At 37.7% G+C, this 72089-nt stretch overlaps 2 protein-coding genes and 2 long non-coding RNA genes across 4 annotated transcripts; all 4 read right to left on the bottom strand.

The window, feature by feature from the left end:
• Nucleotides 1–391: 391 nt before the first annotated feature.
• On the bottom strand, nucleotides 392–2900 carry LOC121248706 (pectinesterase-like). Its single transcript, XM_041147243.1, has 3 exons — nucleotides 1806–2900; nucleotides 1542–1702; nucleotides 392–1133 (listed from the first exon to the last, which is right to left on the bottom strand). The coding sequence occupies exons 1-3, from the start codon at nucleotides 2729–2731 to the stop codon at nucleotides 439–441; spliced, it is 1782 nt and encodes a 593-aa protein (XP_041003177.1). The 5' UTR covers nucleotides 2732–2900; the 3' UTR covers nucleotides 392–438.
• An 11571-nt stretch (nucleotides 2901–14471) lies between these two features.
• Nucleotides 14472–20020, bottom strand: LOC121250858. The gene is made up of 2 exons (XR_005937863.1): nucleotides 19710–20020; nucleotides 14472–14742 (listed from the first exon to the last, which is right to left on the bottom strand). It is a non-coding gene; the product is annotated as an uncharacterized LOC121250858 (long non-coding RNA).
• A 1262-nt stretch (nucleotides 20021–21282) lies between these two features.
• On the bottom strand, nucleotides 21283–23335 carry LOC121248055. The gene is made up of 3 exons (XR_005937391.1): nucleotides 23272–23335; nucleotides 22112–22197; nucleotides 21283–21893 (listed from the first exon to the last, which is right to left on the bottom strand). It is a non-coding gene; the product is annotated as an uncharacterized LOC121248055 (long non-coding RNA).
• Nucleotides 23336–53130: 29795 nt separating this feature from the next.
• LOC121250814 (probable pectinesterase/pectinesterase inhibitor 12) lies at nucleotides 53131–55175 on the bottom strand. Its single transcript, XM_041150037.1, has 2 exons — nucleotides 54115–55175; nucleotides 53131–53962 (listed from the first exon to the last, which is right to left on the bottom strand). The coding sequence occupies exons 1-2, from the start codon at nucleotides 55042–55044 to the stop codon at nucleotides 53276–53278; spliced, it is 1617 nt and encodes a 538-aa protein (XP_041005971.1). The 5' UTR covers nucleotides 55045–55175; the 3' UTR covers nucleotides 53131–53275.
• Nucleotides 55176–72089: the final 16914 nt, after the last annotated feature.

Here is a 72089-nt window from a genome sequence, read left to right as displayed (position 1 = left end):
TCAATTATTATCACAAATTATAATTAATAGTTTTGTTGTAAATAACTCTTTATAAATAATCATTTTTCTTGTAGCGAATGTGAGTGAGATTATATTTATTGGTTTGTAGAATTATTACTTATAATATTGTGCTAATAATTATTAAGAATACAACATGTACGCTTGAATGATCATCATATATGTTGGAATGTACTCATCATCAATCTGTAATATTTAGTTGATCATGAGTATCAAACCTTTCGATCTATTAATAATTGAATTGTAAATTGTAATCAGGTTTGTGAAAAAATATACATGTCTAATGATATATAATGTAATTTATATTATCTATTGATCCGGTAGATCATTAACCTTGCATTCAAATGCTTTCTTCTGAGTCTGATTGATAAATAAATTACAAAGCATTGTAGAATGAGAATGAAAGTACTTGGGAAAGCTTTAATTATATAAACCGAAGTGAACTTGAACTCCAGTTGCCTTGATCCAAGACCCCCCTTGTAAGAAAGGCCCTACTGTATACTTGGTTGCCTCTTGCCTTTTAATGACCTTGTAACCAGACCATTTGACCCTGCCATCAACCTTGGCCCCAGGTCCTTTGTTGTTAAATTCTGCATAATATAGGGTCTTGAGTGCAAAGTCTCCTTCCCATGGCAGCCACCCATCTGGGTGAATAATGTCTTCAATTGTTGATTCCATCACGATGGTCCTTGAGTATTCCTTCCATGGCCTCCCAAGGTAACTCCTGATCGTTGACTTTACAGGTACGAGTTTCTTGTCTGGCAAAATGCGACAATTTTGCAGAACTATTCCCGTGGTTTCACGCTTGTCAGTCCTTCCTTGTGCTGTGACTATGTTTTGCTGGTTAGGCAAAGGTTTCCTCACCACAATCATGCAGTTTTGGAATACAACGGCTGCATCACCGAAAATGAAGTCAACAGTGCCAGCAATCACACAGCTTCGGTAGAATTGGCGATGGGTTTGTGCGTACAAGGTGTCTTGGTACCCTTCAAAACGACAGTTGATGAAAACTGAACGATCTGCTTGGACTCTTGCAGCCACTGCCTGGTGCTTTTCTGGGCCAGCAGTGTTTCTAAATCCCATTGCTTTGCCTATAAAGCCTTCTCCTAAAGCCGCTGCATTAGGCATCATTTACATACAAGAGAAAGGCGAATGAGCAAATTTGGCATAAATTTGCCCTATGTATATATACATAATAAAAAAAATAGTACTAGCCATAGCTAGGTTTTGCTAAAAAAAGGGTTCTTTTTTTTTTCTTTTTTTTATTTAAAAAAAAAACAGAGAATTATACTAGCTAGTAGAGGTTGTGGGCGCAAGTTTGCCACGTAGATCTTCCTTGTACTATATATATATATATATATATATATATATATATATATATATGCATGTATATATATGTTATATATATATATATATATATATATATATTTTTTTTTTTAATTTCCTTTCCTTTTGGGGAGAAGTTGGCGGGTGGGGAGGAACGAGACGAGAGGAACTAGCTCATGCATGCTAATTTGTCTTACCAAAAGTTGCAGTTTTGAAAGTGGTTAATCCATCGACAAAATTTTTGCTTCCAGTGATGATGCTCTTTCGCGATCCATCACCGTACATTGTGACATTGACCATCTTCTTTGTTACGGTCACAGTCTCCTCATATATTCCTTCTTTAACGTAGATAACATATCTGTATAAGCATATATAAGAAATGAGAAAATTAGAAGAACTACGTACAAACTGGATATTGTTTGATACTAGGCAGTAGTACTTGCAACACTAAAGGATCATACCGTCCTTCATATTTCTCCGGCATGGCTGCCAATGCCTCTGAAATTGTTTTGTAGTCTCCACTACCGTCTTTTGCCACAGTTACATTGGGTTTGGGCTTATCAGCTTTTTCCTTCAACATCCTCCGGTCCTCATTGGTCATCCAGGTGGGAAATCCGTCATTATCCATGGTCGGTGAGCTAGATTCCTGTGTCAAAAGGCGACGGCTATGTCCTGGTGCCTGGAATGTGGACAGGAGCGATGATAGCTCTGAGATCATGGCGAGGGAATTGCTGGTTAGTTCCTTGGAAACATTGAGGACCTTTTCCATGTCATCCTTCAACTTTCCTTTAGGAAAACCATCAATGCATGTTTGTTGGTAAGACATGACAGCACTCAGCCAATTGTTCAAGTCGGGGGTTGTCGAGGATAGGCTTCCCAAACTATTGCGGCCAACTTTGGAGACGGACTCTTTTAATTCCTCCATGGCGTCCTGCACGAGTACCTTACAATCTTCGAATGCTGCTTTCTCTGATGGGGTGTTGAACTTAAACGTTGTGGTCTTGGTCATGGCCTTTTCAATCTCATCCGCAATTGCCAATATTGTAGTCTTGAGAAGGTCTTTAGGTTGAGATAAATTAGGGTTTGTTTTCACGGCCTTGGTAAGGGTATTCTCACACTGTTGCTCATAATCTGTAGAGTTACAAACCAATTTTATAACGCGACTAACATGCGAAATCCCCGTCTTCGCAGGTTGTTGATCATCAGTTTGAGATGCAGGTTGGGTGCCACCATGGCTGGAGTTGGAAGCTACCGCAAAACCTCCACCAGCAACAAGAACAACAAAGGCAAATGCCGAAACTGCACCAATCATAATCCTCTTCCTGATCCTTTGCTGCCTCTCAGCTCTACGGCGTTCCGTTATCTGATCAAAATCTTGAAATGCCATTGTGGGAATATCTATGGCAGAGAGCTACGTAGCTCGATCTGCCTTAGACTCAGGTCCAAGGCAGAGGAGGAAAGAGATATTGGGAGAAGAAGCCAAAAAACTAAAGAAAGATGTTATTTTTTAAGCCTCTTTTGTACTCTTTCTTTCTGTTGCATGGATCTTGATACCTAAATCAGTTTTCCTTGCAAAAAAATGAAAATAGAGGTCTGGACAAGAGAGTTTCAAGGCATTCTTTCTATTTTTATAAGTTGGTTAAGGAGCTTTGAAGTAATGGCAATAAAGAGTTGATCTAGATCCTCTCCTCCGCGCCCGTCATCTTCATATATATACATTTCCCTACTTGATCGAGCTCATTCCTAGCTAGCTCCCAAAACAGTACAAGATCAAATAAAGAAGTACTGCATGCTATAAACTACAATATTATTGTTTCCTTATGTGTGATTAATATTAATCCATAACTAACTGATGAGATTATAAATCCAAATAATTTTTGGCAAACTTTTTTTATAAGAATCATATATAGCACTTAAGAGATGATCATTGCCTCGATCGATCGGTTAATTATTCCTATTGATCTCTGTAGATTTTCAATGTCAAGAGATTATGGGTCAAATAATAACTATGGGCTGGATTAAAGCTAGCTAGCTAGTCGAGATGCATGGCCGGGATCTGACCAATCCCATTGATCAAACTCAAGATGATTATATCGGCGGCCCAATCCAACCCAAAATGAGAGAAGAATAATAATGATAATAAGAGCAATGTTACTCTTTATCTTGAATTTTTATTATTCGCAATATACAAGATAAAAAGTAATACTTTTCTAATAATAAGGAATCTCTTATATATTATGGGCACATATTGCAGTCTTGCAGTGAAAATATATATATGAGCCAAAGATTTAAAGATCATGCCACATGCAAAATGTAACATCCGGACCAACTAAGCTCAATTTTTAAATATTTTTGAACTTATGCATATGAAAAACCCAATTGAGTGGTTGAGTATTTTTTTTATTTTTTGTTTTAATAGACTAAGGGCTTAAAATCTTTCTTTTGGTGGGTTATGATTTTACTGGGCTTGATAATTAGGTTAATCTTTTTTTAAACGTCCACCACGCACGACTCTAGCACTCCCATGCACGTACGCCTCTCTTCTCCTCAACTTTAGGGTTTTGTTTTTTTTGTTCCAATCACTTATATATTCACACGTTAACTTCACAATTCACGCACGTCTCTTGTAATGCCCGGTCCCGTAGGGGTAGGAAAGTTAGCTCTTGTAACCTAAAATCATCTCCCATAATGTATTTATCTCCATAAAATATAAACTCATTTATTCAAAACCAAAAATCCATCAAGACACCAAATAAATACCTCAATGAAATAAATTAAAATCTCCACAGACTCCGACATATCCATAACTCAAAACTCCAAAATAACATAAAATAATAATTCTACTAACTAAGACTCTTCAATAAATAATTGTGCTATTTGGCACTTATTCATCTACGATCATTAGCCTTGCTAACACTTCATATTCTTGACTTTCAGTTGGGACATCAATATCATCTGAAAAATGTTGTGGAGATAAGGGGTGAGTTATCAACAACTCAATAAGCAAAGAACATATACTAGTATGTAAAAATAGAGGTGGTGTTGCAGTTTGGAGTGGTGTGTCCGTGCTTGAAGGAACTCGGCAGCGTGGTTCTCACTCTATGCTTCGGTTGTTGGCTTTCCATGATGGTGAAGACGTGCAAGAGTTGGACGGCGGCAGTAAGTGCTTGGGTAGTTTCTATAAGCATGGGATAATGTATGTGTGTGTATATATAGGTGATGGAAAACCCTAAGGGAAAATTGAGAGGAAGAAACATGCATGGGGAGAAAACAGATGCGAGGCATGCATGGCATGGAGACTAAAGCCTATAGGATTTTCACGGCTTGCATTTTGGACGGGGGCCTTTTCCTTAAAAAAATTGGATCTCGATTCAACCTCTAAAAATATTATAACTTGTCCCACTAATTTTCTCGGTCCAATAAAATATTTCACCTAATCCAACATATTTAAAGATTTAAACCTACTCGGCAAACCTAAAAATTATTCGATATCCATAAAAAAAATAAAAATTGGGCTCGTAGTCTAATCCAACAATATTTGCAAATCTTAAGTGGGCTTTTCAACTATATAAATCCAAGAAAAAAAAATATAAAGTAGTTGGATATTGGACCTAGATGTTACATTCTCTCCTCCTAAAAAAAAATTGCGTTCTCGAAATTTGTTGCATCTAAAAAAAAAACCTAAAATACTTATCTTTGATACTTCATGCCTATTAAAGACCTCGATTTTTGCTAAACCAAATATTTCAAAAAATCATAACTTTGCAACATCTCTCGTCCCAGTAACTTTCCACAATCAAAGTGTTGATTTCCGCGCGTAACCTCAAATTCAAACCCAAAAGTATGAACCTCAACTATGGATTTACAAGCCTATTAATTCCCCTATATATACATATATACATTTTTTTTTTAACTAAACCTCACATATAACTCAAAGAGAACTCCCAAAATAGTATTTAAACCTCCAAATAATAGAACAATCAAATGCTCCAAAGTTAAGTTCTAGGTAAACTCAATTCACAAATTCCCGAATCCTCAGAAGATCTACTTTTAACCATGCCTTTTCCTAAAGTTATCGCTTCCATAGCACATACTAATCCATCAAGCACCTAAAACTAGAGTCTCGTAGATATAAAAATATTGGGTCTAATCCCTTTGAAAACATTTTCAACTAAACTTCAATATTCCAAGCTATACAACTAGACAGGTTCTATGCAAACACGATTAATCTCAACTCAACTAAAACAAATAGCTTTTAAGGAGAAACAAAAAAAGAGTGGGTACCTGTGATTGCATTGTTATCATCCTCAGCATCTTCAGCTGTCAATGCAAACACTCGAGCTGGTCCCATTCACGGCTGATTTTTTCCCTATATCATCTGTCGGGAACCTGGAGGTAGGTTAGGCTTCTTGTTGTCTTCCCTTAGTAATGGGCAATCTCTAATGAAATGGCCAGTCTTTCCACATCGAAAACATGCCCCCTTTTTCCTTTCTACACTCCCCAGTGTGTACGTGGTTACAAAACTTGTAGGGGTTATACGATTGATATCCCTGCATCTGTCACTGACTTGAGTTGCTACCTTCATTTCTCTTCTTCCATGGCCCTTGATCCATACTAAAGGATCCATGTGGAGTAGCTCTCTTTCTCCATTCTTGCAACTCAGCGCTTCTCTTAAGATTCTGCTCCACTAGCATCACTTTATTTACCAAGTCTGAAAAGTTTTGAATTTGTAGAACCATAACCCGTTCGTAGATCCTATGATTTAAACCCTCTTCAAACCTCTGGGTTTTCTTCTCCACATCGAGAATCAAATATGAAGCGAAGCGTGATACCTCTACAAATTTTGCAGCATACTGGCATACCATCATGTTCCCTTGCACCAAATTAGTAAACTCTCGGGCTTTAGCTTCCCGGTCTGCTTTCGGAATGAAGCGGTTGAAGAAGTTTTGCTTAAAGTGAGACCAGCTCACTACTCCAATTCCATCAGCTTCTCTGATGGCTTTCTTAGAGTTCCACCATATCTTTGCATCTCTAATCAATTTAAAAGCTGCAAATTGGACTTTCTGTTGATTGGTGCACTCATTTATTCAAAACCCTAACATATTTATCTCCATAAAATATAAACTCATTTATTCAAAACCAAAAATCCATCAAGACACCAAATAAATACCTCAATGAAATAAATTAAAATCTCGACAGACTCGGACATATCCATAACTCAAAACTCTAAAATAATATAAAATAATAATTCTACTAACTAAGATTCTTCAATAAATAATTGTGTTATTTGACACTTATTCATCTACGATCATCAGCCTTGCTAACACTTCCTATTCTTAACTTTCAGTAGGGACATCAACATCATCTGAAAAATGTTGTGGAGATAAGGGGTGAGTTATGAACAACTCAGTAAGCAAAGAACATATACTAGTGTGTAAAAATAGAGGTGGTGTTGCGGTTTGGAGTGGTGTGTTCGTGCTTGAAGGAACTCGGCAGCGTGGCTCTCACTCTGTGCTTCAGTGGTTGGCTTTCCGTGATGTTGAGGACGTGCAAGAGTTGGATGGCAGTAGTAAGTGCTTGGGTAGTTTCTATAAGCATGGGATAATGTGTGTGTGTATATATAGGTGATGGAAAAACCCTAAGGGAAAAACTGAGAGGAAGAAACGTGCATGGGGAGAAAACAGGTGCAAGGCATGCATGGCATGGAGACTAAAGCCTATAGGATTTTCAAGGCTTGCGTTTTGGACAATGGCTTTTTCCTTAAAGAAATTGGATCTCGATTCAACTTCTAAAAATATTATAACTTGTCTCACTAATTTTCTCGGTCCAATAAAATATTTCACCTAATCCAACGTATTTAAGGATTTAAACCTACTCAGAAAACCCAAAAATTATTCGATATCCATCAAAAAAATAAAAATTGGGCTCGTAGTCTATTCCAACAATATTCGCAAATCTCAAGTGGGCTTTTCATCTGTATAAATCCAAGAAAAAAATAGAAAGTAGTTGGATATTAGACCCGGGTGTTACATCTCCATTTTATTTTCACGGCAACCGTCCCCATATATATAACTCGTATGTGGTAGATGTAAATGATCTTTAACCTAGACTAGAGTGCTGCCGCAGCACCAGATTAACCTTATCGGAGCCTTTCCCCACTGGCCAGCGACCATCATAAAACCCTTGTCAAGCTCTCCCCGTTGCCGTCGAACCTCTATGTTGCCCAAGCTTCTCTCGACTTCCCAATGCCACGAGTGAGCCCTCCATTTAAAACCACCACTGCCGCAACTAGCATCTCCAAGCCTCCACGCCTCCCTATCCACAACAACCAGCAGCAAATTGGTTGTTTCACGCATGCTACCATGCACCACCCTTGATGTGCTTTCACCAACCCAGCCATGCGTACCACCATGTGATAGCCACTACCCGAGCCCCACGAGAAACCGCACAACCACAACCGAAGGGCAATCCCACTGCCAAGCTCTTCCAAGCCGCAACCCACACGATTGGCCCTTGCACAACGGAAGACACTAGCCCTGAATGGAAACCGCCCAAACCTCCATCTCCCAAGCCCACCTAGCCGTGCACCACCATTCCACCTCGCGGCACAACAACCCTGAGCATCAGGACAAGACTTCCTTCACATGGCAGAAGCCACCGACACCACCACCCCTCCCCCATCTCCAAGAAAGCCGCCAGCCGTTGTCCTCTATTTTCCCCACACCAAAACAGAGCCACCACTTATAGCCATCCCCAGCTCCTTCTAGGTGCCATCAACCACGACAAGTGTACACAGAAACTGCCGGCGAAGACTTCTCGTCACCCTAGTCTGCCGCATGTCGCCTCAGGCCCCAGTAAGCTCACGCCGTTTCTTTTTTTTTTGCTCTTCTCTCGGTCTCTCCCTTATTCTCTCACCATGTGCTTCTCTCATTCATCACTCTCTCTCTCCCTCTCTATCATTTTTAGCTGCCCAGGCGCCACCCTCACAGCTGTCGACCCCAACCAGCTCCCTACGCCGTCACACTTTCCCTTCTCGGTGAGCCCCTGCCATGCAAATCTAATTTCATTCATGTTATATATGTTTTCAAACAACAAAATGCCTAACTATACCTTACTGAATAGTTGGTCTATTAATTAAATGAAATTACATTAGTACCCTTTACTATAAGTTGTATTAATGTGCTTTTAAACTTTTATTACGTATTAGTACTATCTAATTTATTTATGTTTTACAGAAATCTTTTAAGTAAATTAAATTAGTATTAAGCAAGGTTTTTCTTTCAAAAAGTAAACAATAATGTTGTATTTCTTTTTTTATTATGATCTAGCTTATTATATTGTTGCTGTATAATTTAAAATATTTTGGTATAATTATATTATCTAGTATCAGATTTTATAATTACACTTCAATGGTAAATAGGTCAGACTTTTAAATGTTTTAGTCGTAGTTATTAAATGAACATTAATGATTTTAGAAAGTGATGAGCTGAGATTGATTTTTGAAAAGTATACATGTTTTGTTATGACAAGAAATTTAAACTACCTCAGTTATTTATTCTGCATTACTCATGAGATTCTATTTAAGAATAAAGTATTTTTCTTGCATGACTGGTGTAGACATGAGCTATTTTGGCATTTTATTTCTGAACTGTGCAAAAGAGAGCAAATATGAAATTTTGTGCATAAATTATGTTTTTGTGATCTGATTTTGTTCTGTTCTGAAGATGTTTTGTACTTTGATATGATATGATGTGATTTTTAAAAACCTTTAGCATAACATTTTGTTTCTATTTTTGTTCAGTTCTGACCTTACCACGGGTGTAAAACCGTGACCTCTGTTTGGATTGGTACCAACTTTTCTATTTTCGATGCACCCACTTTGGAAGCAAAGTAGTTTTCTGCGTGGTCTTTCATCTGTGCACACTCGAGGCTCCGAGAATAATACGGAAAAAATTCACATTCTGTTTCTGCTCAATTGGCCGCCGGGGTTTGCAAAACCCTACCACAGGGGTTAAACATGGTCTCAGTTATGATATGATAAGATAACATGTGATGTTTCAATTTATGCCAAAGAGATTTTGATAATGAATATTTTCAAACTTTTGCTCTGATATTTTTGATAACATGTTCTGACTCTGCATTGTGAAATCAAATATTTTGTTCTGCATTCTGAACTTTGTAAATGCTCATGTTTACACACTAGTATATATTCTCTTCTTACTGAGTTGTTGATGACTCACCCCTTGTCTCCAAATATTTTTCAGATAATTTTGATAGTTCAGTTGGAGAATAAACGTAGGAAGTTTTAGCAAGGTGTGATGATCGTAGTGGAATAAGTGTCTGAGGGTACAAGTGTTTATTTGAGAGTCGTAGTTAGTAAATTGATTTATTTTCGGTTATTTTGATTTGATAAGTTAAAGATATTTTCAAGTTTTTTGGGAGTTTTTAATTTATGTTATAGAGAATTTCTTTGTTGTCCCTATGAAGGAACATGGATATTTGAATTGAGTAAATAAATTAATATTTTATGAAGTTTTTTGGATTTTATAATTGTGATAGTGAAGTTGATATTAAGTAATAAGAGCTAACTTTCCAGACCTCCGGGAACGGGGCATTATACAAAATGCTTGAAAATGGTTTTAAGTGTGAATAGATCATGTGGTAAGAGATCATTTAGCAAGCATGAAGATGTGAATCTAATACATCCTTGTAGTGTTAATGAAAAGCTTTGATCAATATTGATAATGGTTTGTATATGTTTTTATTTAATTGTTTACGTTTGTTAGTTTTATGTGGAAAATCATGAAAATTTGTGATTTGAGAGATCTGCATCAAAAAACAAAGGGAAAAAAAAAATGAAGGAAAGCATTTATTCCTACTAACTCGTATCTTAAAACTGATTTTTGTTGTCACATGATCACCGATTGAAAGAACTTGCAAAACAAGAGACTTTAGCACCAAAACTTGTCGGAGGAGGGCCGATGGGTGATTAGTGATTACTCTGATGTTTAAGTGCTCAGTTTTTCGAAGAATGAACAAGCTATGGGGAGCGCCCAATTAAGCTTCCTATGTACACTTTGTCACCGGTCCCTAGCTCTTGCTCAAGGTTGTTGCTCACAAATATCATGAGATAATTGTGCTGTTCTTGGATTGGGTCTTATTCGGGGCAAGTGGGGGGAATTTCATATTCTTTAAAGATTTTTCAGATGCATATCATATCAAACCACGTGCTGAACGTATTCATATCATTTCATATGATCCAAAAATAAATCCAAAACATTTTCATATCACATATACAAAAATTTCAGATATCATATTCGCTCTTTTGCACATTTCAGAAACATGTCAAATCTTACTTATGTCTATACTATTTATGTCAAAAAATATTTTTCTCTTTTCATACAGATTTCATGAGTGAATGCAAAACATATAACTGAGGTTGTTTTCACATTTTCCTTTCAAAATATAACATGCACATTCTTACAAATCAACCTCAGTTCATTTTCATTTTCTTTCCAGCAACTTCTATCATTCTTATCACACACATCAACTCCCGACAATCTCCTTACACTCAAACAAATCAGCACACAACTCCAATACAGCCAACCTATAATTCACAATGTCCATATAACTTACATTTATCAAACATTCAGCAAGCATACTATACTCATTTAGCACACGTAAATGAGCAATCGAGTCTAATACCAGTGAAGTGTTATATCTAGTGTCGTAAAGTGGTCGATAAAATAAGCTAATTAAGTAATGCTTGTCTGAAAGAGTACGTACAATCCCGTGAAACAGCACACAACGCTACTATCGATGTAACGCTCTGATCCTGGAGGTCTGAAGAGTTAGCTCTTATTTTTTAATATCAACTCCAATATTACAACTATAACATCCAGAAAACTCCATGAAATATTAATTCATTTGTTCAACCCAAATATCTATGTTCCTTCATAGGGACCAAAGAAATTCTCAATAAAATAAATTAAAAACTTTCTAAAAACTCAAAAATATCATTAACTCATCATATCAAAATAACCGAAAATAATCAATTTAGTAACAATGACTCTCAAATAAGTACTTGTACCCTCAGACACTTATTTCTCTACGAATATCAAACCTCTCTAACATTACCTACTCTTGCTCTACAGCAGAATTATCAAGATTATCTAAAAAATGTTTGGAGATATGAGGTGAGTTATCAATAACTTAGTAAGCAGAGAACATATACTACTATGCAAACATGAGCATTTACAGAATTCAGAATGTTGTACAAAAACGTTTTTTATTTTTAGAATGTAGAGTCATAACATGTTATACAAAAATATCAGAGCGAAAATTAAAAAAAAAAATATTCTTATTCAAAATTCAATTGTCATAGCATAACTGAACACATCATATCAAAACAGAATTCCATGTTTAACCCCCGTGATAGGATTGTGCAAACCCTAGCAGCCAAACGAGCAGAAACAGAATGTGAATCTTCCCCTTATTATTCTCAAAGCCCTTTGCTTCCAAAGTGGATGCACCAGAAACAGAAAAGTTGGTACCAACCCGAACAGATGTCACAGTTTTACACCCGTGGTAAGATCAGAACAGAAACAGAAGCAGAATGTCATGCCAGAGGTTTTCAAAAATCACATCGTATCATATCAGAGTACAGAACATCTTTAGAACATAACAGAATCAAATCACAAAAACATAATTTATGCACAAATTTCATATTCGCTCTCTTTTGTACAGTTCAGAAACAAAATACCAAAATAGCTCATGTTTGCAACAGTCATGCCAGAAAATATTTTATTCATATATAGAATTTCATGAGTAATGTAGAATAAATAACTGAGGTTATTTCAAATTTCTTTTAATAATAAAGTATGCATGTTTGTCATTAAATCAACCCTAGATCATTTTATTTTATACAAAGTCTAGTATAGGAATCTCGCCTACCTGAACTTCTTAACTTATAAAAATTTCTTCACAGCAGTACTGGACGAAAATCAATCGTCACCTATAAAATTGTCATGTAACTCCCATAAATTTCAATTCGATTCTTAAACCTGAAATATTAAAATAACCTATTTTTCCTAAATGTCTAAAATTCTCTAAATCCTAAAAATACCATCACTTCCTAATTTCATCAATAATCACTTAATTTCTCTGAATACGACAATAAATTCTAAATTATTTACTACTGAAATCTAACTATAAAACTTTTAATATCAACTAACATAATTTAAAACCTTAAATATTTTCTATAGGAAAAGCAAAGTTTCTGTAATAAATTATAACCTGGTCAATCTTAATTAAAACACAAATCCAAGGTAGAATATAAAAAGAAGAAGCCCATCGTAAAAAAATCAACCCAACTGAAAAATGAGTTCAAAACACCCTATGGTTTGGCTTATTAACTTAAAGGGTAAAAAGGTAATATTATAAAATAAAACAAGTCTTCTCCCATCGATCAAGCTTTACATAAAATGCAAAAGGGACATAGTTTGTAATTGTTCACTAGCGAAAGAGAGAGTTAGGTGCGACGGAGACTAACTAAGGGGAGTTGCGACAGAGCTGGGCAGATGCGGTGATTGTGATGGCAAGGTGAGCGGTTGAGCACAGATGAGGGAGAGAGAGAGAGAGAGACCAACTGATGAGATAGAGAAAACGGTGAGAGGGAGCAAAATGCGAGGGAGAGAGAGAGAGCGCATGGGATACTCACTGAGAGGATGATGAATGAGTAAATATATATAGGAAGCAAATAAAACCCTAGAGAAAATAAGAAGGAGAGACATGCATAAAGAGGGAAACGGACGTGACACCGTGCATGTTGTGGAGTCTAGAATTGTTTTCACGGGCTTGGACTCTTTAGCCTAAAAAAAATATTTGGCCCACGCCTTGGATCTTGTATGAGATTAATGCATGGGCTTTTACCCTGGTCTCGACTCAACCTAAAAAATTACACTTGTCCTATAAATTTTTCGGATGAAAATCTACTTGGTCTATTAAAAAATTTTAAAAATAATTATCAAACCTATTGAAAAATCATATTCAACCAAAACAAATCTTAGGCCTGTACTCTCTTTCAAAAATTTTACTCAAAATCCCAAATGGGCTTTTCATACTTATAAACAAAAAAATAAAATGGGCCAGGTGTTGGGCCCAGGTGTTACAATCGGATTTTCTATTCGACAATAAAACGTGATGGAAAATAATTTGACAGAACAACTAAAAAATATAAAATGAATATATCAGTAGAGATGAATTATCTTACTGATGTTCCGCTACAGTCTGGCAACTGGTTAACTTGACTTCCAGGGTCGGCGTGTTACAATAAAAGCCCCAAAAGAAACCAAGAATATTATCCTTTGCTGCCCATTGAGCTAAATTGTGTGCCTAGATATCCATCTGATATGCCATTCCGGTTTGTTCTTCAGGACTGCTAATTTCCTCGGCCCAATCCTTTATTCTAGAGTTCACTTGGCTTCCTTCTTCCAATATGGCAATGGTGATTTCTTTTGCATCACCTTCTAATTGGACCTGTTTGATATCTAAGTTGCTTGCCATCCTGCATGCTAGATTTGCACCTCTGATTTCCATTTCACTCAGCGAATTTATATAAACTTTTTCCATCCATGCCCTGTTTATTTGTCCCGTGTGGTCACGGCATACTGCAGCAATGGCTGAGCAGTTTGATTTTACTGTAACATCGAAGTTGATTTTCCATTTGCCTTCTTCTGGATGTAACCAGCATGTGCCTTTCTCTTTGTTGTCTTCTTTCCATGCCAGTAGATGTTCTTCCAGAGTTCTTTTTACTTCTCTATCAATAGTCAACACATTTAGAATTTTCCCATGGTGCACGTTCTGATTCCTATTGAACTACATTGAGTCCATGATTATCGCAGCACACAAGGTTAATTCATGCTCTTTTTCTGCATCAAGGTTCAGCTTTTCTTAGGGATGCAGTACAGTGTTTATCCACTCTTCCATGGACAAGTGTGACAGCTTTTGGCCATGGTTATTAACGCCATACCACCATCGTAACCTGACATTTCAGAAATATATGCTCAATTGTCTCTTGTTCACACATGCATGGGCTCAAAATGGTATTGACTTCCATGCTATTTTCCATAAAAACAAAAGCCCTTTGTTAGTAGAAAAGAAGACATCTACAAAAGTCTTTTGAGTTTGGCATCTACAGAACCACAAAAGCCCTTTGTTAGTAGAAAAGAAGACATCCAGTACATGGTTATAGAGGTTGCTGCTGCTCTTATTAGTGACTTTTTATTTCCACCCTACTATTTTTGATAGAATATTCTTTAACATTGCCGTTCTGGGTTGGATGTTTTGGCTGAAGAAGATTGAGGATCTGCTAGTATTTACTTTTTAACATATTTTGCCCTACAAAACAAAATCAGATCATCAGCAAACATCAAGTGTGGTATAGCAGGTGCCCTTCTTGCTACTTTGATACATGAATCTCTCCATTTGCTTCTGCCTTAAAAAATAAGTTTTGATAGAATGTCAGCTCCAAGGATGAATAAGAATGCAGATAAAGGGTCTCCTTGTTCTCGACTCCTTTGTGGAGTGAAGAATCTGTAGGGCCGTAGGGGTGAGCACTTACTCAATCGAGATCGGTATCCCCTAGAAACCCCCTAACTATTCTAAAACGATGCCATTTTCTCCTCTGATATTTTGCTTTAATGAGGGCCATGTTGGGCGGATTTTTTTCCCTAAACCCTAAACCAAACTCTATTTTTTTAAACCCTAAATTTAATTTTAATCTTTGTTTTAGCCATAAGTTTTTTTATTTTATTTATGGGTTTTTAATTTTCTCAGCACTAAATTTAATTTTTAGTATTGATTCTTAATAAATACCAATTCACTAGTGTCTAATTATATGTTATTATACTATAGTATTACGCGTTATTAACATTATACTGGACTTATTTCTATACTAATATCTAATTTATTTCTAAATTAATTTTATACTAAACTTTCTAGTGTCTAATTACATATTTATAATTAGACACTATAATATAAATATAGTAAGAAAGTCTAGAATTGTTAGTATGTTCTATTCATGTGACACCTTCGTTTGTTTTTATTACTTCAATGATATTCCCTTCTTATTTTAACGAGAGATAAATGGAAGAACTTGGTGTTAAGATCTGATGTACTGAGCCATGTAATTCCATAGTACTTTTGCTTCCATATGAACTCTTCCCTTCTTAATCCTTCCATGATATTCGATCTCAGCCTCTTTCCCTCTTCAATTCTATCCTTCAAGTTGACGGCTTTTGGGATATCATCATGGAGTCATCTCTTCATTCCACTTTCTCTTCATTCCACTTCCTGAAAGGCTTTTTTTTTTTTTTCTTCAATTTTCCAACATAGCCTGAAGGCAGGAGGAGACCCAGTGCAGTTTGCCTTTCAGTATGCCTTTGAAACGATCTCTTTGTTATTTATATCTCTAATCCACATTGCTTCAAATCTATAAAGCTTTGTTTTTTTTTTTTTTTTTTTTTTTGTTGATAAACAATGCTTAGCTGTTTTATTCCTCAGAAAAACAATTACATCATTGCATCATGCCAGATGACTTGGGAAACAAATTTTGGGAAAGAGTCCCACCAAATCACTACATCATCTACATGCCATGAGTGTCTTGCCAAACAATGGGCTACTGTATTGGCCATTCGGCCTCTATGTTGAATTGCCACTTTTGGAAATCTTAAAACCAACCTCCTTATCTCCTAAATTAAATTCCCTCATATAGACATAGAATCCTGCTCTTTGTTTAGCTCTTGGACTACCAACAAGTAATCACATTCCACTTGAAGTTCAGTAATACCCAAAGGAAAGCAAATCTGAAGACCCCTCAACACAGCCAATAGTTCAATCTCCATAGGGTCATCAACCTCATGTTCTGGTTTACTTGCAGTGAAGATCACTCTTCCACCCTCGCCTCGAAGAACCATACTTGCACCTGAACTATAATGATCATGGAATATAGCACCATCTGTGTTCAATTTCAATACACCCGAAGGTAGAGGCTTCCAACCACATTGAGGTTTACATCCCTTTTGCTACTCCTCTGCTGCAGAAATGAACTCATTGTAACCTGCTAACGCATGATCCAAAGCTTGTTCTGGAGTTAAATTCTTATTCTCATAAATAGCTGATTTCTTCTATACCACAGTCCCTAAGCACATAAGAATAGCTTCTCAGTTTCACCTTTTTTATTCCTTCTAATCAATTGAGCCATAATCTGCAGAAAGTCAACTTGAACTTGATACTCTTGCAAGAAACTAAATTGTGCCTGCAAAACACCTTTGAAGCTTGAACAATATAGGAGAGCATGATTAATGTCCTCTTCCACCTTACACCATCTGCATTTAGCATCAACCACCACCTTCTTTGCTTGTAGATTTTTCAAAGTTGGTAAACCATTCTTGCACACTCTCCAAGCAAAGACCTTTATTCTGTTAGGTAATTAAATCTTCCATATTTTCCTCCACCATCTCTTCTGCTCCTCCCCATATAAAACCTCACCAAGCTACCTCTCCTCACCCAAGGACATGAACAATCTGTAAGCACTCTTGACAGTAAACTGTCCATTAGGCTCATGCTCCCAAACCATGCTATCAGGTATGCTATCAGCAGGTAACATCATGTTCAGAACCTCATAAGCTTCTCTTTGAGGTAAAAGTCTTCTTACCTTCTCCACATTCCACCATCTTGGGTGTTCATCAATCAGGTCAGCAACTGTCCAATTCAATTGGGCTCGAGTAATAGAATCTGAAACGGGGATTAATCTTTGCTTTGGCAACCAATAATCAGACCATATATTAATGGCCTTTCCATCTCCTACCCTCCATCTGCACCCTTTCAACAACAAGCTCTTTGCCTCCCAAATACCCCTCCACACATAAGAAGGTACTGCTCCTAGCTTAGATTCTTTAAAATTAGAAGAAAGAAAATACTTAGCTTTGAAAATCCTGTGAAGTAACAAGTCTTCCTCTTTGAGAATCCTCCATCCCTGCTTTGCTAAGAGTGTCATGTTGAAAGTCTTCAAGTCTTTAAACCCCATACCACCATTGGCCTTCGATTCACACATTTTCCTCCAGTTAACCCACCTGATTTTATTCTCCTCTTTCTTTTGTCTCCACCAAAATTTTGCAATTAAACTCTCCAATTTAGTGCATAGAGAAGCAGGAAGTTTAAAGCAACTCATTGTATAGGTGGAAATAGACATGGCTACAACCTTAATGAGCATCTCTTTCCCTCCTTGAGATAGAAGCTTTTCCTTCCACCCTTGAAGTTTTAGCCATACCTTATTTTTAAGCTGAGAAAAAGCATAGTATTTCCCTCTGCCCACCATGGAAGGAAGTCTCAGATACTTGTCATAATTTTGGCATTGCAATACTCCCCACAGCTGTATGATCTCTGCTTGTTGACTAGGTATGACATTTGTGCTGAACACCATGGAAGTCTTTTCCTTATTCACCTTCAGCCTAGAGGCCTTTTCATAGACATCTAGCAGATGCATTATATTCAAGTTGGTTTGTAAAGTAGCCCTGCAAAACAAGACACTATCATCTACAAACATTAGATGATTAACATTAGGGCCACTTCTGCACACACGAATCCCCTCCACTGCCCCATTTATATCAGCTTGTTGTAGAAGAGAAATAATTCCCTCAGTGCATAAAAGGAATAAGTAGGAGAAATAGGATCCCCTTGCCTTACACCTCTAGTGGGATAAATTGGATCTTTAGGCTCCCCATTTACCAGTATTGAGAAAGAAATAGTTTGCACACAATACATAATCAATCCAACCCATTTAGCTCCAAACCCCATTTTCTACATCAATGTTTCAAGGAACTTCCACTCTATAAGATCATAAGCCTTGCTTATATCAAGTTTGATGGACATAAAACCCTTCTTTCCTTGTCTCTTCCTTCGAATAAAATGGACTAGTTTATAGACAATGAGGACATTATCCGAGACTAACCTCCCTGGTACAAAAGCACACTGTGAAGGTGAAATCAGGTTAGGTAAGATACCCTTCAGTCTGTTTGTAAGCACCTTTGACACCAACTTATACATGACATTACAAAGGTTAATAGGCCTAAAGTCAGACACTAACTCAGCCTTATTCTTTTTGGGAATCAAGGTAACAAAAGTATGATTCAGCTTGGAAGGGAAGTTACCAGTATTGAGAGTATGTAAAATAGCATGAGTAACATCTCTTCCCACAATAGACCAATATTTTTGATAAAATAGATGGGTCATACCATCAGGGCTAGGGGCCTTTGTAGGGTTCATTTCCTTAAGAGCCACTTCCACTTCTGCTGCAACAAAGTCCATCTCTAGCTTCTGCCTCATATCATCAATAACCCTTACAACTAGATTCTCCAAGAAATCAACACTGCCCCTCTTAGTAGAAGTTGTGAAAAGGTCTTGAAAGTAATTAAGGATCACTACAACTCTTGTTTCATCCACTTGCCAAGTCCCATTAGAGTCCCTTACGCCCTTAATCATATTTTTTGCTAAATCTATAAAGCTTTGGAAGTGATTTTTCGTAGCCAAATATATATATATATATATGACTATAGGAGCATGGTCTGATGCAATTCTTTGGAGATCACTAACTTTTGGTCTTGGGTATCTAATCCTCTAGTCCCCATTGACAATAGTTTTTTTTTTTTTTTTTTTTTTTACTGTTTTTATGTCGGGGAACCTCTCTAAGGCAGGACCATTCAGACCCATCCCTACAGAGTAAACTCTGGTCCCGTGCACCGTACCCTCGAAAGTTTCTCTACATGAAATTGGTTAATTAAATCACTAGCTTTTCACCAGGAATGTGGCCCCAAAGGATTGTTTGCATCCATAAGGTGTTGAACGCTAAACCTTGAAGGAAGTGATACCCATTGACAATAGCTCTATCTAATCTTTCTTGAATCAACACATTGCCATGTCTCCCATTAGTCCAAGTAAAAATCTATTTCCTTCAAATCCTAGGTCCACCAATCCGTGATCTACCAATATGTATTACTTTTTAGTAGTGAATGAAATAATTTTTTTCTCAATAATCATATTTTTTTTTATTCATGAAAAAGATTTTGAAGGCATTTTGGTATGTTTGGGATTGTGCATTGTCCATACAAACAAGAAATTAATAGAAAATGTCATGGTTTATAGACCATTAGGGGCTGTTCCATGTAAAGATTATTTGAAAGATGACGAAAAATAAAAGAAATTATTTTTCAAAAAAAAATAGTAATGTCGTAGTATCTACCATGAATAAATTTCGAAGCCCACTCCTAGTAATGATAAATTTAGATTTAAGAAGTAAAAGTGCTCACCTGAGAAGTGAAGTAGCACCGAGAAAGGGGAATCGGTCTTTGGAAGTACTTTTCCTTTCATCGTGGATGAAAATCGTGAAAGAGAAAGTGCTAGCACCACAAGAGGGAAAGGCTTGCCCTTGAGGAGAGCACCAAGGACAATAAAAGCGTTCGCCCATAAGGGCGAGCACCATGGAGATCAGCTAAAGTGCTCGCCTGCTGGGGCGAGCACCATGGGAGAGAAAGTTCTCCCCCTCGAGAAGAGCACCGAAGAAAGCAAATGTACACATCCCTTAGGTGAGTACCATGGGAAAGTTCGCCCCTTAGGATGAGCGTCATGGGAATAGTGAAAGTATTTCATCTCATCATTACAACTTTTTTAAATTTCCACACAAAATATAATAAACAATTCAAAATTTTCAAATCCCAAAACAATAATAATATTAAAAAATAATATTATAAAAATATTTTATTTAACTTTCATTTAAAACCATCTCATCTCATCTCATCTTACTATCCAAACCGCACCTAAAAGTGCTTGCCTCCTAGGTGAGCATCACAAGAGAGCAAAAGTGCTAGCCCCTCAAGGCGAGGTTCACGTTGGGAAAGCGTGGACCCCTAGATGAGCATTATGGGAGAGCAAAAGTATTTGCCCCTCGGAGCAAGCACCATGGGAGGAAAAGTGCTTGCCTCTAGGTGAGCTCCATGTTGAGAAAAAGTGCTTGCCCCAAGTGGTGAGTATTGTAGGAGGAAAAGTTCTTACACTTGGGCCAAGCACCATGGAGAGCAAAAGTGCTCGCCCCCAGGATGATCGGCCAGGGGGCAAGCACTTTCAATTTCCATGATGCTCACCGAGGTGGTGAGAACTTTTGCTCCACATTGTGGTTGCTAGAAGGGTGAGCACTTTCCTCTCCACGATGTTCGCTGTTGTGGCGAGTTTAATGCTCCATGGTGCTATTTGAGCTGGCAAGCACTTTTAGGGTTCATTTGAACATTTAGAATATTTTAGAAATATTTGTGAATAATAGTGAAATAGCTTGTAAATAGTAGTAAAATCATTTTTGAATAGTAAAATGGTTTGAGTTAAAATGTTTTATTAGATTTTGAAAAATGAAAGAAAAAGTTGAATAAAAATATTATAAAATTAAAAAATTGTTTGAATATAATTTTTTTATATTATTTTTGTCTTCATATTTGAAAGAATTGCATTATTTTTTAAGTTTTGTTTGGATGTCTGAGAAAGTTGTATAGGGTTTTGTATTTAGATATTAATTAGGTAATGATTAGATAAAAAAAACTAAGAATTTTAAATTGAAAAATGTTTATTGTTTAAATGATGTTTAGAAATGAAATATCTGAAAATATTCAAAAAGAATAAATCTTCACAACCTCCTCACACTCCACACTCTATATTTTTTTAAATTTTTATTATTTTTTTCTTTTATCAAATATTTATTATATGAATAATGAATAGAAAATTTGAAATAATTTTAAAAAAAATAAACTCAAAAAAATTTTAAAAAAAAATATTAAAAAATTTTAAAAAATGTGGAGCGTGGAGTGTGATGGAGGTTGTGTAGCAAAACTCATTCAAGATTATCCTACACAAACAAGGCCTTACTCTCTAGGGTGCTCGGTTGGGGGCGAGCATTTTTGCTCTCATAGTGCTGAAATTGGGCGAGGAGCATTTTGACTCCCATGGTGCTCACTGGGGTGGGGAGCAATTTGCCTCCCTTGGCTCTTGCCGAGGTGTGTAGCACTTTTACTCATGTGGTGCTCACTTGGGTGGAGCACTTTTCCATTCAACGATGCTCCATGGTGCTCGCCTCGGGGCTACCACTTTCCCTCTTCACGAGTCGATATGATGAGTTTCATGCTCTTCACGTGAGGAGCATTGTGCTTCATCTAGGGCACTCGCCGAGGTAACGAGTACTTTACCTCCCATGATGCTCTTCTTAGTGGCAAGCACTTTTGATTGCTTACCCGGGAGCAAACACTTTGCCTCCCATGGTGCTCTTCACAGTGGTGAGTACTTCCCTTTTCACGATACTCGCCAAGGTGGCAAGCTCTATGCACAATGCTCTCCACTACTACTTTAATGTTAATAGCCAGCTCCTTTGAATCTATCCTGCATCTCAGCTACCTTTTTCTCATTCAACTTCTGCACAAGTATGAGTATCTTGGAGTCGAAGAAATGCCAGCTACCTGGAGGAGAGAAAACCATGCGGAAAGCTAAGATAAAAAGAAATGGAATGCTAAAAGAAGTAATATAACAAAATTAAAATGGATTCATATACTCACAAGGGGCACATTAGCATCAACACCGGCCAGCAGAAATCATTAATAACAGGAATTTATATTGTGGCAACATTTCAAAATCAGAAAACAAAATAATAGAAAAAATTAATACAACAAAAGCTTACCCAGGAAGTGAAAGGAAAAGTATAACAGGTAATCAGAGCCCAAGTTTTTCCCATTGCCCTTTTCGTCCGTTGTGTTGGTCAGTTACCTAGAAATAAGAAAGCAAAGTGAAACATACAGGTTTCCTGAAGAGTAAAGTGAATGAGTTCGAGTTTGACGAGGAAATGGTTTACAGCTACGAAGACAGAGACATCAAGTTAAAGAAAAACCAAACAAGTGAGATAAATGACACAAACAAAGGGAAAGGACGGAAAAGTAATGTTTTGGAGCTTTCTTCCTACCTCAATATTAGGGGCAGTTTGGGTAAGAGCAAATATTAACCATTCAAAGGAAACGAGATTTGAAGGCCACTTTTTACAGTTTAGTGGTAAATTTGAGATCCGGTATTAAAAATAGTGTAATTATTTACATCAGCCTATAGCCGCAGCACATCTCATGTGCTAAGTTAAAATATATATATATATATATATGTGAGGTGTGCGGAGAGTGCGGCTAATGTATAGCCGCACTCTTAAAAATAACTATAAACCACCGTAAAAGGTGTACAAAAAAGAGGACTTTCAAATAGTCGCACAACACCAACAGCGAGGGCATTATTGGTAAAAATACACACCTTATAACTCATCAGGATTCAGGCCACAAATTAGAGCACTGGTCCAAAGTTTAGCTAGAATCTCAACTTTTAGCTAGAACATCAACTTTTACCTGAGTAAATCCACATTGGACTAGAGATCTTAAAACCAAACTAATAATCTAATATTATATATTTGAATAATATTTGACAATTTTTTTTTTATATTTTACAAATACACTTTATATATTTTAATAATATTTGATAAAAAAAAATTTATACAACAATTCTTGAAACCAACCATGCATCTAATTCATCAATATTCGCAATCAGTAGAATAAATAAGAAAATTCTGCCAGTGCAGGCCATGCATGTTTTACCTTTCAAAATTCTAAAAGTATTAACAAATAAATAAATAAAATTAGTATCCTCAACATTAAATTCTTTTTATTGTCAATAAACATTAGTATTGAGCAACACGCGGCACCAACACAGTCCACAAATACCAACACAGCCCCATATAAATACCAACACAGTCCACAAAAATACCAACACAGTCCATACAAATACCAACACAGTCCACAAAAATACCTTTGGTGGACTTTCTCATACTCCTTTGGTAGTCCTATGCATTCAGTATCATGCAGTAGTCATTTTAAGTTATCATATGCAGTGCTATGCTGCTGGATGACACTTGTATATGGTGGTCTAATGGAAGAAGAATGCTGGTGATCATGACCAGCCATGCTACCAGCAAAGTTCTTGTGCATCATGGGAGAGTTTATAGTACAACTGCTTGCCGTGGCTCCTATTTGGGCTGCTTTTTGCAACAAGGCTGTTGCTGACATGTGAGCAGAACCGAATATTTGGCACCCGTTTTTACTTTCTAGAAGGTGATGGAAGGCCCCAGAGGAGCTGTCGGAACTGAGCTGAAGGCTTGAAGAAGAGGAGGCTCTTGGACCACCAAAGAGAGTACCAGAACTGGTTGAGAACATGCCTCCTGTCATGTTCATAGGTTTGAAGCTGGGCATTGAGAGTACTGGATCTTGAGAGAGAGATTTGAGCTGGTTCTTGTGGTCTGAATTGTTGAAGTTGGATGCTCCATTAATGGATGTATTGGTGATCATATTCATGGGAATAGATGACATGAGCTCAGGCATCTGTGCCTGAATGTTTGATCCATCGTTGTTGATTAGTTCCTGGTTTACTTTGTTGTTTTCTTCTGCCAATGCATCACAAAAAGCCCTGTGGGTGATAAAGCTATCTCTCCAGCACGCACACATGAAGAAGTGGGTTGCGTACTGTTTGGAAAGTAGGAATTGAATTAAAGAAACTAAGTTCAGTAGAGAATACAAGAAAGATATTCAAAACTTGAATTATGAAAAGTAAAAGAGGGAGGGAGGGAAGGAAGGGGGCGCTAAAAGAACGACATATATAAAAAGAAGCACCAAAAAGGGTATCTAAAAAAGTCCATCAATTTGTCGGCCATTAATTCCATGAAAGATCTTGGGCCATGCAATTCTGGATCATCTCTTTCAAGGCAGGGGTGCCATAGGTCGCAAGAGCTCTCTTAACAGTTGTTGCTATTGCATTCACATCAACTGGATCAACTGCAACTATTATCCAACAAGAATAATTCAAGTTATAATTTTTCTATTGCATTCACACAACTATTATCCAACAGCTGTTGCTATTGCATTCACACGAATTTCTCTAAACAGGATGTGATCATGCATGAAATTATAATTTTATAGTTCAACTACATATGACTTATCACCCAGTTTGCTGTCACCCAATTTTATAATTTTCTTGTCTTCTTTTTTCTCTCACTCGCCTCAGCATCCAGCATCTCATGTCCCTTTCTGAAAATCCATCCATTTGCCACTTTCAAAAATATATAATTCATTTCAGACACCAAAAAGAAATCTCAGATAACATAAATGTAAAGAAAATATCTGTAAGAGTTAAAAGAAACAAGCCAACTACTAACAGAGAAAAAACAGTCCAATTCAAAATTCCTAGATATGACATTATCTGTATGGTTTGGTGAAAGAATATAAAGAAATTTAAACCAATGAGACAATGGAATACGGAGCTGTGCACCCACAGTATCACTACAAACTTTCACTACAATGCAGCTACTCCATCCCCAGTATCACTACAAAGAAAGTAGTACACTTTCACAATTGAAACGTTTCTATTTAAATTAAGTTCTTCTCTTTCTCATTTTCTAATAACCATATGGGTCAATTAAACTATTTGATTGATAGTATGCTCAATCATCAAGAATTGAAAAGAGAGCTAACAACCTGATAAACCCAAGGACTCACAAAATGATGAGCTCAAATGAAATTGTTATATAAAAAAAAGTTTGAATATAAGAGAGTACCTCGAAGATGAATCTATCGAGGAAAAGTCGAACAGAGGGGAAAAACAGAGCAAAGAAGGGGAGGATAGCAAAATCCTCGTACGCTGGGTATGATTCCACCTCCCAGCAAAATCCTCGTACGCTGGGAAGAGTTAGAGTTTGGCCTGGCCTGGAAGAAGACGGGAGAATCCAACCAGTTCACGCGAGAGAAGAGGGACGAACGAGGGAGAGAAGATGGTAACTAGAAGGTTGCGGGTCTGAAGAGAGAGAAAAGAACGAGAGAAAGAGAGAGTGGGAGGTTGATGTAAAGGACAAAATAATGTGATGGAAGATAAATAGTAACTCGCGAATGCTTTCAAATATTGACTAGTCTGATATAGCTTTTTTTTCTTCCTAAATTATGAACATTTTGTTAGTCTAATATCAACAATTTAAATATACTAATAATTTGTAGGAAAATGCTACACTGAAATGCAAACTCCACCGAGATATCTACTGAAAGTGCAAATTTTTATTTTTTAAACTCCTTAAACATTTAAAAAAAAATTAAAAACTCATTAAAAAGTACTTCATTAACCATTTAGTTACTTTTTTTTTTTTTTAAAAAAAAGAGATGACGGTCACATGTCTACGTGTGACTCCCTCTCACTTTTATTAATAAAACTCTCACTTATGGTGAAGGAATACCGTGGTAACAAACATCACAATTCAAGATCAAAATCCACCCCATAAAAATTAATGTCTAATGTAAAGAAAATCCCAACTATCCAAACATAAAAGCCCTCTAAATTTTCCCGTACCAAAATCTTCTCCAAAAAAATCTAGAGACTCGTCACTCAAACCACGTTTAGCCAAAAAATCAACAACCATATTAGCCTCTCTAAATACCAATTTAAACTTAACACCAAGCTCTCTAACCAGACATTTCGCTTCCTCCCAAAAATTCCACAGATACCAATAATTACACGCACCTGAAACAAACCATCCCACTATCACACTCGAATCCAACTCTACCACAAAATTCCTCAACCCAAGTTACTTACACATTCGAAGGCCATCAATTATAGCTCGACATTCTGCAATAGTATTTGTGGCTTGCCCATAGCAATGAGCAAACCCACCCAAAACACGACCAACATCATCCCTAACAACTCCACATACACCGGACATCTCAAGATTACCACAAGAACCCCTGTCAACATTTAGCTTCACCATCCTTGCCTCTGGCAACGCCCACGAAATAAATCTAGGCATTCTACTCACCAAAGGCACCATAGGACAATTTAAATTTGCTAACACCGCACCATCATGGGGACCTATTTTTTTTTTTAACTTCCTCACCCGTCCCAAGGATTCTAAAATAAAACCTTTTACCATTCGAATAACAATCTTACAATCAAAATTCAATTCTTCCATACGAGCCACACAACGAGATCTCCAAAGAGCCAAAGAAATAAAAATAGGAATAACACCACATACCCACCGCACTTGTGAAGACTGAGAGGCACAACACCACCATAAATTCATTAACCCAGCCCAAACCCGTGTATCACGTAAATGAATTCCGAAAATTGCTACAAAATAATTCCAAACCTTCCTTGGCCCCTCCCCCTCACATAGAATATGATCCACATACTCAACTTGGGAAGATAGACAACAATGACATTTCAAAACCAATGGGATACCAAGTTTCTTAATTACTTCATCCACCGGAATAGCACTACGACGTGCATGCCAACAAAAGAAAGACATCTTTTTAGGTACTAAAGTTTGCCACAACCATTTCTTCCAAGGACAAATATTACCATGAATTCTCACAATATTCCAAGCTAATTTAGTATTAAAAACACCATCTATAAAGTGTTTCCATACCAAAACATCATGTCCCTTGTGAATGCGAACCTGTGAAGTCAATATTCTGTTCACAGTTTCCTCATCCACCATCTGACGTAGCATCTAAGTATTACAACCCGCCCCTTCAAATATTTCTCGGACCATCAATCCTCTATCCCCACCACCAATTGCCGATCAACTATTCGCCCAGCCAATTATCAAACCAAAAACTCATAGAGCCATCATGTACCAATCATCTTGAATTAATTAATACCAAAGGGAGAGCCTGACTGACCCCATGCCAAAACCGAGACCCCCTTGGACCTGCAGCCACCGAACTAATATGAGAGCTACTCGCATATTTAGTCCAGAAAAAATCCAACCAAAGGGACCCACCCTTCAATAATTTCCACACAAACTTCATAAATAATGAACTTTGTACCTCGGACAAATCACGAATACCAAGTCCCCCCTCCTCTATACACTGGTTTGAGCCAGTTCGGTTCGATTAATTTTTACACCCCTAGTTATGGGTACCCTTCAATTCATACATGGAATCACTAAAATAGAAGCAACAACACACACAAACTCTCAAACATGGAACAAGAACTGAGAAAGAAGCCCAAGAATCCAAATCTTGATTCTTGGAAGAGGGTTTCGAGGAACCTCCAACCTCTAGAGAAGAAGACTTCAATTATCAAGAATTTGAATAAAAGTCATTTACAATGGTTTCATCTTTTATAATACTAAGCTACAAAGTAAAACACAATCATTTTATTACACAAAACACATACCAAAATGCATTCTATAATCTCTTCCCGCATAGCTCCTGCAACTCAAAACACACCGCTTCATTAAATCTTCCAAAATGCCCAATTTAAACTTCCATTCCATTAATGTAGTTGCATGCCACAAAACACACCGCTTCATTTAATCCTCCCAAAATGCACTGTTTTGCTTATTTCAGTTAAAAACTATTGCCCATCTCGACACCATCATAGTAGAACTTGAAACCCCTTACATTCCTTCCCCCCTTTAAGGTCCTTGACCTTAAGCCCTTAACAACTTGCCCCCCTCTAAAGGACTTTGTTCACAATGTGTGGATATAGGTCACTCAAATTCCATAGCAGCTCCCAATTACTATCATCAACAGGTGCCCTTAACCATTTCACCAACAATTCAGTAGCACCATGGTTCCCAATTTTTTCATTCTCCTTTATAAAATCAACTTAGGTTCGAGTTGAACCTGCCCTTGTAAATCCAGAGGAGGTAGTGTAGGTAATTGCATCACATTTTGTCCAAGCATCTTCTTCAAACATGACACATGAAATATAGGGTGTCTTTTTTAAGAGGGAAATAGATTCAACTTATAGGCTACTACACTAATTTTCTCAAGGATTTGAAAAGGCCCAAAAGGCCTTGGAGAAAGCTTCAAATTGTGGTGCATGGATATTGTTTTCTGTCTGTATGGTTAGAGCCTCAGAAACACCCATTCCCCAACTTCAAAGGCTCTTTAAGTTCTTTTTCGATCAGCAAACAACTTCATCCTTTGTTGGGATCTTTGTAGATTTTCTCTCAACATCACCCACAATTTCTCCCTTGACTTCATCCTTTGGTCCACTGCAGGATTAACATATGTGCTTGGAATGTAAGAAAGTAACTTGGGTGGAAGGTAGCCATAAAATGCTTCAAAAGGAGAAACTCCAGTTGAAGAGTGACAAGTGGTGTTATAACCACCATTCTGCCAAAGGAATCAACACACTCCATTCCTTAGGTTTGTCACTAGTGTAGCATCTCAAGTATCCCTCCACAGACTTGTTTAGTGCCTCAGTCTACCAATCAGACTATGGGTCATAAGCATAACTAAAGTTGAGTGAGGTGCCTTGTAGCTTAAACAACTCTTTCCAAAAAGTACTTGTAAAAATGGGGTCCCTATATGAGACAATGGTTCTAGGCATCCTATCTAATTTAAAGACCCCAGAGAAAACAATTTGGGCTACCTTACTTACTCTATAAGGGTGTGCAAGAGGAAAGAAATGTCCAAACTTGGTGAGTCTATCCACTACTGTAAAGATCACGGTAAAACCACTAGAAAGGGGTAGGCCTTCAATAAAATCCATGGAAATATCTAACCATGGAGAAATTGGAATAAACAGTGGCTGAGATGGATAGTTTCATGCTTACATGTTTGACACACCTCACATTCTCTAACTAACTTCTTTATGTCTTTGCACATCCCTTTCTAATAAAAGTACATCTTGGCTCTGTGCAGTTTTTTGTGATAACACATGCCGAGCTTGTGGACTATCATTTATATGATGCAACACCTTACTCTTGAATGGTGAATTCTGTAACACTCCACCTAAAGACAACTTAGGATTAGACCATAGGTGGAAGTAATGATCCTTAAGGGAAGAGAACTTTTGGATCAAGATTTGGCAAAATAACTTCCACCATTGGTTAGTAAATTTTAAGAATTTTAGAGTAATGTAGATTTTTGAGAACATAGGTGCCAAGAGGCCATTAATAGGATGACAAGTGGCATGAAGGAAACTTGCTACCTTAATGGGCTTGGAATTTGGTCCATAGCAAACCAAGAGAATTAGATGGATTTGAAGAAGGTCCAATAGTTGGTTATAATAAGGGTCCAAGCTTATTAAAATAGAAGGCCAAGGATAGGCTTAAGACTATAGGCCTAACTTAGTTAGATCCAAGACTAAGGTTCAACTTAGTGAACTATTGAGGCCCAAGGAAAGGCCCAATAAGATTTAGGCTGCGTTTGGATGTTGAGCTGAGTTGAATTCTTTATAAATAATAGTGAATTGAGATGGTAGAGTGAGTTCTGTGGAGCCCACCTAAGATGAGTTTAGATGTATTTGGATGTTAAGATGAGTTTAGATATATTTATGGAAAGTTGAAAAAGGTTGTGGGTCTTACGTGTAAAGAGGTTTTGAGTTGAGATAAATTTAGTGATTTGAGAATTGAGTGTTTGGATGTTAGAAGAAGTCTAAACCTGAACCAAACTCAGCTCAGCTGAGTTGAGTTCTGTCAATGAACCAAACGCAGCCTTAAACATGAGGCCTAAGGAAAGGCCCCTTTCAAGGCCCATTTAAGGGTTTAAATCTTTAGTAATAAGTGACCCAATGAGATTTCAACATTTGGAGACAAAGTTTAGGACTCTCATTTCACTATTGCAAAAGGGCATGCAAGACATCAAACCTTTGATTTTCTCTTCCTTAAAACCATCCCACACACGCTTAGGTTTGTTTTCCAACCATGGTCAAATCCCAAACTTGAGTTTAGGTTTCTATTTCCAAAACCCCTCATCGTTTCCATGAATAGTAACTTAAACATCATGACTTGCCTAATTTTCTTCTAGTTTTCTTCTTCATGATTTTTGATTTGTAGTTTTCATATTTTCCTCTTGTCTTGCATAACTCTTAGACAACCCTAGAATAGTAAACAAATCCAACCCATCTCACTTGAAGAAAAGGCATGTCAATGCCATTAGAAGTTAGAACTCACCACTTAGCACACCTAGTGCAAACCGATGCACTCTATTGAAACCATGGCCTTTCAACAACTTTTCAAGTGATTTTCAGCAACTTATTCAACCGATATCATGTCACCTAAACCTAGAAAATCCAAACCTAATGTGGAGCAAACTTTGACAAACAGAATGGTGATGAACTCCACTTGGCTTCAGATGATTGAGAACGAGCCTGATCCTGAATGAAAGATGGAGTTGATATTATTGTTTATAGATATGGACCTGATCACCTTGGAGTGCATAAGAGATGCTTTGAGCTACCTTTCTCATGAACCTTGTATGTAATAAGGAGATTTTTATCTTTTAGATTATGTTTGACTTATGCCTTACTATTTGGACCTCTTTTAAGGAAGACATTATCTTTGGTTAATTTACATGTTGGGATATTTTAGTCTGTTCTGGCACAAAATTTTTAGTAGTAACCTTTTTTCGACTACGACTATTGTATACTGCTAGTTGCATACTAGGATGCATTGCATAATATTTGTCATGCATTGGGGTTTGTAACCATGTGTTGTATGTTCTAGCGCTTCAAGTCTCTGTTCCATTCTAAGTGGAGGTTAGGGGGCGCCACAAATTCTCAACCACTAGAAGCTTTCCCTTTCTCAATAACAAATCACGTTGTAACACCCCGCCTATTTGCCTTTATAGATTAACTCTTAGATCAACACTAGAATTTAGAAGACTAGCTCATTAGAGCAGTCCACAACCCTAAGAGCTTTAGAAAGAATTAAATCAAGTTTAGAATCTTGGTTAAAGAGCATTGATCGATCACCACACGATTAGTGATCTTGAAACCATGTTTTGAGCTTGATTTTCATTCTTATAATTTCTCATCCTTTTGTTCTAAAATTTCCTTGTTTGGTTATCCATTTCTATTACTGATAGATCATACTAGAATTTTCGATAAACCTTTACACATGTCATTTAGGATAATGGCATGTCAAACCCTAAAACCATACCTATTGGCACCCATGTGTACTTTCGTGTGCAATGGACTAATGTGCCCCTAGTTCGAATTTTTTTATACCATTTTTTATCAAGGTCATTTTTGTCATTGGCCCCTCATTTATTCATGAAATTCCTACCAAACTTGATTTTTGAAAACCCTAACTAAAACCACAAATTTTGTCCAATCCAAAAATACCCTTGAATTTTCGGCAACCACCCATGAAAATTCCTCATTTATTTGATTTGATTTGATCTCCACTTCACCACCCAATCCCTATCGTTTACCACCTATAGAGGATACTCAAGTATGCCTTTAATTAGCCACAAATGCCAAGAGGATAGTCCAAATAAATAAGGCAAAAGGGTTTTGCTTGTTTTGCTTTGTGAATTACCTCCTACCCGGCGGCACCCTTAACCCTTAAGCATTGCATTAATTGCACCACCCTTTCATTACTACCACATGGCAAAGCCCCTATCCCCATAGCCATTTCAGCCAACTCTAAGGTGTAATAATCATCAAGCTATCCAACCACCCAAGGAGGATCTAGGCTAGGCGGTATCATCATCACCGCCCAAACTCCCCAATGGGAGGCCACCTTGCCAACACCACACACACCTCTTGGAGCCTATATAAACTCCACTCCACCTCACTTCTTCCTCACTTCACATCCTCAAACTCCCATGAGTATTCTTGAGAGTTCTGATCCTCTAGTTCTTTGAAGTTCTTAAGTGTTCTAAGTGAGTTCTTGAGTTATGAGCTTTGAGTGGGAAGCTTCAAAGGCCAAGAAATCTTTGTAAATTTTCTCTCTAGATCTTGGTTTATATGTTAAGTTGTGTTTTTTAGTGTTAGCATTAATTTTGGGTAATTATAGCATGAGATACCATGTTTAACTAGAAGCCGAAGTATTGGTGGGTAGGTTTATTGTTTAAAATTATTTTGGTGAAAATATTAGTTATGGCATGCCTTGATAATTCATGGCATGATTCGAGTATGTCGTAGAATAATTTTTGAAGGTTTAGTTTGAGGTTAGAAACATGCCATAATAGATTTTAATCTCTATCTTGTGTTTATCATCAAAGCATGTATGATTTAACTTTTGATCATGCTTCATTTGAGGAAATTGACTTATTTTACTTAGGCTTGAAATATGAGCATTTGGAAAACCTTCTGATTGAGATAAGAAAAATGCATGATGTAACACCTTGCCTAATTAACCATTAGGATTAACCCTAAAATGCCATTACATTAAACTTAGATTTTGGGCTTTAAATATATTTTTATTATTTTATTATTAGTATTATTATTATATTAGTTTGTTTGATTATTTTATTAATTTAATGTTGATAGTTAGATTTATTTAGACCATGACACTTAGTGTCATTAATTATTAAGTTTGGAGGATTAGAAAAGCAAGCCCATTAGTGATTCTATTAAGGCCTTTAGAATCTTAGGACATTTATGGCCTTAGAAGTCCTAAACCAAGCCTCTTAGGAATTCAATACTTGGTAGATAATCTTGGCCCAAGTATAAGGAAGGCATAAGGCCTTTGGGTCAAGCTTGGTATAGATTTGACCCATGGCTCAATGATGTTAAGGAAAGCCTTTTAAAGCCCCATCTTAATGGATTTTGAGGCATCCTTTAATCCCTCAAAATCTGGAAACAAGGCCCTCATTCACTGAAACCCAAAAGCCCATGAACCATTAATCCACACTCATGGCCATTTTAAGCCCACAAGGCCCAAAGCCTTGTTTTGTTCTATTTCACTCTTCAATTTGAAAGTCCAATACACCATACCATGGATTTTCTCAAGCCCATGTCATACTCTAAGTACTCAAATTAAGTTTCGAAATTGGGTTAATATCATTAATTAACTTATCCATAATTAGTGATCTTTAAACCATGTTTTGGAGTTTAATTTGCTTTCTTAATCTTTTAGCCTTTTTGATTTAAAACTTTCTAGTCTAGTTATTCAATTACATCATTCTTAGATCATCTTAAGACCCTAGATAAACCTCCACACATGTCATTAGAAGAAATGACATATCAAACCCCAAACTACACCAATTGGCACACATATGTGTCCTTTGTGTGCATGGACTATTTTACCCTTAAGCCCAATCTTTTTGTACCTTTTTCTCAAGGGTACTATGGTTTTTAAATACCTCATATGACCCCTTTAAACCCAGACCAAACCTTGGACGAAATTTGGTTTCAAAAATCAAATCAATAATCAAAACCGATTGCACCCAAAGACTAGTTGGATGAGAACCGGTTTGGTTGAGCTTCAACCACCTATTTGCTCATGGCTGAGCCACCACCCCATGCCACCTCCAGTACCACCCAATCCCCGATATGCCCTCATGGTCATCATGAGCATTTGACCAAGTTTTCCCACCCAAAGAAGGCACCAAAACCGTAAGAATCGAAGCCACTCCATTTCGGCAACCACCCCCCATTGCACATCATCATCTTTGAGCTGCACCTCCATGATCGCATGACAGCCAAGCCTCCACCTTCTACCACCTAAAAAATCCTTCAATAAGTGACCTAACACCTACGCAATTTAGCCATGAAGAATAGTCAAGAAGATGAGTCAAATGATAAAATCTGCCTAAGGAAAACCACTTGAACCTGTTAGCCTCCTTGGATGGTTTCGATGGTTTTTCTCCTCTTTCTTCTGCACCACGACTTGACCAGCACCCTAAGGAGAAATATAGCACCTGAAGTGATGAAATAATGGTGGTTTTAGGGGACCATTCACTCTGCACAAGTGACACCAAGTGATGGAGTGCAAGCTAAAAAATTCAGCCCTACACCACCGTCCACCTCAACCATCCCCATGGACCAAGTCCAACGTCTCCACCCCCTTGGCCTCCTATAAAAGGCCCCTCCACCCCCTCATTTCCTCCACACCTCATTTCCAGCTCCTCCTTAAGCATTGAGAACAATCTTCCCCCTTAGTTTGAGAGAAATCGAAAGGTTAGTGAGTTTTAGTGTTCTTGGAAGTTCTTGTGAGTTCTTATGCTAGGAACTTGAGTGGGCTATGAAATTTGTAATTATTCTTGCCTAGATCTTATTTTACATGTTAAGTTGTGATTTGAAGTATTGGAGTGATTTTTGGATGAATTTAGAAAACGTTACCATACTTGTTTCAAAACTGGGTTCATTAAGGATGGTTTAAGTGTTTAAGTTGTTTTAAGTGAGAATTTTAGTTATACCATGTCTTAGCATATTTTGATGTGATTTATTAATGTTTTAGAATGATCATGGAAGGTTTGATTTTTTATTAAAAGCATGCTATGATAGGTTTTAATTCTATCTTGTTTTGATTATCAAAATATGCATGGGTTCTAAGTAAGTTTGTGATTAAGTCATGAAGCTTGATTTATTTTACATAGGCTTGATGATTAAGCATTTAGAAACTTTCTGATTGGGATAAGAATTAAAATACATATTTTGAATAAATTTTGTAAGCATGCCTTTGTGATTTGCACTAGAAACACTAAGCTTGATTAATGAAGAATTAATGAAGATTAAGAATTTTAGCCTTGATTAAGTGTTGGGATGAAGTTGCTCACCCAAGAATTGGTCTTTAACATTTCATTAAGGACTATAGTGACTGTTTGTGATTAAAGAAAATTTCATATGCATGCATTCATAGGGATCAATAGTTGAAAATACACTAAGACATCAACTAGAGTGCATGCCATGGGTTGGGTATGTTTGAGCTAGTTTCACTTTTAATTTTATGATTCTAAGAAATTTGAGGTTTGTTTGCAAATAGTAAAAATTTGGGGCTTAGTGGCAATTTTTTTAAAGTTTAGGGGTATTTTTATAAATAATAATTTTGAAGCCCTTTTTTTTTTTTTTTATGAACCTCATCCATAGTGGTATAAATCCTAACTTAGTATGCATTTGATTTCAGATGTTACGATTTCTCAAACTCAGGAAGTTTGTAAGTTGGCCTCTAACTTACATATTGATAAGTTATTTATGATTTATAGATAAATGCTTCATTCATGTTTTAATTGTCATTTTGAGCATAAAATATCATGTTATATGATACATTGAGTGCATACTTACATTATATGTGATAGTTTTACCATTTTAGCATATTGCATCTATAAATGTAATTTTTGAGAAAAGATATTTGCAACCGTGAATTGTGCAACCACCACATAATCGCTTTGAAAAAAGTGAATAAAACATGAGACCCACATGAAAAAAATTAATTTTTTAATAGTAGATCTCACTCTTTTTCAAGTGATTACGTGGCGTTTATGCAAGTTGGTTGTATGTATAATTGCTCAATGGCTTACATGAAAGCTTGTTACATATGCGCATGTCATGAAATACATTTTTCAACTTAGCATGAAAAATAATTTTTGTCACGACCCCAAAAGCTGGGATAAGAAATTATCCTAGTGGAACTCATCTGTCAACTCTGGAGTGTTTAAGAATAGAGTGGTAACCCCTGAGTTGACGAAGAACAGTCAATGGGTTTTGAATGAGTTCTTTTTAAAGAACACCAGAACGAAGTTAAATATTATGACACCTAAAACTGGTGGGTGTACATGTTATGATATTATGTTATATTACCAATGTATTGAGAATGAGTCTGCAGACAACGTAGTTTCAATGTTAGTTGTACTACGGTCACGGCAAGTGCTGACAATGCATATGAGGAACTGTGATGATACCATATGTTATGATTAAATATGAATTGCTAATAATGATGAAATGTTATGATGAAGTTATATTTTTAACGGTGGAAGTAAAAATATTCTCTGAAAGGAAATGTGTGTCTCAATTTTTCTGAAAATGTTAAGGAATCTAGATAGGAGACACACACTAATTTGCTGCATTTCATATTTATTATTGTTCATGCTTAATTTATCTTTGTGCATGTTGGTTGTTTAATTTGCTGATATTTCAAATAAATCTCATCTCTTGTAGGCCCACTATCATTCCACTAAGAATGATAGAAGTTGTGTCAGGATTTGAGGAGGACAGACTAGATGGAGCATTGAATCCGACTGATTGAGGAGGAGCCATACCTTGAGAAGAGACTAGACTTGATCATTATGTTTATAGCACTAGTCCTTCATGCTCTAGAATGCATGAAGCGGTTGATTTAACTTTGGAGATTTTTATGTTTAGCTTATGCTACTATTTGGTTTGGAACCTATCATGGTGATTAATGCATTGGAATGTTTTTAGTTATTTTGGCATAAGTTATATTTTCACCCATAATCCGCTGTAAATATTGCATTTTGCTAGTTGTACTTATAAGATGCATTGCATACTAACTATCATGTACGGGGTATGCAACCTTATGTTACATGTCCCGATACTCTAAGTCTTCATTCCATCCCAAGCAAAGGTTGGCGGCGTCACAGGGTGGTATCAAGGCAATTACGTCTCTGGGTAAATCCACATATCCTTAGAAATAATATGCCAGAGTATAGGACTTAATCTATAGACTTGCTAGGCTTGAAATCTTGTAGCAGGAACTGGATCTAATACACGTGTCTCACAGGATTTAGAGAACTGAAGTAGCATGGCATGTGAAAGAAGGGAAAGAAACCCTGAAGGATCCAATGCCCAACAAGATTAGGACTATTATTTGGATGGAGGACGTGACTTGGTGAACGCAATTCATTAGATGACGGAGACCCTGAAACAGCAGCAGAAGGTAATCCTGAGGCAAAACCAACAACGCTCGCAAGTTGAAAGGCAGGAGAATCGATGGTGTTCGTATGAGAAGCTTCTGATATATAGATACCCTAATTTCATGGGGACTAAAGAACCCATGAAGGCCAACAAGTGGCTACTAGATCTTGACAGGACCTTCGAGATCAGCGACTGTATTGAGGAGCATAAAGTATAGTATGCTGGGTATCTGCTTCAAGGAGAAGCTGGTATCTGGTGGGATACTAAGAGGCAGCTTTTAATAAGGGAATTAGGTAATATCACTACTTTGACCTCGGATAGGTTCAAAGAGGAGTTCGATAATTGATTCTTCCCTGAATCAATGAAGACCCAGAAGGCTCAAGAGTTTGTCACTTTGGTGTAAGGCAATCTCTCAGTTAAGTATTATGGTACAAAATTCATGGAGCTGGGAAGGTTCACTCTATATCTGATTGCTATAGAAAAGATGCAGGCTCAAAAGTTCCAAGGAGGACTGCAACCCCGAATTTGCAGTTACGTAACTGGGTTTCACATCAACAATTTTCAGGAGTTGGTTAACGTGACTGCAATAACAGAAGTAGAGCAACTAAGTGTGGCAACCCAGATTAACCTTGATCGAAAGATGACTTCTTCCTTCTCTGCAGGAGGGAATAATATGAAAAGAAGGATTACTAAGGGAGCCAACAATGGTAAAGGCATTATGACAGCTCCACCGGCTACCTGTAAGAAGTGTGGAAAGAATCACAGTGGAGAATGTCGAGTGGGTTTAGGAGTATGTTTCTGATGCGGTCAATCAGGACACATGATTTGGGAGTGCCCTCAAAATGCACAAGGTGGAAGGAACGTTCCTAACATTCGACCCAATCAAAGGCCACCTGTTCAAACTCTTGTGTACGCTATCTAGAGAGATAAACAAGGAGGTACCCAAGGATGAAGAGACGGGAGTCATCACTGGTATTTTTTCTTTAAATACCCCTATTTAGAAATTAGCTTTTTAAATAGCTGCTTAGCACTCAGTAGTTGACTAAACCTTAGGTAAAATCATGTTATACAAATACACAGCTTGAGCTTTGTTTGACTCCGGCGCTACAAGATCTTTTGTGTCTGCTGCGTTTGCACGCACGTGTAACCTGCCGACTCAGACGTTACCTCAAGCTATAGTAGTGTTAGTTCCTGATGGGAGCATGATCACCTGTACCCGTATGTTGAAAAGCCTTCCGTTAACCCTGGGAGAGAGATTGATGGAAGCGACTTGATCGTCCTCAACCAACTAGGGTTCAACATTATACTAGAAATGGACTTGCTATCCAAACATTGTGCTAGGATAGATTGTCGGAACAAGGAGATTATCTTCAATTCACCCGTAGGTGTGCAAATCTATCAAACGGGAGGGACTGTGAAGGCTACCCCCTCTCTAATTTTGGCTTTGCAAGTGAGGAAGTGCATTGCTAGTGGTGCCACGACCTACTTAGTATTCATAGTGGAAGATTATGGTTGTAATAAGGATATTCAAGGGATACCTGTGGTTGAGGAATATCCTGAGATTTTTATTGACGATCTACCTGGATTACCCCCCGATAGAGAAACAAAATTCACTATAGAGCTAGAGCTCGCTATAACCCTTGTCCACCCTTATCGTATGGCCCCTTTAAAACTGAAAGAACTGAAGGAGTAGATAGAAGAGCTACTGGAAAAAGGCTTTATTTGTCCTAGTTCATCACCTTGGGGTGCGCCAGTTCTATTTGTTAAGAAGAAGGATAGATCATTAAGGATGTGCATTGATTATAGGGAATTAAACAAAGTAACAGTTAAGAACAAGTACCCGTTGCTGCGTATCGATGGCCTATTAGATCAATTACAAGGAGCTTCAGTATTCTCAAAGATAGACTTAAGGTCATGTTTGCATCACCTCAAGATTAGGAAAAAGGATATCCCTAAAACGGAGTTTCAGACTAGATACGGTCATTACGAATTCTTAGTGATGTCATTTGGTCTAACCAATGCCCTTGCCGCATTCATGGATAGATGAATAGAGTATTCATACCCTACTTGGATAACTTTGTTGTCTTATTCATTAATGATATATTGATATACTCGAAGAGCGAAGAAGACCACAAGAAGCAGCATCTCTGTTTGGCACTAGAAAGACTGAAAGAACAAAGATTGTATGCCAAATTCAACAAACGTGAGTTTTGGCTTAAGGAGGTAAGATTTTTAGGGCACGTAATCCCAAGTCAAGGAGTATCAGTTGGTCCAAGCAAGGTCGAAGCTGTGATAAATTGGAAGTGTCCGACCAATGTGCACTAGATTCGGAGTTTCTTGGTATTAGGTGGTTATTATTGGCAATTCATGGAAGGATTCTCCAAACTGCCAGGACCCCTTACTGTCCTAACTAAGAAAAACGCTAAGTATATTTGGACAAAGAAGTGTGAGCAGAGTTTTGTGGAACTCAAGTAAAGGCTCACAACTGCACCAATACTAGCCCTACCTAAATCCTGTAAGCCTTACGTAGTTTTTAGCAACACATCCAAATCAGGACTTGGATGTGTGCTCATGCAAGAGGAGAGGGTTGTTGCCTACGCTTCACGACAACTGAAGAACCATGAGCAAAACTACCCCACCTATGAATTGGAGCTAGCCGCCATAGTTTTCGCTTTAAAGAATTGGAGGCATTACTTGTATGGCACAAAATGCAAAATCTACACCGATCACAAGAGCCTCAAGTACTTATTCAATCAGCAGAATTTAAATATGAGGTAGAGAAGGTGGTTCGAATCTATTAGCGACTACCAGTGTGAAATCAAGTATCACCCAGGCAAGGCTAGCATAGTGGGTGATGCGCTGAGTCAGAAAATGCAAAAGGATGATCCCATGGGGCCTGCCTTGGAAGTAGAGTTCCCTCTGCACAGTATGAGAAGTTTGTTGATCAAGGATCTTCCTACTGAGACATCCTTGACCACAGTACAAGAAATTGTACCTATGGAATGGGATGATGTGAAAAACTGTCAGATGGAGGATCCTAAATGGGCAGAAATCAGGCAGAAGATAGAAAATAAGGAGGGACTAGAAGGTTTCACCCTTAGACTGATGGACAAATTGAGCGGACAAATCAGACTTTGGAAGACATGTTGAGGGCATGTGTTTTGTAAGAAAAGGACGATTGGGAGAAACACTTACCATTAATTGAGTTTGCTTACGATAATAGCTTCTAGGCCACCATTCAAATGCCACCCTACGAAGTTTTATATGGAAGGAAATGCAGATCTCCTTTATACTGGGATGAAGTAGGAGAGGGAAAGATGTGCAGAGATTCTTCAAGAAATGAAGGATTAAATCCAGTTAATAAGGGAGAGGATGAAGGCTGCCCAAGATAGACAGAAGAGCTATGCCGAACGTCAAAGAAGGAACCTTGAGTTCGAAGTTGGCAATTAGGTCTACCTCAAAGTATTGCCTATGAAATGAGTCTTTTAGTTTGGAAAGAAGGGAAAACTAAGTCCAAGATATGTAGGACCTTATGAGATATTGGAAAGAGTAGGAGCAGTCGCGTATTGACTGGATCTTCCCACTGACTTCCAAGGAATTCACAATGTCTTCCATATATTTTCCCTCAAGAAGAGCTTTAAGAAACAGATACCAACAATTGTAGATACGAGGGATGTTTCGCTCCAATCTGACTTAACTTAGAAGAAGTTCCTCTTCAGATCACAGATTGGAAGGATAAGGAATGTTGGAATTGGAAAATTCCTCTGGTTGGTTTTGTAGTGAAATCATGATGTCGAGGAAGCTACATGAAAAAAAGAAGTCGATATGAGAAACAAATACCCCTATTTGTTTGGCCTATGAATTGTTTGACATCACATCATGGCATTTGCATTCATTCATACATGCATGGAATCCATTGTTATTTCACCGTATAATCCGCATTTTTTCTCATCATTTTTAGTTGCACCATGGCTGGTAATGGTAGGATCGCCTGTTGGACTTATATGACCCCTAGTCGACCTTGGAGACTAAAAGCTGAGTAGTGATGGAGACGGCTAGACCATATGGTCGACACCTTTTGGACTCAACAGGATAGGCTGGAGTACCATAGGACTCACATTCTCAACCATGATGGGAGAGGTAACATCTATTTGAGGAGAGCACTACCGCATGAGGAGCGTCAGCCTTATGACCCCGTTCGATGGATGGGAAAGACTAGGATTAGATGGCTTAGACGCCGTATGAGATCAACTATCTTAGTTGCCCCAGATTAGCCTGAGTCGAGCTAGGCAGCCGAACAGCGTCAGGTCAAGCAGAGCTGCTTAGAGGAGGGAAACCCCTGGCTTGAGGATGAGAAATTTAGGCAGTGGACACACCATGAGGAGAGAGATGATTCAGAGGATGAGTATTATTACCACACTCAAGATGAGACGTCAGAGGATGGCAATGAGAGACCCCTATCGAGCCCTGAGCTTTAGCATGGTTGGTGAATCATTGTCTATGATTCGTTTCGATGACTCGCCGTCATCCTCGTGACCTCAAGATTTGTTCTCTTTATTTTATTTTGATTTGGGTCTGTTTTATGCTCAAATTTCATACTCATCACTGTCTCAATGATTGTCATATCTGCACACCATGAGAGCACCTACATGGCAAGTTGGCAACATCAGGATCACTCCTAAGCAGAAGATGCCTTCTTCGAGTAGTCACTAGTAAACAAGCCAAATTAACTAAGTTTCTAACCTTTGAGCTTTAAATTGATAAAATTAAACTGACTAGCCAAAAAACGAATAAATCATGTATATATTTTTTGTTTAATAATGAGAAAAAGCATTTATTCTGATAATGGATTTTAGTCCAAAGAGTTTCCAACGCTGAAAAGAGGCTATGCTGCCACCGATTAATATTCTTGTAACTGCTACAGCATCCACAAACATTACCCAATAGTTACCTTCATTTTTTCCCATGTATTTAAGAAAGCAAAATTCTTGAAGCAGATCAAACTACGTACGTCCATGATATCCGAGAAAATTCGATTGAATTCTTTTCTCGTGAATGCACTGAGAAATTTAGAAGAAAAAGTTTGGAAATAATAAGCATATTTTAGACTATTTTTCCACTTGCATGCATGAAACAATGAAGCATTAAAAATAAAAATGGAAGTGCATGGGGCCAGAAATGAGTATGTTTTAGAACAGAAAGAAAGATGTTAGAGCATGATGATTGCGAAGCGCCTATATATATGGGAGGGGGAGCTATTACACAGGGCCATGCATTAGGCCACCGACATACTCTTTGTTAAAGAGTACTACTCATGGAGAAGTAAGCTGGATAGATATAGATACTTAATGTCCTCGCCTATATATATGGGAAGGGGAGCTATTACACAGAGCCATGCATTAGGCCACCGACATTCTCATTGTTAAAGAGTGCTACCCATGGAGAAGTAAGCTGGATAGATATAGATACTTAATGTCATATATATTACATTCTGGATAAAGATCATGAGGACAGAGGCTTTGTTTTTTTTTTTTTTTTATGAGAGGCAATGATTTAATGAAACAGTAGAATTGTATATATATATATATTTTATACATTTGGAGAGGAAGGTTTCGAACTCAAACCTCAATTTTAAAGACTGAAAATTATGTCAATCAAGTTAAATGCATTTGACAGTAGAATTGCATACTTTGATCAATGTTAATGGCTGTAAAAGCCTTTGGCTTTGGCTTTAGAATTCTTCTTGTCATGTCGAAAGATTACAGTATATATATATATATATATAGTCACTCCAATTAAAAGGAACATGCGAAACATTACCATCATCATGATACACATCAAATCATTGCCTTTCCTCAAAACTATATATATATTATATATATATATATAGATAATATTTGGGGCACTCCAATTAAAAGGAACATGCGAAACATTATCATCATCATGATACACATCAAATCATTGCCTTTCCTCAAAACTATATATATATATATATATATATATAAATCACTTGAAATTATAGTAATTACTAGAAATTGAGATACCAGCTAGCTAGGATTAATTTCCTGCATGCATGGATATATATCTAGCTAGCTATTAAATTTCCTAATTATCAGGGGGATGGGTCCTGAAGGTATATATCAAACAAAATGAAAAGCTCTTCGAAGTATTTGAATCAAAATATATGTTGATTAACTTCTTTCCCATTAGTAATGTGTTTGGTCTGATTTTAATTTTTTGCTTATTCTTTTTCTACTTTTGCTGTTCCTTATACATGAACAAATGAATTTGAATTCCTGTGCATGGATGATATAGATAGCTCTTGCTAAATGTATTTCGATTAAAATTTAGGGTGACTTTTATAGTAGAGTCCACAATTAGATCAGTGTTTGATTATTTATTTTGTTATATTTGATTATCTGTATTTGATTATTTATTATATTGTATTTAGTGGTCTTTATTACTCAATAATAGATGAAAGAAGATTCTGTGAGTTGTAATGTCAGTACAACCTAGAGGTTGGTGGTGACTCATCGTCTATTCCAGTAGATATGAAGGAGCATGAGAGTCTTCCAACCCCTTCATCCTCATATACACAACACCCTACAAGTTTCATCACATCTTATCCAAGAAATCCAAAAAAAAAAAACCCTAGTAACCAATTGGTGGTTTGGGAACACTTACTAAAATGCAACCTATTGACCATGATAACCCAAAAGCTCAGTGCAATTATTGCACTAATATATACAGTTGCCACTACAAGAATGACACTTCATCTATGATACACCACCTCTAGAATGCATGTGAAACTTCCTCTCTTAGAGTTAAAGGAGTTGGAAAAATTCAATGCTCTAGTGTTAAGAGGGATGCAAAGGGAAAAGTGTGTAGCCCACAAGGTCTAGTGAAGTATGATATAGAAAAACTTAGGGTGTCAACTGCGAAGTTTTTTATTAGGTGTGAATTACCTTTTAGACTAGTGAAGCATGAAGGGTTTGTTGAGTTCGTGGCTAATTTAGAGTCTCGATTTACTTTGTCATCCCGAATCATTTTAAAAAGAGATTGTATTAAACTATATAACGAAGAGAATATACAACTAAAAAAATTGTTGGATGGTCAAAGAATCTGTATTACTATCGATACCTGGACGTTGGTGCAAAATATAAATTATATGTGCATTACCGCACATTTTATTGATTGCAATTAGAGATTGCATAAAAAAATATTTAAGTTTTGCCAAATTCCTGACCATAGGGGCCAAACTATTGAGAGGGTGTTAGACTTGGGATTGCATGAATAGTGTGTTGATAAAGTTTTGACCATCACAGTTGATAATGTCTCCTATCTTCACATGCGGTGTGCTGCCTATATATTGATTATGATTGTTATGGACAACTTAAATGATGTTTATGAATTTTGTAACAAAGATTAGGGATGTCGTCAGGTATATGAAATCTTCGCCGTCAAGATTTACCAAGTTCAAGGCTTGTGCGGCAAATGAAAATATCAATGAGAGGATGATTTGCTTGGATGTTCCTACTAAATGGAACTCCACATATTTGATATTGAGTACCGCTAAAAAACATAAATAAGCATTTAAACAATATGTGTTTGTGGATGAACAATTCTTGAACCCCACTAGTGATGATTGGAAAAATGCACGAATTTTTGTAGAGTTGCTGAAAATTTTTTATGAAGTTACATTGAACATTTTTGGTTCTTTGTATGTGATGGCTAATGTTTATTTTGAGCAACTTTGCACAATTGAAGATGCATTAAATGATATGTGCTTGATTAATGATATTATCACTAGTACTACGAGGATAAATATGAGAAGTAAGTATGACTAGTATTGGGGTAGCACAAATAGGTTCAACTTGATGATATATGTTGCTTTTGTGCTTGATCCACGATATAAAATAATGGCAATGAAGTTTTGGTTGCAAAAGTGTAAAGGGTATGAGTTGGCGGATAAGATAGAGGACTCCTTTTAGGCCTCTTGATCGAATAGTATAACACATTTCTTGTGGCTAGTTGGGGGCATTCTAATGTGGCTCAAGGGAGGTCAAGCAGTACTAATACAAATATTGGCAATGAGCCAGCACCGCCTCCGACTAAATTTCGGATCATGTTTACCAAATACCTTGAGGAGCAGAGTGTTATGGAGTTTAGATCGGAGCTAGAGAGGTATTTGTCTAAGGTGTGTGCAAAAGTCTCGCTTGGTTTTGATATCTTAGATTGGTGGAGAGTTAATGCTGCTAATTATCATATTCTTGCTGAAGTTGCACGTGATGTGTTAGCCACCCCCATTTTCACTGTTGCCTCGGAGTCTACATTAAGTACTGAAGGACGCATGTTGGATCATTTTAAGAGTTCATTATCTCTAGAAACTATCGAAGCCCTCATTTGCACCCAAAATTGGTTAAGGACCAAATCAGTCAACATTTGGGTGTTGGAAGAATACATACAGTCGATGGACCTTGAAGGAAAGTTTGAAACTTGAAATATTTTTTTAATATCTATCTAACTCAATTTATTATATATCTAACTCGATTTTTAATATTTTTTTAGATGATTATGTAGCTTCATCTTCAATCGAGGCTACTGTGAGTCTCCCTTCCCATTCATGCTAAAAAATTTAGAAGGTAAGGGATTTGTGCATTCTTTCTTATTTTGTTGATCTTTGATGATTCTTTTAAGCTATTGTGCAATGTGAACTTCAATACATGTACTTCTGAAATTATCTTGTCATTCCTTTACTTCACACAAGTTTTATCTTTACATTGCAGCTCCCTCAAAGGGAATCCCTCGGAACAGCCTACCACAACACATGGCTAGAATGAGCATGAGACTGGGTCCCATAGCTCTTTGCCAAAGGGGATGACATACCTGGGGGATGGCAAATACACTTTATTCTTCAGGTAAACTGTTCATCAAAATTTTTTAATGGTGAAAAGAGAGCGTTTCCTGCTTCCATTCAAGTGTTGGTTACTCCGATGTGCAGAAAGTGCAGCCAAAAACAGGTAGCGGTACTGAAGAAAGGCAAGTTCAAGGGGAAAGATATCTGAATGCCGGTGAACAGAGGGAAATTCAAAGGATTAGCACAATGCAAACTATCAAAAGCTGCATCTAGTAGAAGGAAATGAACCTGCAGTTCCCTATATGTGTATTAATTCTTACTGCTTTCTTCATTAATCATCTGCACGTATCAATATATTTCATTTATTTATTTTTAGTACTTTAATGTTTTTTTTTTAAATGAAATGACATGGATCTATTTGACTTTATGGTAAATCACATGGATCAGTTTTATATATAACCTTGAGAAGTATCAAAATCATCATCAAATATTACTCTTCATCCATTGTTTCTATCGTTTATTGCCCAAAAAGGTTCATAAATAAAATGGCAAAACACAATGTTGTCTTTGCATCCAAACCACAAGAGATTATGTTATGAAAAATTAAATTTTTGCAGCATCAATAGGTCTCTTCCCACGCTGGTAGTTCTGGAAGTAGATATCAACATAATTCTTCATCTTCTTGTATAATCTTGGCTGTGACTCATTGACCAGCCTACCATCAGGTTCAATCTCTTTTTCTGGTTCTGGAATATATATAGAACACTGCCAAAGACATCCTCTCTCTTTGTGAGTTTGTCACCACTCTTGTGTACTGGGCTCTTGAATATTCCGTTACTCATTATCTGCATACAATTCAGAACCAGTTAATGTAAGTGAAGTACCGTTTATTCTTAAACCTCTATTCTAGGTTTATGGTCTGTACTTTTCCTCCAAAACCTCTATATATTCTAAGCGACTCATTGGCTGAAAATTGCAATGGTGTGTCTCCAATGGTAATTTATATAGAATTTATTTTAATTGCAGTTATTCGGCTCCATTCCATTTTAGGCTTTTATATATATATATATATTTGCATATATATTGAATAGTACTGTTCTCTGTTTGCTACTTTAATATGAATAGATTTATTTGTTCGTGAGTCGATTCCTAGTCATTAACTTACTTGTTCATTAAAGACGAAGTTGGCAATTGATTAAGTAATGGTATTCATGATTCAGGTGCAAACAGAAAAGTTGGTCGCCATATTGAATGTCGTTCTTCTTGGGTTTTTCTCCTTACTTTTTTCTCATTCATCTCATTCACATTTCTATTCACTGTTACGTAGGTTTCATTATCCTTTGATGCAATTAATGCTAATGTGATTAAACCATTGCACAAATCAATATATCAATGTGCCTCTGGATTTCTTTGGAACTTACAATAAGTATTCACAGCATATGTGAGCTATATATTGAATGTGCGTTTTTTTATACTTTCATTATGTCGTTCACATTTTATTATCCTGTTCACATTTTATTATCTTTTTTCTCATTCACATTTCATTATGTTTGTAATTAGGTAACGTTTAAGGATCCCGATTCAGCCAAAAGAGCTTGTCAGAACCACTATCTTGTGATTGTTGGAAGAAGAGCTAATTGATGGAGAATTTTCTTATTTTTTGCAGACAATTTGTTGTGTATTGGAGTTTGATTACAACAATGTATGTGTTTAGTAATATTCTTAACAAATTAGTTCAAACAATGTAATATGTAGTGGATTGCATCGTGTATTCGGATGCATTTTACATGATGAATATTGATTTTTTTTTTACATAAATTCAATTTTCCATTTTGATATATTTTTAGTTTTATAAAATATAGGATTTTAGATTAAAAAAAATGCTTTTCAACACTATGTACTTATTCAAAAAATTAATAATAAATAAGCTTTTGTTAAAAAAAAAAAAAATCCCGGGTACAGCTTGGAACCCAGATTTCTAGTTTCAAAAATTCGGATTCATCCAGGTTTTTGCCCGGGTCATAATTGGGCTAACTCGGGTTCCAGTCCAGATATACCCGAGTTCCCTGGTCGGAACCCGGATGAATAGTCTTAGTTCTTGTTCCCCAACCACCAATTGTAAAAACCATCCCTATTGTCTTACCAAATAAGACTTCATCCTACTCTCCCCATTTTGCACCTTCAAATCATCATACCTCAGTCCATGCAAAGAGACTTTTGAATGTCCATCCACAAAGCACATTGACATAGAGTTAAAATCCCAATTAATGGGACCCAAGGCTTTTAACCATTGAATCCCCAATACAATGTTACAACCACCTAAGGTCTGAACATGAAAAGGAATTCTGAACTTCGAGCTTTGAATTTTAATCATTTCTTCACATCTGCCTTTACTCAATTGTCTATCACTATTGACCACTCTCACTTGTAAATTTGAATCATCCAGAACCTTTAACTTTGTTGCTTGTAGTACCAATGAATCTAGGAAGTTATGTGTACTACTTGAATCTACCAAAATTTTCACTGCAGAACTCTTATTCTTCCAAGTAATCTCGTAGCATTATTATTAGAACACCCTGAGATTGCATGAATGAATATTTCTAGCCCTTCATCCTCAACTACTGTCTCTTCCCCATGAAATTAATCTCTTCAATGAACTCCTCAACTTCTAGCTTTTAATTAACATTGTCCTCTACTAGCAATAGGTACACTTTTGGATTCTTATATATATGTGCAAGATTCTAATTTTCATCACAATGGTAGCATAGACATTTCATTCTTTTCTCATCCATTCGGGAAGAAAAAAATTTTCTTGACTTGTAGAGATTTCTGCATCCTAGTCCCTTCCACAATTGAGTCAATATTTGCTACACTAGTCCTCCATGGCCTCTTAGCTACTAATAGGTATTCTTCTTGGATTTTTGCTAATCCAAAAGCTCCATTGAGGTTAACAAGATTGAGCATTTTTACTGGTAATTGAATCTCATCATTTAGATCACTCAACAAGCAGCCCAATTTATGCCTCTCAGACAACCTTTTAAGCCTATTGGACAAAGCCTCAAATTGAGCTTTATACACAACCACATATGAGGATTGCTTGAGATGTGTTAAAGCCTCCATTGAGTCATCATAATCTGTTGGCCCAAATCCTACTTGCAATGCGTTTACAAAGAAATCTCAACCATTTAAAACACCACAGTCTATGACATCTTGATACCATATGAGAGCCTCACCCTTCATATGATATGATGACATTAAAAGCTTCTAACTTAAAGGTGTCTGATGATAATCAAAGTATTGGGTGACTTTGAAAATCCACCCATATGGATTATTCCCATTGAAATGAGGAAAATCTAACCTCACTCTATGAGGTACATAGACCCTTTCTTCATTCATATCCAATCTAACATCATAACAACTACCTTACCCCCAGGTGAAGGTGAAACTACATGTTGATTTTCTACCAGAGTTTTGATCATAGCATGTCTAAATTGTTAGTCATGCCACGTATAACATTCTAGTGTTCATCCAATTGTCTGCGTAGAACCTCATGATTTTTCTGATTGCCCTTCTGATGTAACTTCAATGTAGCAGAATGTGTACCTTTTGCCATTGTAGGATCGCCTTTTCTCTAATACCAATTGTTAATGATCTAACCATTGATCCAAAATTCCTAGGACTGTTGAATGCTAATTTAATTAAACCTTTAAACCTCAGAATGATTACAAACTTCAACGTAGCGAAATGTGTACCTTCTACCATTGTAGGATTGCCTTCAATCTGATTCCAATCGTTATGGTTACCCTTCAATTCATATACGAAATCAGAGAACACAACCCACAAAATCTCTTAAACATGGAACAAGAATTGAGAAAGAAACCTAAGAATCCAAATCTTGATTGTTGGAAGAGGCTTTCGAGGAACCTTCAACCTCCAGAGAAGAACACTTCAATTATCAAGAATCTCAACACAAGTCCTTTACAATGGTTTCAACTTTATACTACTAAGATACAAAGTAAAACACAGTAGTTTTATTACACAAAACACATACAAAAATGCATTGTATAATCTCTTCCTGTGTAGCTCTTGCAACTCAAAACGCACCGCTTCATTAAATCCCCAAAACGTCTCGTTGCAACTTCCATTCTGTTAAATACCGTTGCTTGCCAGAAAATGCATTGCTTCATTTAATCCTCCCAAAACGCACTGTTTTGCTTATTTCAGTTAAAAAATATTGCCCATCTCGACACCATCACAATAGAACTTGACGCCCCTTACAAGGGGTGATTGGTCAAGGATTTTTGTAGCTACCCGAGTGGCGTTCCAACTTCTTGAGGTGGTCGATAGTGGACAGAGCAAAACCCACAACTTCAACTTAGTATACGTTACAGAAAATAAAATAACGCAAGGGTATATAGTGACAATGTCGTCATGGAGGGAAGGAGACATATCGTCGGTGTGTTTTGTGATAGTCTCGGTGAAGATTTCCAGAGGGATGGGCTTCTTGACTTGTTGTGTAGGAAATTTGATTTCACGATGGGGGTTTTGGCTACAAGAATATTGTTGGTTTGATGGAGGAAATATTGTGCGGAAAAAGAGGGTATATACGTAAGGGTTTTGACGTGTAAATCCGTTGGTTAACAATTACGAAGGTTTTCAAACTAGGAAATCAAAATCGAGAGATATACGGGTAGGTACGTAGAGAGTGGAAGAATTCCACTCAAATAAAATCACCATCTCAAGAAAGAACATATTTTTTTTTTAATATATATAACAATAATAATAAATAATAGAAAAATATTGGATACAACCGCGCGGGGTAACCGCGGCGTAACCACATCCTATGTGGAAAAAAAATGAAAATGCATCACAGAGACCCAAAACCGCATCGTTTTGATTTCCCTCTTACCCAAAACCAAAAATAAGACAAAGTACTTCGTATCCCCCCAAATCACAGAGACCCATTCGTCTTCCCCAACTCACAGAGCAGTCCTCCTCCCACGGTTCCAATGAACTAGTCACTCGTTCATGCACATCCAACGGTTTCAACCACCACGTCCCAGCCTCCTCCACCGTGCAACGTCAAGATCCTCCACAACCCCCGCCCTACACCGCCGTCGCCCAAGCCAACGTTGGACGTCCAAGAGGCCCCTGTTTTTGCACCAAAAAACAGAGCACTGGGCTCTCAAATTTTGAGCCACCGTGAGCCACTGCAAACCACCATCACCGAGAGTCCAACCCCGTCGGAAACCCCACAGAAATCGCCGACCATTGCCACCTCAGGTCCGTCGTCCTCCTCACGGTAAGCCATTGTCATCTTCTCCATTTCTCTCCCTCACGCCATGTCCTCTCTCTCTCTCGTTATTTCTCTCTCCCTCTCATCACTCATCTCTCTCAGTGCCCGGACGCTCTCTCATCAATGAGAAAGGGCTTGGGCGACCACCATTAGTGCTCTGTTTTTTGTTTATTTCAGTTCCCTCCAGCGTGCATGCGGAAGGAAAGGAAAATAAAAGAGACGACGGAAGAACTGAATTTTTTCTTTTTTTAAAAAAGAAGAAAGCAGTCACTGGGAGAAAGATGCGGGGCTTGATCTCGGTTTTGAACAAAAAAAAAAAATGAAAAGAAGTAGCAGCGCGCGGGACCATCCATTCTTGATGCGGAAAACTATCCATTCTTGATGCAGGGAGTTTTCATGGTTTGGAGAAGAAAGGAAGACAAAGTTTGGAAAAGAAATAAAAAAAAAAAAAAAAAAGGAAGAGTGTGATAGTAACTTCGGTGGTTGTGGGTCTGGGAAGAGAGAATCAGATTTGTCTTATTTTTATTTTTATTTTTTTAATAATGTATCGGCTGACATGGCATAATACATGTCAACCGATTCCCCAACCGTTGCTCATGCCGGTTGCATATAGAAGAGCTGTAAATAATAAGACTAAATCCGTATTTTACAACCGGCGTTACACAATTACAACAAAAAATGCAAAAATGACCGCAAAATACTATGAAGATCATCAAAGACCTTAGGGCAAATCCGTTCATCTTATTACATGAATTCCTACCAAGTATAGTCTATACTCACTTTTTTATTATAAGCTTGCAGAAAATATTAATATCATATATATATATATATATATATTATGATACGCTACTCGTCAACCATAAGGCAGTAGTACTAGTGTTTTGAATTTCGTATCATACCGGTCGGTACGGTAGAAATTTTTCGTACCAGCCACTGGGCCGGTACAGGTACTCTATATGTTTCGTACCGGCCTAAATACCGACCGTACCGGCCGGTACCGGCTGATATTTCGGCCTTCAAATTTTTTTTTTCATTTTTTCAAAATACAAGCTTATTTTTTGACCCTCAATTCAGACTAGGCTATTTATAATTTATATATATATATGTATTTATATATAATTTATTTATATATAGACTATTACTTTAGAATTTAATTTATATATATAATTTATTCATATATTGACTATCTCGAAACGGTACCGATACCGAAATATTTCGTTCTAGTGTCTTGACCGGTACGGCTTCCGGTACGGTATTCAAAAGATTGAGTAGTACTATTAATCGCGGGAGTCACGTCTCAGCGACAAGCGAGAGCCCAATTTACAGATTTATGCTCCGTTTGTAACTAGTTTAGTCTAATTTTAAACTGAATCTAATATTTAAATATTTAACTTTTAAATCATTAAATTTATCTAAATTTAAAACCTCTTTATACGTGATACCCATAATTTCTTTCAACTTAACATGATTTCTTTACATGCAGGATCCATAACTTTTTTTAATTTTTTATAAATACATCTAAACTCATTTTAATTAACATCTAAACACTTATAAAATCATCTTAAGTAGGCCTTATAAAATTTACTACACCATCTTAATTCATTACTATTCATAAAAAATTTAACTCAACTTAATTCGGTTCAACGTAGAAACCGAACTTTAGATGGATGAAGTCTTCCACTTTGGATATTTTAAAAAGAAGACAAAGACCTGCCATGGTCAACTTGTCCCAACTGTCTCCCCATGCATACTGATACTGACATTTCTTTTTGTTTTTTCATTTGAAATTACCAGTATATTAACATTTACTAGTTCAGCCGAATCATTTTCATTTTGACCCTTTTTCCAGATACAAGGCACAGATCAGATTCAAGTCTCTTTTTACACCCAATTCCTGATTAGGAAGAATTGTATCAGCATGCTTTAAATTAGTAATGCAATAAAACAAATGCAGTACTGCTTTTACAGAGCAAGACATTATTATGCATTAGAATCTAAAGACCACGAACTTATTATGGCCACTCAAGTTTTACAAAACAGGGAAGAAAAGTACAAAACCTACCAACCTAAATGCCTTGGTCGTAAGGAAACGAGGTGGAATCCAACCAGGCATCACCAGTAATGAACTCCGACACCGTGTAGTTATATGCATCGTAATAATCCATTACATTATACCCCGGCCAACTAATCCGACCGTCCGTTGATGAACCAGGACCGTAATTGTTATACTCCCCGTAATACAACGTGTCCAAACCTTGACCCCCCGGCCATTGAATCCACCCAGTTGGGTCGATGAAGTCGCCGACGTAGGACTCGAGGTAGACCGTCCGAGAATACACCCTCCATGGCCGCCCGAGGTAGCTCTTGAACCTGCCGGAATTGGAGCTCAAATCATCCGTAGCTAGGATTGAACAGTTCTGTATGGAGATTCCGGTGTCCTCATCTGGGTTGTCGCGAGACTGTGCTGTTATAACCGTGTATTGGTTAGGCATTGGCATTCTGGAGATGATGTTACAACCCTGGAAAACCACCGCTGCATTCCCGAATATGAAATCTATTGTCCCTGAAATGTCGCACTCTCGGTAGAACTGTCGGAAGGAATGAACGTATAGTGTGTCCTGGTAACCATCGATAGAGCACCTGTACAAAGCGGCCAAGTCAGCATTTACTCTCAAGGCAGCAGCTTGCTGTTTCTCTGGTCCAGCCCTGTTCTCGATCGATATGTCTCGTGCCAGAAATCCATCGCCAGACACGGCTGAAATCCATTCAAGTTGCAAGTTAAATGTGGTGTTATGGAAGAGGGTATTTTATAATGTTCTGTCTGTCTGAGAAGATCAAACCCAAAACAATTAGAGTAACGAAGAAGACGAAATTAAATAAAAGCAAATTGAAAGTTTACATGAGTACCAAGAGTTGCAGATCCGAAAGTGGTCCAGCCATCGGCCACACTTCTGTCGCCAGTAATGAGAGTGACATCACTTCCATCTCCAAACAGGACAATGTTGGGCTTGTAAATTGGGATTTCCACATTTTCCTCATAAGTCCCTCCTTTAACATAGATGATCGTTCTATCGTTGTAACTATTATTTGGGGCAAAGTTGATGGCATCGGTGATTGTAGTGAAGTTTCCTGTTCCATCTGCAGCCACCGTCAGCACCTGCCCCGGATCATATTCTTCATCTGAGCTCTCCAGGATCCGACTGTCTTTCCTTGACAACCATGTTGGAACACCCGTGAGGCGCCGATTGTTGGTGCCCTTTTTATCCCTTTGCCTGGACACAACCGAGAGAGAATTACTCACATGTTTGTAAGTGTTAGTTATGGAGTTCACGAGGATTGGCTTCAAAGAACCCGATGCTGTATCCAGACCTTCCAAGCATGTGTTCTTGTTTGTGAGTGCTGCGCTGAGGTATGCTGATGCATCGGCCAGTTTTCGTTGGTTGGAGGAATTGATTCGGGCCACCGATCTTCGTAAAGAAGACAACGTTATTTGGTGTAGTTCCCGGCAGTCTTTGATGGTTCCTCTTTGTTTCTCGATGATGTTTGATTGTCCGACAGTAAGAAACAGACTCGAGAGCTTTTCAGACTCAGTTATTGCGGTCTGGAGGGTGTGCAGGAGGAAGTTGAGGATATCTGGACCGATAGTAATGGATATGGAGAGCTTCAATGAATAGAAACAGACATCTGGGTATGGTGTAGTCTTGCAGAAGGATCTCATTGTTGATAGCTGGGAATGCATAGAATTTATGGAAGAAGTAGAAGAGTTCAGAGCCCATGTTCTTGAGAAGATTGCAGAGAGGAGAAGAAACAACTTCAGATTCATGGAGGCAGCCATCGAAGTTACATGAAACAATTAGAAAGACAGAGGCAGAGGTTAAAAAGGAAAATGGCAGATGGCCCTCATTAGATAATGCCATTGGGAACGGATGGACTCTCTTATTGTCAAGAGTAATACATTATTACATTACACGAACTTTGATGGTAAAGGTTTAGGACAATGACAGTATGCTAATATACTTTTTTTTTTAATTATATATTCATCTGGGTATATAATATTTGTGTACTTGTTTTACACATTTTCCCCCTTTTTTGTTCCCTAGAATTTGAAACTTCAATCCACAATCAATGTCACGGTTGAAAAGTGTGTATATGACAGCCAATATATATAAATAAAACATTAATGCTTAAATTAGTCATTGTGTTTACCATTTAGCGGTTGAGTTGATCACGAGAGAGAGGTGCATGGATGCTCCCGTTAAAGAGAATCTTACGGGCATGGCCTCACGGGGCGGTCTAAGTTCAAATTTTGGACTATGAATAAGAGAACTTATGTGGGCATACTTTAACTTAAAGCAATTTTTTATTTTTTTTCCTTTTCTTTCTAAAAGTAATTTTAGTATGAACGCATTTTACTTTAGGATGTAAACCCGAACTCTATATTAAATTAACCACGAGAGAAATGAGAGAGAACCAACCCAGATAACAAGGCATGACCTCTAGCCAAGTCCAACTAGATCAAAAGAAAGCAAGGCAACAGCCAAGGGTGGTTTAGTGCAAAGGGAGGACTAGTGTTTTCATCACCAAAACCGAAGATCCAATCCATTGTGCACAAGATAATTTCAAAACAAGGGTATTCTCAACTTTCATCAACGAACCAATCCATAGTGCAAAGGGTTTTAGAAAATAAGTTCAAATCCACAAATCTAAATGAAAGATTGCTAGAAAACACTAGAAGGACTACGCCGAACTGGGGGAAAAGATCCCCTCCCACAGGCAAGATACAGACGACAATAAGGAAGTTGGGTAGGCAATGTGCAACCCGTCATGGACTAAGGTGAGCAGGATGTTGTAGAGAGTTTGGCAGATGCAGAACAACACAGAGCGATGAAGGATGGTCCACCTGACACCAGGCGAGCAGATGATGTGCTATGACCATACAAGGGCGAGCAACAGCAAGGAGACACTTGATGCAAACATGGGAGCTCTTCGAGATAACATAGAGGAGCTCATAGGGCAGCAGATGTCGTACCAGAGGCCCATACTCCACCAGAGACGTCATATCTTGAGTAAGCTTGCGGAAGAAAGATTACGGATCTGCTAGCTATATTGTCTTACCTAAGAGGTATTACTTAGTGCCACGTGGGAGACCCTTACTAGGGGAAGGACTGCATGATTGGACCCAGAGGGCAAATGGACCATTGAGATCGACGGTCTCTCATTCAAGCATATCGAGAGTTAGAAGAACGTCAGGACTGTGACTGACAGTCCTGCTATATATAGAGGCTCTGGACAAGAGTCAACATCTCACTTTTGATATCATAAAGTGTTTACTCTTTCTTCTAGTCGGAGTCGTCAAGACAACAGGTGACTTTAGTGCCTCAAAAAGGAAGGATTGACACTAGCGCAACTGTAGTATTAGAAATACTGTTAAGGTATGTTAACTCCTAAGATCATACTGAGAATGTGGGGCATAGCTAACACTCCAGAAGCATTCGTGGATATCAAGAATAGGGTGTTTAGGCCATTCTTAGATACACTTGTGTCGGTGTTCATTGATGATATTCTACTTTACTCCAAGGATATTGAGGGTTATAAGAGTCACCTGAGGTTAGTACTTGGCAATCTAAAGGAACACCGATTGTTCACCAAACTCAATATGTGTGAGTTTTGGATGGACGAAGTTAATTTTCTTGGTCACAGATATCCAGGGAAGGAGTCATAGTGGATCTGAGTAAGATTCAGGCAGTCGTACGTTAGTAACGTCCCACAACGGTTCACAAAGTTAGGAGTTTCTTTCGACTAGTTAGCTATTATAGGAGATTGGTGGAAGGGTTCTCTAAGCTATCGAGTTCACTCATGGTGTTAACAAGGAAAAACTCCATGTTCATATGGTCTGAGCCGTGCGAATGAAGTTGGGAAGAACTAAAGAGAAAATCAACCACAACCCCTATATCGGCTCTGCTATAACCCCATAAATCATTGGTGGCGTTTAGTGATGCATCAAAGTATGGGCCAAGATGCGTTTTGATGCAACAAGGAATGGTAGTTGTAATGACCCTGCCCAAGTTTTTAACCAAAACCTAGCCCAACAGAAAAAAAAAAAAAAAACATGGTGCACAATGCACCATTTCAACAAGCCCTTTGTTTCCCTCGATCTCTTTTTGTTTTCTTCTTCCCCCAACCCCCTTACCTTACTCCCTTCTGGTTTATGCAGCATCGAAACAAGCCCAGCCCCATGCTAATTCTTCCTCTCCAAGTTGCACCTCCACGCCGATAAGTACTCTAGCACCATCCGTCTCTCTCTTTCTCTCTCTCTAAATCTCTGTTGGCATCTCTGATTAGGACCACCCCGATGATTAGGGAAGGCTATCGGATGCAACACAGGTATGTCTCAATTCGTCTCTCATTTTTCATCCTAACCTTTCTCTTCCCTCACTCACTCCTGTTGTCTCTGGTCTCTCTCTCAACCGAAAGTGCTATTTCTCTCGCACCCTAAGCATGTCGTCACTCACTTCGACACCTTAAGACTCTCTGTTGCTTCTCCTTCTCTTTGCACGAAACTACAAATAGCAGCAACTCCATTGCTCCACTATCGTCCTTCATGTCACGACACCATCGTCAGTAAGCATGTCTCTCTCTCCCCCTTCACCCTGCCCATATTTTACTCTCCCAATTTGGGTGTTCTGTTACATGGTTTAGAACATTGCCCGGCTGCCACCGGCAACCCCACTACGTGCCACCACAATCATCATTTGTCGTATGCGTTGGATAAGTTTTAATGAGAAGTCTGGATTATCTATGTTTTTAGTTTTGGGATTTGTGGATTGAGTGATCTCATGGTTTGTGGATATTTTGAGGGTCTCCATTTGTAATGTTGTGGACAGAGGAGGGGATGAATGTAAAAATGTGGGTTGGTGTTCCGATTTGTTTGGGGAATGAAGGTAAATGTGATGTGTTTTGGGATGAGATTTAAGTGAATCCAAGTAGGTTGGGCTAATCTATTGGTTGAATAGTGAAGTTTGGATGTTCTGCCTGGCCATTATAAAACCGAGGCACCATGATGGCTATTCGGTATGGGTTTATATGGCGCTATAGACATTAGAATTTTATAAGTTAGTACGGTTCTATGTTGGTATGAGATACTAATATGTTAGTGGTTTTGTGTTGTTACTGGTTCTATTTGAGTTTAAAGCTTAGATAGTATACTGTAGAAGCCAGGTAAGCAGTGCTCCTATGCAAAACTTTGCCTAAAATTTATTGAAGTTGATTTTCTAAAAAACCCGCATATTTTGTTATGAAAACAACCTCAATTATTTTATGCATTAGTCTATGTATTTGAACTCCAGCTCTTAGGTCTGAAATTTTATCATGACTAGTGTAGACATGAGTAATTTTGCACTATGTTTCTCTACTGCATGAAATGTGAGTATGAAGTCTAGAATTTTTATCTGATTATATGATATTTATCTTTTAAGTACTCTATTATGATATGGCATTGCATATGAAAACTCTAAGAAATAAGATTTTGTTCTACTCTAATTTCTGACCCTGGCACGAGAAACAATAGTGGTCTTCGGCCTTGCCACAGGATGCAATAGTAGCATATGTTCTGAGTGCAATCACTTTGGTGACAAAGTGATTTATGTTCTGCCTGGCTATCCACATGAAGCACAAACTTGCCATGGGGGTAAACATGGCCTTTGTTTTGAGTGCATCACTTTGGTAACGAAACAGTGATTTATGTTTTGCTTGGCTAACTACAGACATGCACAACCCTACCACGGGGGAAACATGACATCTGTACTGTTTTTGTTTCTAAAGCTATTCAGTTATGCTTGTGCTTATGGTTTTTTATATATTTTATTATTGTAATGAAATGCTTCTGAAAATACCACCACCATTTTTCTTGAGAACTTCCTGTTTCTATATTCCATACGTGGCTTATGTTTACAAATTGATATAAGTTTGTAACTTACTGATTTATTGATAACTCGCCTAATTATCTCTATTATTTTTTAGATGGCTTTTGGGTTCAAGCTAAGGACTAGGAATAGGAAGCACATATGAGATTAGTTGAGCGTAGAAGAATAAGTGTCTAAGAGGCACAAGTGGGTTATCAGATTGGAATAAGTACTAAAGTGTACGGAGACTATTGGAGGATTTTATGCAGGAAATTAGTTACTTTACTTTCAAATAGTATTTTGAGATAATGTTGCATCATTTGAGACTTTGTGGAGTTTTCTTTCATTTTATATGTTGGAGGAGTTCATCTATGTCTCTGTGGAGGAACGTATATTTTTGGAATAAATTAATTTTACATGTTATAGATTTGTTTCTTGGTCATTCGGAATTTAAATCTGTATTGTTGGGATGTGATTTTAAGAGATAGGAACTAACTCCCTGACCTTTCAGGTACAGGACATTACTTTAGTTGCTTATGCATCTAGGCAACTAAAGGATCATGAAAAGAACTACACTACTCATGATTTGGAACTAGTAGCGATAGTATTCGCCTTAAAGATATGGTAACATTACTTTTATGGGAAAACTTGTGCGGTCTATACAAACAATAAGATTTTCAGACATCTCTTCACCTAGACAAGCCTCAATATGAGATAGAGTAGATGATTAGAGATTATAAGTGACTATCTGTGCGAAATCAAGTATCATCCTGAGAAGGCCAATATGGTCGCCGATACCTTAAGTTGGAAGTCTTGAGTGGAGGATGCAAGTGAATCTATGGATGTGGACTCACTCCTTGAAGGAATGAGGAAATTATTGGTAGAAAGCTCACAACAAGAAGGAGTCCTCGCCTCAATGGAGGAATTAAGGGCAACAGACTACAATGAATAAAAAAACCAACAGAGGAAGGACCAAAGTTGTTGGAGATCTGGCGTAGGGTCAGAAAAGTGAAGGGACCCTTATATTTTAGCCTTGGCGAGTGTAGAATCTTATTTTACAAAGGATGAAGAGTGGTTCCTATGAATTCAGAAAATATGGAAAGAATACTCATCGAAGTACATGCATCGCCATATTTGGTACACCTAGGGAGCATGAAGATATACCGGGATTTGAAGAAGAATTTTTGGTAGGAAGGAATGAAGCAGGACATCACCTTCTTCATTGAAAGGTGTGTCACGTGTAGGTAGGTGAAAGTTGAGCATTAAAGACCTACTGAGAGTTTACAACCCCTACCAATCCCAGAATGGAAATGAGATGATATAGCTATTGTGGCTCCCTCGATCCACGATAACATTCCAAACGAGGATCCACGGTGCTAGGGGTGCCAGCTGATCAACAATACCCCAGATGTTACTCGGATTGAGCACATGCCAAGGAAACATATATCAACAAAATAAGTAAATGGATTAGTTAGAGACTAATACTAAATGTACCAGATGTTTGTAATAGTAAGAAAATTATCCTTTGTTAGTAATATTCATATGTCATTGTCACTTCTTCTTGAATGATATTATACATCATCACCAGTTCATCACTTACATCAAAATACAACGAACTGTACATGGTTCGTTGCTTAACTAAAACAAACATCTTAACAATTACAAATGACTACTAATTGGAGACAAGTCTCTGTGTCTACAACTTTGGTGCGGCTGGTCCTTCTTCCTCCAGAAACACTGTTTAGGCTAAATCAACAGCAAGATCTAATGTTCCAGTAAAGGAACCGCAGGTGGGACCGCCATAATGGGACTTCTAAGATATCCTAGTAGGATAAAACACAAGAAAAAACTAATAATGAGAGACAATGGTGATGAATATGCATTACTGTTTCATGTAAATAAATTTGTGAACACAGATATTCAAGTATGGCGAAGAATCATCCTCTGGCAGAAACACATGTATTCATAGTTATGACGAGGAATTACCCTCAGAATGAATCTCAAGTATATAAGCATGGTGAGGAACCACCCTTTGTGCAAATCTTGCATAAGTATAGTCATTATTAAGGCGAAAAACCACCATTTTATCAATTCACATAAATTCCATAATATCTCATCATATAATTATAAATGGGAAATCACTTAACCCGTTTGACACAGGGAATCACTCTATCTGGCCTACGTGTGAGCTCATTCACCAGATCCAACCATCCAACTAGGAGGAATCACTCCACACGCACAAGGACACCACGCATGATCAACCTGTGGTCTCTCTATACCCGTGTTATCTAGGGAGGACAATACAAAAATGTTCCACCTTAATCATCATGGGAAATTACTGTACCAGTATGAAATTCGTGGTAATGTGCCATAGGAATAGCGTAGGGATTCCTCAACCTATCCATGATTATGGACACACGGTAAACTCAATCCTAAAAATCACATCAATCATCAATACCCATCATTCAAACACATAATCTCAAAATCATAGCATAAAGATAACCAATAAATATAATGAAGAAGAATGTGTTTTCATGCAAGAAGGAAGTTAGTTACAGATACACACAAAGATTTACCTCACATTCCTAGTATAGTCATAGAAGCTAACCTACCTGAGCAGTAGTTCAAATATTACAGTATGCTGGTGCCAATGCTTCCTTCGTAAGCTTTGAAGCCCCTTGCTTTCTTGAAGACTCTTGACTTTAAGAGAGAGTAAACCCTTTTTGATCTTGAAGTGAGATTTTGGCTTTCATCTAATGCCTTTTATACCGTGGGACTGTCAGTTATAGTTTTGACGTCCTTCTGACTCTAGATATGTTTGAATGAGAGACCTTCAATCTCAACCATACATTTGCCCTCTAGAGTTGAAGAAACAAAATGATGTGACAAGGCATGCACATTCCTTCCATTTGCCTTGTGTCCAATTCAGTAATCTTTTGATCAAAACAACACAAAATTTCCAATGTTCGACAAAAAACATCCAAACCAAATAGAAGACATTTATGCTATGGAAAATATTCATCCATCAAAATTTCAAGAAAAATCAACCAATACTCTCCCGAGTAATCAGGACTCATAACTTGACAAAACAAAAGACATTTAAGCTAGGGAAAATAACTTACAAAAGTTGGAAAAGCAAAGCACCAAGCGTTTTCTCTCCAAGGACTCTTAGTTTCTCTAAGGGAAGGAGGTAAAAATTTTGCAAAATATGGGAGATTGAGAGCGGGTGGCATGGGCTATAGGGGGCTGACTTGTGGATGGTTGAAACTATGACACGTGAAGTGAAGGTAGCTTGCAAAAGAAGGAGACAAATCTGGTGTAAAGGGGTTGAAATGCTACTGTTGAAATGGTGATTTTGTGTGTAGGAAAAGCTTGCTTGTTTGACATTCTATAAAACTCTATTTGGGGCTGAACGTGAGGTGGAACGTTAGCCTTGGTACGGCTTTGTAAGTGGAGAAAACTTTGTGCGAGAAGCTTGGGGGAATTAGAGTTTCAGTGGGACTAAAGAGGGTGTAACCGAATGCCCTTTGTTTGGGGTTTTAGTGGGATTTCGGTTAGGATTTTGTCCAAACTAATTTTTATTGGTCAAATGCAAGTACCAAGGTGTAAAGCAGTTGGTGAGGGTGTAACAAAGTATACTTGAGTGCTTGGTTACTTGTGGAAGTGGCTTAAACCAATTGGGAATCACATGATCAAAACCGAGTGGCATTTAGGGTTTGGAAAAATTTGGGGTTTTAGTTACCCTAGAGATTTGGGGTCAAATTTTTGGAGTTTAGTTAGGGTTGAAACCATCATTTTGGTTGGCCAAAAAGTACTTGAGTGGATTGAATAGTGAATTGTGTAAGAACCCTATTCACTTGCTTGGTTTTCACTCCATCACTTAGACACTTGTACGCCTCTTGAAACTTGTCCATTGGATTTCCAAATAGATCGTTAAGATTGTGTCATATGTTCAAAAAAAATTTTCTAGTGATCCTAGACTGATTTGGACATCCAACATGATGATTTGACAGCTGTTTAAACTAGATGCCATATGGTGCTCTCTCGAAGGGTTACTATTCACTTGAAAAATTTGAAACTTTTTATTGCACCATAAAATCCTAAATAATTCTTACGAGTTTAATCATAGAATTAGTTTCTTAAAATTATACTCCTAAGTGTCTCAAATAAATAAAAAAGGCAATCCATCTTTGTAGTGGATCGGAATCCAAACATGCTACGGACTAAAACCTATTCGATCACTCGAATCATGAAATCCTTTTGAGATTTTTGAAAGAAATTGCTAAAATCTAAGCATGCGATCCGTGTACTAAGGGATTTAAGACTTCTAACCCGAATCAGTATTTATGGTCTTCTTACCTATCTATGACTTCTCTCAAGTTCTATACCCTTTTCTTGTGATTCTCATGAACATATAAACACATGACATGAGAAACCCTAGTGGCCAAATATGTTGGATATATGTGTGACAAGCATGATTTTATAAAAACAAACCCTAGTGGCCGAAAGGTGTTGCGCTCAAGATTGTGTTTCTTCAAACGGGGACTAGATAAGAGATACCTCATGAGATCCTAGATGTGGGCAAACACTTCTTGAACACTCAACAAGTTCATTCTCACTCATTTAGTCGTCAAGTACTCAGATTCTCGAGAAAAATCCCAAAGGCAAACCATACTCAGTCTTGATTTCAAGCATAGTCCAACCCCTCATGGCCGAAACTACAACTCAACTTTATCCTTTGTGCTTTTTACAAAATGCAACACAACCATTGTTTCTCACAACAAAAACCTCCAAATAAACTCCCTTGGCATTTGTGTGTGTGTGAAAGAAAAATAAGGCTAGGGTTTGGACTTCTTATTGTGCTAGGCTCAACCAAAATATTTCTAGAATCTTTCTTCCTTGGTTGCCTGAAAAATGATATTTGGATTGAGAGAAGAATATGAAACTAAGCTCTAGGGTTGGCAAAAAAAGAGGAGAGAAAATGAGAGAAAAATCAAAGTGCACCAAATGACTCTTGAACTCCCTTCCTCCCTCTTTCGCGTGGATACTGGCGATTAATTGCTTTATTTAAGGGTGTTCTTGCCTCCACTTATTTTCTCTCCCATCATTACTTCTGCTAAAAGGTAAAGGACCACAAAAAAACTATATGCATGGGTGCCAAGTGGCACTTCTTGCTTTGGACAAAACCCCTTCCATCCTCCTTCTTCAATCATTATCTCTCTTGGAACTCAAAAGCTTCTTTGCATGGAGGACATGTGGCACCTCTTTCTTGTTGGTCAAAACTCTAACTATTCTCCCATCATGAGATTCTTCTAGAACCCTAATCTAACTCACATAAGGAACAAGTGGCGTGCTTGTCTTGGAAAACCGAAACCCTCTCTTTGTCTCCCTCATGAGTGTATGTTTAGAAACCCTAAAATTCTCATGCATGAGTGACAAGTGGCATGTGTCTCTTTCATTTCTAAAGCCCTCTCTCTTCACCTTCCTTCTTGGAAAACCTAAGGGTTGCTAGTGTGCATGGGTGCCATGTGGCATAACCCTAGAAAAATCGAAACCCTTTTTCCTCTCCTCCCATGATTTCCCTTCTAGAAATCCTAAGAATTCCCATGCATGCTTGCCAAGTGGTGTTGGCCCCTTAGAATTCTAAAACTTCCCTTCATCTCCCTCATAATTGATATTCTAGAAACCCTAAAGCCTTATTACATCAATGACAAGCGGCGTGGGCTTTTGGGAAAACCGAACCTCCTTCATCCTCTTCTTATGATTGCATTTTCTTGGAAACCTAAAGGTCCTCTGATGCATGTGGTGCCAAGTGTAAGGAACACTAAGTGGCCGAAAATTTCTAGGGCCTAAAAATTAATGGGCGTGGGCAACCATCCATAAAAATAACAAGCCATTACTCACACAAACTTAACTAATAGGCCTTTAGTCCAATGTTTGCTCCATTTACTCAAGCCCAACGTGAGCTAATATTCTTTAAGTCCTAGCTCAAAAATCGGGGTGTCATATCCTCCCCCTTTAAGAAAAGATCGGTCATGTTTGGCAAGTGTCTCATGTCAAAATTTATCATAATTTTCTTTCCAAATAACATTAAAACATAAAACGCATTCCAATTTCAAATGTTCGACTTTTTCATCTAATTATTACTTAATCATTAGAACTTTTTAAAACTACCAAACAAAATACAAAAAACAATACAGCTTTTTAAAATTTCAAAATAAAAATAATATTTTAACAAATTTTTAAATTTATAATATTTTTATTCAATTTTTTTCTCTCATTTCCAAAAACCAAATAAAACATGTTAACTGAAACCATTCCACTACTATTCACAAACAATTTCATTACTATTCATAGAAATCTTATCTCATCTCATTACCCAAGCATGCCCCGAAATTGGCACGATGTTGGATAAAAGACATAATTAAAGCTAATGTTAAACTAACTCACATGAAGGACTAAGTCCACTAGTTGTAGTTGAATCCACAAATGAAGATGGTGATGGCAGTTCTTCCTCTCTTTCGGTTACCGATTCTTGAGAGAGAGAAAATTGTGTGAATGTCAAGATCTTAATACATGCTCTTCCTTAGCTTATTCAACTTATAGTAGTAGCTTCATTGTCTTCCATTGGTTGACATTCTTCGTGAAAACGGAGATGATCAAATGAAGAGTTGGACATTTCAAGTGCCATATGTGATGCCCCCAACCTCCGCTTGGGATGAAATAGAGACTTGGAGCATCGGGACATGTAACACAAGGCTACATACTTATATTCATGACAGATAACATGATATGCAACCTGTCAAGCTTCTATCAGTATGCATTAAATCGTAGTGGAAAGGGTAACTTGTAAAAATTTTGCACCAGAAAGAAACTAAACATCCCAAAGCTTAATTAAAACATACTTAATGCCTTACTTAGATGTCCCATATGTAAGGCAATGCTTTCAACATTGTTATGGAGAATATATCTCCTTATTATAAACTTGGTTGATCAGGGTTTCGAAAGGAAACATTTCAAAGCATCTCTCGGATGCATTGAATGGCGAACATGACCATTTCCAGAAACATCATGATTAACTCTAATTTACGGTCGGGGTTTGGTTCGTCCTCAATTGTCCTCAATGACGGGCTGGAATTCATCACCATCTTCTTGTCTTGTCACAGTGTTGTGAAATTTTAATTGTACTTACAAGTGCCCCAACCGTACTGAAGGATATAGTTAGCACGAACAAGGTCGAACCCAAAGGGACTTGTAAAAATGTAGGAAACCAATCAAATATAAACCAAATAAATTCTAATCTAGTTCAAAAAGATAAGTTGTAAAATAAAACAAGAAATTAAGAATCAACAAGAAATAATTAATTTAAAGAATCAACAAGAAATAATTAATTTAATAAACTAATCACAATTAAAAGAACTAAAATAAATTCTAAAGGTGCAAACTAATCTAAACAATAAATAAACTATTACTGGAGAATGAATTAAAGTTTTAGAATCCACCTTATTAATTAATAATAATATATTTATGAAAATTGATTTTTCTCGAACATCTATATGATAATCTAAAAATTAATATTGTTATAATGAGAAATATCATCGTTGAAACCTCTTTTTTAGGAAAATATTTAAAGTATATTTTTTTTCACTCGTAGAAATAAAATAAAATCATCGCTTGTATATATTAAAGCAAATAACAAAAAGTATATTCTCAGAAAGTAAATATAGCTGTAAAACTGAGATAGAACCCAATTTTTCTTTCTCTTCCCTGTGTTCCTGCGGCGCTGACTTATTGTTTGTCCTTTTTTCGTTTCTGAAGCGGGGTCTTTTCTTTCTTCACGTCTCTCATTGACCTTTTGCTTCTTATTTCTTTAGGCTTTCCCACTTTTCACGCCAGCATTCTTCGTCTTCTCTTTATAACTCTATTCAATGCTTGACTAGTCATCATGCCCATGCTGTAAATCTTGACATTTTATTCTTATTTTCGTGTGTCCAATGAGCAGCGCCACTTTGTTTCTTGGTTCAAAATTGATTTTTTTTTTTTATTACTTCTGTAAGAAAAATAAATATTTCAAAATTAATAAAATACAAAAATTAACACTACATAATTATTATAATACTTTAATTCAAATTAATAAAATTATGCACAATTCATATACTGTCACACAACTTCTTCCATTCTAAGGAGAATGATAGTTTGATTACTCTAGTGAGATTATTTGAAATCTCAATAAGTTAATAACCAACATACACAGAAATAATAAGAACATGACAGATAATATACATGCAATGCATGCTCATATTTGATGCAGAGAAAAAAATTATATGTCTCCCATCTAGATTCCTCATCATCTTTCAGGAAACTTACATACACATTTTCTTACAAAAAATATTTCACGACTCCCCATTTGGATCGCAAGTACCTGGCGGTGATCGTATTATAACTTTAGTTGAATCAGAGCTGTGCAAATATATCTTTCAATGCTTTGATCATAACTTTTCATACTTATGCCTCCCCCAGCATTGGATACCATACTCAAGACTTCACCTTGGAATTCTTTATAGAGGAACCAGTTGAAATTCGTTGACTATTCTTCGTCAACCCGAAGGTTACCACTTAATTTTTAGTCACTTTATAGTGGATAGAGGAATTCCAATAGGATAACTCTTCATCCTAACATTTGGTCATGATAAAATGTTTTTCATGCTTTGCTTATGAGAAAAACATCTTATGACGTGTTCCTTTTCATAACATGTAAAATGCTTCACTTCATGTAAAAATGGCATCTGATCATGTATCATGCTCAATATAGTACATGTTTATGCAGAATTAATCATTAATCAACATGTCATATAAATGACTGAATGCTCATCATGTAACAAAACATTTCTCAATCAAAATAACATTTATAACATGAATCTAGTGTTTAAACAAAGCCATATAAACATTATCCAAGAGTAAGTTAGATGCCAACTTACGAAACTTTTGGGTTCTAAGGGTGGTGTGTGGAGGAGCCAAAATTGGTCCAAGGCAATGTCAACCCTATATGAATTTGGCCCAAGTTAGGGGCCCAAGGCCCATCTTCTAGAAATGATACTCACTCAAAAGAGTTGTGAATCGTGAGCTCTAGCCACCCTAATTATTAGGGCAAATAGACCCTTACGTTATGGATAAAGATAGAAAGATGATCAGATAATTCCATCATATCAGGGATAAGCATTATTGTGGCTAAGCATTGTGCGAAGTTGATCAATTAATAGTACACATCCAATATCATCCACGCCTATATATAGAGATAATAGGTAACCGTCCAAGGCAACTAATTGAGTATTCTTAAAATATTATATCTCACTTGTTGCTAACTTAGGCATTGGAGGTGTCTTAGGCATGCCGTCGTTATTCATTGCAGGTAGAAAGTCACAGTCAGTGGTGGGACACGTCCTTTATAGTGGCGCCGTCTGTGGGATCCTGTAATCTGTGATTTCACTCTCTCACCGAACTTCAACATGGTTCCCTCAAACTAACTGTGACGCGTTCTCAAGCAACTCGTGACCCTGACATTTCGCCCGTAGACATGGAGACATGATTGGCCACGAAGGAAGAAAAACTGAAGACAATGTTGGATGCCATGGAAAACTTGAGGCAAGAGAATAAGGAGCTGAAGCTTCAAAATGTGGAACTCAGTGACGCTACCATGCCAAGCCATAGTGAATAAGAGGAAGGAGAAGCACATAGCAATGAAGGGATGAATGTAGAAGGGATGAAAAAGAAAAAGCTGCATGACAAGCTACGTAGTCTCATTGGCAAGTATGCGCTGCTGGCAAAAAAGATGGGGGAATCTTCCTCGGTAGTGGTTGTGCCACTTCTGCCAAAGTTCATAGTGTCGCAGATAGAGATGTATGACGGGTCCAGAGACCTAGTAGATCACGTGGAGAACTTTAAAGCACATATCACTTCATGGCTGCCCGAGAGAAATTGCCTGCCGAGCTTTTCCCCTGACTCTGAGGGGTATGGCCAGAGGATGGTTTGGAAAACTTCAGCTGGGGTGGTTTAAAGAGTTGGCTAGACAATTCCTAACACAATTTATGCCCATCAAGAGGCGAAGGCGCCCAACAACGTACCTCTTGACCTTTAAACAAAAAGAAGAAGAGAACCTGAAGATGTACCTCACCCGTTTTAATAAAGAAAGGTTGACAACGAAAAATCAAGAAGAGAAGATTACATTACCCGCCCTACTGGGTAATGTTTGGCCATGCAACCCGTTCATGACTGAAATGGCTAGAAAGACCCCCTCGCCCTGAGGGAGTTTATGGATAAGGCTAATGATTTCGTTAACAAATATACATTGCAAGCTCTTGTAGAACCAAGGAAGGGGGAGTTGAAAGCAAAGCACAAAGGTAGTTCCAAGGACATGATAGCTACGCCAACCCACCAAGACAGGAGGCATGAGAGGTGACAAAAAATAACACCCGACTTATTCATAATAATTTGAATGTACAAGAGAAAGAACAATCAAGAAGAGAGCACCGCCAAACCAGAATCGGCAGGCGCTACTGCAAATATCACCAAACAGATTCACACTGGACAAAGGACTGTATGAACATGAAGAAAAGAGTGTCTAAATTGGTGGGCACTAGAGAGCTTGAGTGGATGCTCGCGGAACGAGAGAAGCCCAAATGAAGACTTGAGAGAGAACACCACTCCTATAGAAGTAACAGCTCGGACAAGCGACATTCAGCTAGGGAAGACGCTCGTAATGCCCCACATCAAGACAATGACAAAGACAAGGCGCCCCTAAGAGAGTGCATGTCGGAAGGGTGAGATACGAGGAGGTCTGTGTAGCGAACATGTGACTCAAGCACCAAAAATACGACACCTGAGCGGCTATTTCCTTCGGGGAAGAAGACTGTGAGGGAGTATTGTACCCTCACAATGACGCGTTGGTAGTAACTCTCTTGGTTGCTAATTACACTACCAGGCAGATCCTTATTGAAAATGGAAGTTTGACAGACATACTATTTTGAGAAGCTTTTGCAAAGATGGGTATAGATGCTAGTAACCTACGACCATCCCCCACGTCATTAAAGGGCTTCTCTGGGGATTTAATTTAGCCTGTGGGAGCCATTATTCTCCCTGTCATGGCAGAAAAAAGGGATGGAAACTATAACCACCATGACCGACTTCTTGGTTGTGAAGGCGCCCTCCTCATATAATGCCATACTAGGGCAAACAACTTTGAATAATCTTAGGGCTGTTACATCCATATTCCACCTCAAAAAGAAGTTTCCAACCGAAGGAGGACTGGTGAGGCGCGAGGCAAGCAGGCCCTAGCATGACAATGTTGCGCACAGGAACTAAGGAGTAAAGGGGGAGAAATATGCATTGTTGAAGGCAAAGGTGGCCAAGCTTTCCAAGAGGGTGGCCAAGCTACACTACCCCCGTCTCCCTCAGCCCTCATGGATAGGGGCGTGGACGTGAGGGACAAGCAAAACTTATAGCAAATAGGGCGAACGAGATCTTGAAGACTGTAACGCTATACTCAGATTGGCCCAATGTGACAACGTAGGTTAGAACTCAACTCCCTCTAGAAACCTAAGAGGCCCTAAAGGAACTATTAGTAGAACATTGGGATGTGTTCACCTAGATTCATGAGGATATGCTCGAAAACACCATTATCAAGCACCAATTGTGCACTAACCCCATGTGCAAAAAGTGCACCAAAAGAGAAGATCATTTAGCACGGAGAAATATGTAGCCATTGCAGAGGAAGTAAAATGCCTCATCGTTGTAGGATTCATCAAGGAAGCTAGTTAGCTTGAATGACTATCCATTGTCATCCTGGTGAAAAAAGTGAATGAAAAGTGGAGAATGTGCATGGAGTTCACTGATCTAAACAAAGCCTACCCAAAAGATAGCTTCCCCTGCAGCGAATCGATGTCATTGTAGATGCCATGATAGGGCACAAGATGTTGAGCTTTATGGATGCCTATTTAGGCTATAACCAGATTTGAATGTACGCAATAGACGAAGCGAAGACCTCATTTATCACAGACCGAGGGTTATTTTGCTATCAAGTCATGTCGTTCAGCCTAAAGAATGCAGGGGAAACCTCCTAGAGGCTTTTGAACTGAATATTTAAAAATCAAATAGGATGGACTATGCAAGAGAAGCATTCACAGTACTATGACAGTATAAGATGAAGTTGAACCCATCAAAATGCACGTTCGGCGTCGAATCAGGTAAGTTCCTAGGATTCATTGTGTCGGAAAGGGGAATTGAAGCCTCCCTATAAACTCAAGTATTCATGAATATGAAGCCACCTAAAAACCTAAACGACACGCAATGACTGGCGGGAAGAGTGGCAGCCTTGAACATGTTTGTATCTAGGTCCACAGATAAATGCCTCCCTTTCTTAAGAGTTTTATGGTACATACACTCCTGGAACGAGGAGTGTGATCAAACCTTCCAAAGCTAAAGCAACACTTGACCAACCCGCTGCTTTTGAGGCAACATAAGGAAGGAGACACACTCTATACATATCTGGCAGTATCCCCCATGCCATTTCAATCGTCCTTGTCAAGGAGGAAGGGGCGGCTCAACTGCTAGTTTATTACACAAGTCGTGCCTTAAGGGGAGCAAAAGTCAGGTATCCACGAGTAGATCTGTTGGCATTTACCTTGGTGAGAACGACAAAGAGGTTGCACCTATACTTCTAAGCCCACTTCATCTAGGTACTCGCAAAGAGCCTGTAACACCTGGGTCCAGCACCAAGCCGCTTTCTAAAATTTTTGTTTTTTGTTTTTATTTATATGTAGAAGAGCTCTGTTAATTCTTTCTGAGTATTATTTTTTTTAAGGATGAGTCGAGGCTCAAAACTCAGTTGTGAGCCCAAATTCTTGAAATGGGCCAAAAAGCCCAAGTCGTGAGAACCGTGCCAAGACTCCTCACCATGCCAGACTTCTCTTCATGCACGATTTAG

The sequence above is a fragment of the Juglans microcarpa x Juglans regia genome, chromosome 2D, assembly GCF_004785595.1.
Source record: "Juglans microcarpa x Juglans regia isolate MS1-56 chromosome 2D, Jm3101_v1.0, whole genome shotgun sequence".
NCBI classification, from domain to species: domain Eukaryota; kingdom Viridiplantae; phylum Streptophyta; class Magnoliopsida; order Fagales; family Juglandaceae; genus Juglans; species Juglans microcarpa x Juglans regia.
The sequence above is the reverse complement of the archived record's forward strand: the minus strand, read 5'-3'. Positions and strand labels throughout refer to the sequence as shown.

Coding starts and splice junctions, on each gene's coding strand:
- LOC121248706 (XM_041147243.1), bottom strand. CDS start 2,731: ATGGCATTTCAAGATTTTGATCAGATAACGGAACGCCGTAGAGCTGAG. Junction 1,703..1,805: donor CCGGAGAAATATGAAGGACG/GTATGATCCTTT, acceptor ATGCTTATACAG/ATATGTTATCTACGTTAAAG. Junction 1,134..1,541: donor TTTCAAAACTGCAACTTTTG/GTAAGACAAATT, acceptor TGCCTAATGCAG/CGGCTTTAGGAGAAGGCTTT.
- LOC121250814 (XM_041150037.1), bottom strand. CDS start 55,044: ATGGCTGCCTCCATGAATCTGAAGTTGTTTCTTCTCCTCTCTGCAATC. Junction 53,963..54,114: donor TCGGATCTGCAACTCTTGGT/ACTCATGTAAAC, acceptor TGGATTTCAGCC/GTGTCTGGCGATGGATTTCT.